The sequence below is a fragment of the Bidens hawaiensis genome, unplaced genomic scaffold (assembly GCF_021521415.1).
Source record: "Bidens hawaiensis isolate Kalapana, Puna unplaced genomic scaffold, B.hawaiensis_p1.1 tig00020769_1, whole genome shotgun sequence".
Lineage (NCBI taxonomy): Eukaryota > Viridiplantae > Streptophyta > Magnoliopsida > Asterales > Asteraceae > Bidens > Bidens hawaiensis.
Window position 1 is genome coordinate 73,297 of NW_027505018.1, and position 71,217 is coordinate 144,513.

A 71,217-nucleotide genomic window follows, 5' to 3' on the forward strand; every position below is an offset into this window, starting at 1 on the left:
TTAAAAATGAATCCGTTGAATAATGAAAATGTTTAGTTTATAAAAATATTTTATAAATAAACCTAACGTATTTAAAAATATAAAATACGTTTTATAAAAACAATTAGAAATCATTAAACAAAAATTATATAAAAAGAAATTTAAAAAGCATGTATAATTAATGTATAATTAATAGGAGAGATATACGGGAAGAAAGAATAAAAATGTATAAGACAATTACATGGGTCATAAAAAAAACTTTTCTTTATTATACAGTATAGATTCATTCCAGTATCACTGATCAATTACGTCTTATTACACCATTAATTCGTCCATTAACACAAATGAAACTGACGATTCCCTTCAATACCTAAGGCTAAGGGTAATGGGGCTTGGTTGAGCCCCAAGTGAGCCAAGCAAAATCTGACACGTATGCGTTGATGTGGCACAGGATCAAACCCCTCAACCAAGCCTCAGAGGGTGTAGTGGTCCAGGTGATCAGGGGCTTGGTCAGGGGCTTGATTGATTTTATTTATTTATTATTTATTTTGTTACATACACAAATATAAATTAAAATACTTCATTAAAACATCAATAAAAAATGAAAATAAAAAGGAAAATAAAAAAATACATATAAATAGCGCTTTTATTTTTGTGTTGCCAATTCCTTCCGAATACGTTCTTTTTCTTCCTCCATTAGCGCTTGGTTGTATGGCGGTAGGTGGCTAAAGTCTTTGGCTAGAAAAGCCAAACTCTTGAAACGGTTTCTTTTGTGTCGAGCTTCACCAATCGAGTGGATGCCACTTGACAATTCCTTAATTTCTTTTTTATAGTCGCCATCAACAACCGTTTTTTCCCACGATCCCTACCCGGAGGGCGGCTACAACCTTGGTCTTTCAAATGACCTTCGGACAAGTTTAGGTCGAAGTCAATATGATTCTTTGACCCGCTCGAAGAGACGTATGTGCCGGACGCACTAGTTTTTGTACGTTTTGGCCCATCGCCCATGTCCTCCGCACATAGTTCAATCAATTTCGAGCACTTTCTTAACACCTCCCACAAGTAGCCATCGTCAAACGTCTTCACCACCCCATACCTCCGCAACACCTGTTGTTTCCATTCATCACAAGTGAATTGGTAAACCGCGAGATCATCAGACCCACTCGGCCACATTCGATTAGCATTGCGGTTATGTATTGTAGGTTCCTGGAACGGATCGTACACGGGATGTTCTCTAACAACGCAGGTGCGGAATCCCTGCGTAGGTAGGTTACGAGTGTAGATATAGAATAACACAAGCAATGAATCAAACACGTAATATTATTAACCAAACACGTGACTCGTAGTCACTATTACAGACACTGGAACTAGCAAACACGTCTGCTTAAACTCGAACACTTGACTGAAACCCTAAACTGCTTAACCTTGACGATTCGGCTGTAACAATCAATATATACACGACAACTTCGCCTGTGGCGAAGTTGTCTGTAACTTCGCATATTCAACAAGTTCGCCTGAGCGAACTTGTTGACAACTTCGCTTGTTCAACAAGTTCGCCTGAGCGAACTTGTTGACAACTTCGCTAGTTACACAAACAAAAACATAATCAAATACACAATTACAATACAGACTCGATTACAATTACAAGACTATGAACTACTGACAAACATGTACCAACAGACTCCCCCTTGGCAGTAGCTTCATATCTTGATTCTTCAAAACTCGAGTCTTGTAATCTGCATCTCTAAGCGTGCGCCCCTTCTTTCACACATACTGACACTACACTTTGATATCTCCTAGCTTGATCCTTCCAAGCAGGAATGTAGAAGATCTTCTTGTTGTTGAGTACTTCCAGATCAGCTTGCGACAGGTTAACAAGATGCATCGGGTCGTAAACCCGAAGCAGTTCTTGTTCATCCTCGTCCTCCATTACTGCCTCTGCAGTCTCACAGTCCACAAACCACCATTTCAAATCTTTCAGCACATCTCGAGGCATAGCTTTCATGGGTACCTCCTTGATACATCGGACTGGTTTGTACTTCATCACCATCCACGGTTTACCATCTGCTCTCATACCTCTCTCTGTATCCTTCACTAATTTTCCCTTTTGTGGCTTTAGCAACTCAAACTTCTTTTCTTTTACTCCTTCTTTCCACATTATCTTCTCAATCATTCTAGCCATATTGTCGTTGTTTCGGTTTATCAGGCCCAACCTGGCCAAATCTTTTACTTCGTATTCAGGCAATGTGTTGAACGATCTCAACATTCTCTTGAAATATTGAACGCCATCATAACGCTTCACCACAAACAACTTGAGCTGTTCATCATAGATCCAACAAATAATCCCCTTTTTCGCCTCTGCATACCCTTTAATGTTGTAGCTCTTTCTGAACATGGTTGGAACAGCAGGCTTCTTGGTCTTGACAAACCAATGAGCATATTCTTCCTTCCATCTAGGCTGCTCTTCCCACACCGTCTCATCCAACACCGTTTCATCACCAACACCCGACTTTTCCACTTCGGGAATGTCATGCTCAACATCATCATCCATTATCTCACCTTCTTCTAACACATTTTCCACATTAATCTTTTCCCCAATCCTCTCAATCTCATCCACGGGCAACACGTCGTCATCATCCATAAACTCATCGTCTTCCTCATCATCCAACTCCTTTAAAGCATCGATAACGTCCTCAACATCAGCATCATCACCCATACCAACAACAACATCACCAGCTACATCTGTAGACTCCCCCTCAGTTGTGGAAGCCCCAAGAGCCTGAGAGGTTCTTGGCAGCTCACCACCTGCACCCGAAGGTGCATTGGGATCATCGTCATGATCTTCTCGTCTTTTCGTTCTCAACTCATCGCCCCTACACGTCTTCTCCCCCTGAGATGCCAAGTATTCCTTGAAGGCATCAATTATTCTTCCGTGTTCAACCAGGAGGGCAGCTTGTAGTCGATTGGATTCCACTAGGCGTTCAATAGTCTTAGACTGTTCGGCAACAATACGCTCTAGTGATGTAATCCGTTCAGCATCTGAAGTAGGCAGTGGAGTTGGTGGAACATCAGTAGCAGAAGTGACCGCAGGTGGTACACTTGGTAACCCTGCAGTTGTTGTGATAGTCGAATCAACGAAGCGTGCGACTACCACCGGTGGATCAAACGGTTGTGGTGGTAGAGACACCACTGCTGGAGCTGACGCTTCGACAGTCGTAACCTGTGCAGTAGTAGGAAGAAGTGACATACCTGACAAGACAGGCGGAGCAAAACGTACATGCCTTGAAGTCTCCCCCGCTCCAGTAGCCATACCCAGTCGTTCTCGTCGCGAACGTCTCATCACAAGTTGTACCGCTTCTTCCTCATCTCCCTCCTCTTCCTCAACTCTCGGCCTCTTACCCGAAATCCTTTCACGAGTCACCATTAGCCGTCTGGCCTCAGCAAACGTTTCATCTAACTCGGATTCAGCTACCGAAGTAGCTGCTGTAGAAGCATCCATAACTTGAGGACCCGAGATATCCATATCAAACAAACCGTGTCCACTGAAAGCAGCATCCAGATCAACGTTTTCAGCCGTGGACATAGTCTGTGCAATAGTAGCTGGCACAGCAGCAGAAGATACAACAGGCGCAGCTGATACAGCATGAGGTGCTGCCGCCTGATGTGGTTGCGGATCCCTGAACTCGTCCCCTCCTGCAGGAACATACTCCGGGTTGATGAGATACCCGAAAAGTGGAGTATGCCTTGGACGGCGTTCAGGGTTGCTACGAGTGCTCGACGTCCTACATTGAGCAAAAGTACGCTTTGTTACACACTCAACATATCGAATAGGGCGCCGTTGCGGTAGAGACGGAGCGACATGATTAATAATCATTTGAAGAAATCGCGGATACATGATAAATCGTTCTCGCGCCGTCGCCCGTCTCTGACGATCAATCTCATAGAAAATCATCTGACTAAAAGAGTAACGACGATTGTAAGTCAGGGCCGTCATGGCAGATTGCATCGTCGCACCCATCCCGTCTGTTCCTGCTTTCCTGCCGGACATGCACACAATTAACACGTGCATCAGAAAACGCCATTGGTCCAGCAGAAAGCCTTTCCTCCTCTGCGAGTCCCCCAGCGGACCCGAATAACCCATTCTCAAGTATGCTCCGTCACGGAAAGGAGCTACGAACTCCGTTGGGTCGTCTCGTGTCTCATCGCCGAACTGCAGAGCCAACCGAATGTCTTCCGAAGAAAACTGTATGTTGTGACCATTGACAGTTGCTCGCATCACTGGAGGCTCAGGTCTGCAATCATAATACACCGTCTGCCAGAAGTCTTGAATGTTGGGCAGAGATATGGGTAGTGTATTAGTGATCGCGTGAAAAACTCGTGATCGTTGGAGAAATGTGATAATCTCCCTATAGTCTTCAACGCCTCGTGCGTCTGGATCCAAAGTAATGTATTGGTTATGAGCTGGAAAGAATTGTCGTTGCTCATCACCATCATCACCACCAGTTCCTCCAACTGCAGCCATATCTGCACAAAACAAATCAAGTTAGAGACGTTTTACGTAACTCACAAGTTCGCAGTGTAGCAAGTGCGAAGTTGTGATGTAAGATACACAGGCGAAATTAAAGTTGAGGCGAAGTTGGGGACAACTTCGCATCATCAGTAAATTCGTCTAAAAAACAGTTAAAAGAAAAGGATATAGGCGAAGATAAGGATAACTTCGCCACGGCGAAGTTACAGTTAAGTTCGCCAGGGCGAAGTTGTGGATAACTTTGCCAAGGCGAAGTTGATGATAACTTCGCCACGGCGAAGTTGTGGTTAACTTCGCCCAGGCGAAGTTGTGGATAACTTCGCCCTAGGCGAATTTAAGCGTCTGGCGAAGTTGAGATTAACTTCGCCAAAACCATAACTTCGCCTGAAACAGAATCGGCGACTGTTCGGATTCGGAGGTCGAAATCCGATGTTTTCGGACCGATTAAACGATAGAAACATGAAGAACAACATATTTCAAAGGTGAATGGATGAAAAGATCGTCCATGAACACGTAACGAGAGGTCGAAAAAAAAACTTGGTTTCGAGGGTTAGACGACCCGAGGTCTCTAACCGGGTAAAAGTATAAAGTGAATGAAAGGATGAAATCGACAACACATACCACTCAGTATAGTAGAAACAAGGAACAAAAGATCGAAATCGAAAGTGTATATAAGAAAGGTTAACCGGAATTATGGTTAAGTTCGCCGGAAAAAGTTAATAATAAAAAAAAATTTTACTGTTGAAAACCCCTTTTATAGGGCTGAGTTGGTTCAGGCGAAGTTATTCTTAACTTCGCCTAAGCGAAGTTAAGTACAACTTCGCCGATTCAACAACTTCGCCCGTTATTTACAAAAACAGCCCTTTCAGTTTGAAAAATCTTGAATATATCCTTATAAGTTACCAAAAAGAGTTAAACAAAAATGATCAAGACCCAGTAACCAACAATAAAAATATAACTACAAAAACAGAAAATACTTATAAAATTTTAACGAAATAAGGGATCAAATTTCAGTCTAGTCAGGGACCACTACGTTTTAGAAAAGATCCGAATAGGAATCATACTAACTATGTGACTGTCACTTGGATCCGTGTTTGGCTGTATTATGACATAGAGAAACAGGTTGTAAGCATGTAATAACTTAAATGGTTTTCATTGTTTCTGTGATACGGATTAAGGTTCAGTTAAGCTCAAAAATTTAAGTTGGCAACAACTCAGAGGTAATGATGCCTTCTATCTATTCTCAAAGCGTATTTGGCTATACCCAAGTCACCCCGAATTGACTTCGACCCATAGTGTCTGATTAACTTGTAGATACTCGTTGTCTGCTTCCCGTTTTCTTCTTACTCCAAACTTGAGAAATCTTGAGACGTTTCGGTTCTCGTGTTTATTGTCACTATTTCTCATAAGTACAAAAATTATACATGTATTTTTTTTTTTTTTTTTTTTTTTTTTTTTTTTTTTTTTTAATCAAACATAAGAATTTTCATCGGAGTACTAAATCACTGCAAGTCCCGAATCTGGATCACTGCAGTATCTTGAAATGCTTTCTTCACGGGAATCAGAACACTCACGGGCTCGTGTATGACTGGGTAGTCGCTTTTCTGCCTATCCTTCGAAAAGATATGTATGAAGACATACAAAACTCTTAAGGAGTTTCCACGTAAATTCGAGTAAATTTAAGTTAGTATCACATCTACTTTTACGCACCATTAAAATTACCATGACATACAATGACTGTTCTAAAGCCTTTTAAGCTTAATAACTTCACTAGTTAGGCACACATAGTCAGTATATATATCATTTTCCAAGGTTGGATCAATTTTCTTTTAAACACAGCAAAGAACTTCTTACGAAGTAATAGACTTGAAAAGTAATTTCATTTCCCTAAAAAAAATTTTGAATTCAATTGCCCCAATCATGTCAAAGTCATCAGGTAAACGGCTATCCTGAAGATCCATTGGATCAGCTGGACCGACCACATACAAGTATGTGTCCTTCTTACTAAGAATGACCGACTAATTTTCAGCAACTGAAAGAAAAACATGTCAACACTGCCCCAGTTACTTTCAGTCTTCCGGTTAATGGCTATCCTCATTTCCTAAGTCGAAAGCAAGGACCAAAACATATCCGAGGAGATGTCCATCAAACTGAGGTAACCGACTAATTTTAAGCAATAAAGACACATTTTTTTTTTTTTTTTTTTTTTTTTTGAATTAAAAACAAAGACATGGTTACTCGGGATTGATCATCCCATTTAGCTCAATTAGGTTTTGAAATCTGAATTTATCAAACGCTTTTGTAAACAAGTCAGCAAAATTTTCAAGTGTATCAACTTTTTCGATCTTGATCAGTTTCTTCTCAGCACAATCCCGTATGAAGTGATGACGAATGTCAATATGCTTAGTTTTACTGTGCTTCACGGGATTGTTAATTACTGAGATGGCGGCAGTGTTATCAATTAAAATAGGAGTGAGTAAGAAATTCAGACCATAGTCGCGCAATTGTTGCTGAATCCATAAAACCTGAGAGCAGCAGTTGGATGCTGCCATGTATTCAGCTTCGCAAGTTGAAATTGCAACTGATGTCTGTTTCTTGCACTGCCAGGAAACTAATCTTCCTCCAAGAAACTGACAGCCTCCTGTTGTTGACTTCCGACTCTGATTACAACCTCCATAATCAGAATCTGTATATGCCACCAGTTCAACGTCTCCTCCCTTTGGGTACCACAATCCTAGTTTCGGCTTGCCCTTGAGATACCGCAAAATCCTCTTCACACCTTTCATGTGAGATTCCTTTGGGTTTGCCTGAAAGCGAGCACAAAGACAAACAGAAAACATTATATCAGGCCTAGAAGCAGTTAAATACATTAAAGAACCTATTATCGCCCGATACAGAGTAGGGTCCACATCTGCGTCACCATCTGATTCAGCTCCCAATTTGTGATTGACGCAGATTGGAGTGTCATATGGAGAACTGTCCTCCATCTTGAATCTTTTCAGCACATCATGAACATACTTTGTTTGATGAATGAACATCCCATCTTTCTTCTGATCAACCTGCAATCCTAGAAAGAAAGTTAGTTCACCCATAGCACTCATCTCGAATCGTTTCTTCATGACAGCCTCAAAATCTTGACACATGGATACTCTTGATGCAGCAAAAATGATGTCATCCACGTAGACTTGAACCAGTAAGAAGTCACATCCTTCTCTCTTCACAAACAGCGTACTGTCGATCAAACCCCTTTCAAAACCATTTTCCAGCAAGTAGTCCGATAACGTTGAATACCAGGCACGAGGTGCCTGATGTAAACCATATAACGCCTTGCTCAACCTGTATACATGATCAGGAAAGTCTGGGTCAGGAAAACCCGGTGGTTGCTCAACATACACAACCTCGTCAACTTTCCCGTTAAGAAACGCACTCTTTACATCCAACTGAAACACCTTCATCTTTTTGAAAGCAGCAAACGCCAAAAACAATCGAATCGCTTCTAACCGGGCAACAGGAGCGAAAACCTCATTGTAGTCAATACCCTCTTGCTGATTAAAACCTTTAACAACCAGCCTCGCCTTATTTCTCACAATAATTCCCTTATCATCTCTCTTGCACTTGAACACCCATTTCGTGCCTATAGCATGCACATTCTTTGGTTTTTCAACCAAAGACCAAACTTCCATTTTCTCGAACTGAGCCAACTCTTCTTGCATAGCTTCGACCCACGAGCTGTCCTTCAAAGCCATTTGATAATTCTTCGGTTCAATTTGGCTTATGAAGCAAGAGTACAAACATTCATTCATAATACCTGTATCTTTAATGCTTGAATAAACACAGGTGTGCTCATTCAGGCTACTTCTGGTTTGTACACCCGAGGACACGTCACCTATAACATTCTCCAAAGGGTGATCTTTGTGAATTCTCGTGGTCGGAACAGCACCGACATGTAAATTTTCTTCCAAGTTTGAAGAGATCTCATCTATGGTAGTTTCAGGCTGAGAGTGAAAAGGATTAATAAACTCATCTTCAGTTGAGGCCGCAGGGGTATCAATAGAGTTTGATGTGGAAGGCTGAGATTTTTCTGTCATCTGATGTTGCACTAGCTCCTCTTCCTCATCAAATATCATCTTCGTCACAACTCTTTCGTCTTCTTCAGCAATTTCCAAATTAGGTACGTTAGACGACTTAAACAGTTTAACATAGTCAAAAAGCTCAGCAGGTCCATTGCTTGGTTTTGGCGGTTGATAACTAGTAATGTCGGTGTTACAAACCACCTCCACCTTGCAAGTTGTCGTATTGAAGACCCGTCTGTTGGGAGTCCCAACAACATAACCGACTAGGATTCCCTCATCGGCTACTTCACCAAATTTCGAGTTAGTCTTCAAAATCGAACAAGGAGAACCAAATGGTTCAAGACCGCACAAGTTGGGCTTCCTACCGTGCATAAGCTCGTAACAAGTTTTTCCAAGTCTCTTAACTGTTAACACCCGATTCAGAACATAGCAGGCTGTAGCCACTGCTTCAGCCCAGAACATCACAGGAAGCTTTGAGTCTGCCAGCATAGTTCTGGCTCCTTCAATCAACGTTCGGTTCTTCCTTTCAGCTACTCCGTTCTGTTGTGGCGTATACGGAGCGCTGTATTGATGCTCAATACCCTTCTGTAGACAAAAGATTTCCATCTCAAAGTTCTTGAACTCTGTCCCATTGTCGCTTCTGATGAATTTAACTGATTTACTCATGACATTCTCGACTTTTGTAATGAGATTCTTTACCATCTGAGTCGTCTCGTCTTTCGTTTTCAGAAAATATACCCACGAGTATCGCGAGTAATCATCAGTTATCACCAAGCAGTAAGAAGTACCGCCTAGACTTTGTACATTCACCGGACCGAAGAGATCCATATGAAGTAGTTCTAGAGTACCAGCAATTGAGTTGATCGTCTTGGTGAGATGGCTTTTCTTGTGTTGTTTTCCCTTCTTGCACGCTATGCACTTATCTTCAAAGTTAAAACTCTTTAAGGGAACGCCCATCACAAGCCCATTTTTGACAATGAAGTTCATCTTACGAAGATGAATATGTCCCATTCTCCTGTGCCATAATTCTGATTCTGATTCGCTTGCCTTTGTCATTAAACAGGATTCTCTGGTGGCCATTTCAGTAGACCTCATATCCATCACGTATGTATTCGTTTCACGTGGAGCTTTCATTACTATCCATTCTTCTGGTATATGAAAACCAGGCTTCAATACAATCGCTTCATTCTTAGTGAAATGGACAGTGTATTCTTTATCACAGATCTGCGACACACTCAGCAGATTGTGCTTTAATTCCTCCACAAAGTTTACATTTTCAAGTGTCATTCTCCCATTCGACACAGTTCCTCTTCCGGTAATCCTTCCACCGCTTTCACCAGCAAAACTAACTCTAGCTCCCTGAACAGGTTTTAAGTCTTGCAACAAGTGTTTGTTGCCTGTCATGTGCCTGGAACAGCCGCTATCTACAATCCAAAGATTGTTTGCAGCCTGTTCAACTGTTCCTGCACCATAAAACAAAGAGTTAGAATCTTGGGACCCAAGACCAATTGGTCTTGGATCGATACATCCCGTATCCTGGCTTTCTCAAGTTAGCATCAGGATAATTTCTGTACGTCCTGTTAGGGAATCTCCCTGCAGATTGAGTGTAATGCCTTCCAAACCTATGAGAATTGAAAGAGTTATATCTTGTGGTTTGGTTGAAAAACTGAGGTTTGTATTTATGAAAACTTGAATTAGGTACATTTTTGACATTTGAAAAGTTTCCAATTTTAGCATTTACAAAATTACGCTTATTCTCAGTTTTGTTAGGCCTCACACCTCTGAATCTCGGCTTCAGAGGGCAGTCTGCAACTAAATGCCCTAATTTGTTACATCTAAAGCAACATCGTCTCTCCACTTTCTTGTCAAATGTTGATTTGGATGTAGAGGCAGTTTTACTATCCGTTTGTCTCACATAAGGTGGGACGTACGGGTTGAGTGGAGTATTCTTTTTAGCTACTTCATTTTTATCTCCATCGGTGGGTAAACCTACCTTCTCTTTTGTCTGACCAGATTCGGACAACATATCCGAATCTGATGAGACTGGACTTGATACAGAAATATTCACACTAGAAACATTCGAGCTTGTTTCTCCACAGCTAACACTTGGTTTTGTAATCTTGATTGGAGTTGTCTGAGGAACTTCGAAATCGACAGATTTCTGAACACTTGGATTATAAGTATAATTGTGGTTAAAGGGTGGTGGAACTTCGTGATATCCGATTCCTCCCCTCTTTGCAGAGGTACCTGGATCACTCACGAGGTGATCAAGGATGGCCGAGGAATTCCTGAACTGCTCAAGTTTGCGGTTCAGTTCCACCACCTTTACCTGGTGGTCAGCAATCTGTTTATCCCGATCAGCAATCACTTTAGTTTTTTCTTCCAAAACTTCATAACTAAGATCAATAATTTCTACTTTCTCAGCAAGTTTGGTTTTTAAACTTTGAATGTCTTTTTCACAAGCCTTAATTTTAATTTTATAACTGTTTTCTCTGGCTTTAGTAAAATGGTGATCTTCTTTAATCGTTTTAAATTCAGCATCCAATTTGACATACTGATCAGTTATCGTTGTGAGTTGCTCAGACAAATTCTCACAACTAGTACAAACAGTCTTAAGACTTACCTCGGAGCGATTATCCTTGTCATTTGCCATGAAAGCGGTTTCTTCTTCATTCGCTTTCTCTGTTTCTTCAACCTTCTCACATTCTTCAGCTTCAGTCTCAGCCATGTTAGCCTGTTCACCAGAACCACTTGGGCGTTGATTCCAGTTGTACTCTCCTGCCTCTCTGGTCAACATGGCATTTATCTCTCTGTTAACTCCTGAGTGTTGTGTAGGTCGACCTTGTCCACGTTCAACCCTCTCATTTCTGCATTCCTTGGCAAAGTGCCCGTACTGTTGACAATTGTAGCACCTTACCTTGGACTTGTCGAACCCGGGCCGACCACCAACGAACTTTCTCCCCGTTTTATTCATGAAACGCTTGACTCGCCTCACTATCATGGCCATTTGCCATTGCAAGTCCATCTCCTCCAGATCATCAGCATCGATCTGGTCATAATCCTCATCCAGAACAGCAGGGTCCACAATCTTCCCCTGGATGTAGTTTTCGTAGGAAGCAATAAATGAAGCATAGACTGCAAACTGCTCTTCAGCAGATTTTACACTCATAGGCATCTTGGTATAATTATTGCTTGATGCATTTACAGAAAAACTACTTGTGGATGCTTAAGGCTTTGAAGTACTAGATCCTCCAGCAACGAAACATACATCACCATTCGTGTTTACAGAAACGTTTCCATCATGAGGAAAGTCGGGACCTGACTCCCCTTTTGAGTAAAAAGCTGCAGATTCAGGTCTCGAACTTGAGCCTGAGTTAATCTTTGCACCATACATACCAGGGTCTTGTATCTGGTCTGTTGGTGTTTCTTTTCGAACCATATTGAGCTCATAAGTTCTGAGCTTGTTTACTGCAGTTTCCAAATCAACGTTAGGAAAGTCTCTGTCTTCCCTCATAAGGACGGTGTACATTTCCCACTTCGGTGGGAGAGCATCGAGAAGCTTTTCGACGATCTCTTCTTCTCGGTAGGCAATCGAATAATTGCTAAGCTCTGTCATTAGATGATAGTATCTGGTGATAATATCATCCAAAGATTCATTCTTCAAATATTTGAAGACGGAGAACTGGGTCTTCAAGAGTTTAATCTTTGAGGCACGGATACCTACGTTCCCCTCGAATCTGTTTTCCAGAGCATCCCAAAGCTCTCTTGCAGAAGTGTACTTTCGAAACGTATGGAGAACTTCTTGAGGAAGTGCCATTGTTATCGCTGCATGGGCCTTGCTCTCGGCCTCATACATTTTCTTTTCTTCGTCCTCCATTTTACTGTACTTCTTCACCACGTCACGTCCTTCGTATTGCATAGTAGGAGGGATATATCCATCCTGGATACACACCCACATTTTGGCATCCTGGTATTTGATGTATTGGATGAATCGATCCTTCCATGCCACGAAGTCAGTTCCTTTCATAAGCCTCGGGGCCTTAGTGGCTGACCCTGCCTCAACTTCCATCTTGACCAAATCGGAGATGTTGATCGATGACATCCTTGTAAAACCTGAAAAACCTGAAAAAAACAAGAAAATATTAAAACAGCTCAGTAGGCGAAGTTAAGGATAACTTCGCTTGAAGGTCAACTTCGCTGAACAGAGAACTTCGCTGAGGTCTTTAATTCGCTTGAATTGGCGAAGTTAAAGTTAACTTCGCTTAGCTCTGGCGAACTTATGAGTTGAGCGAACTTGGGTAGTAAGCGAAGTTGTGGATAACTTTGCTAAGGCGAACTTATGAAATCTGCGAACTTAAGTGTGAAGCGAAGTTGCGGATAACTTCGCTAAGGCGAACTTATGAGTTGAGCGAAGTTGTGGTTAACTTCGCCAAACCTTATATCTTCGCCAAAAACCCTAATTCCAGTGACGGCAACTTCGCCTGAATTCAACAACTTCGCCTGAAGATCAGCAAGTTCGCCCGATGAACCTGGAAGTTTTTCCAGATCTGTTTTCTTCAAACCAGAAGCTCCCGATCAATGCTAAGGCTTGAAAATGACTGTCAAGCACTAGTAGAACACAATCCCAACAAAAATACGTCTCGCGAATAGGTCAAACGAGACGAAACTACACCCGCGTGAAATCCCGAACCTCACAATCGAGCCGATTGGCTCTGATACCAATTGAAGGTTCCCGGACGGATCGTACACGGGATGTTCTCTAACAACGCAGGTGCGGAATCCCTGCGTAGGTAGATTACGAGTGTAGATAAAGAATAACACAAGCAATGAATCAAACACGTAATATTATTAACCGAACACGTGACTCGTAGTCACTATTACAGACACTGGAACTAGCAAACACGTCTGCTTAAACTCGAACACTTGACTGAAACCCTAAACTGCTTAACCTTGACGATTCGGCTGTAACAATCAATATATACACGACAACTTCGCCACAGGCGAAGTTGTCTGTAACTTCGCATATTCAACAAGTTCGCCTGAGCGAACTTGTTGACAACTTCGCTTGTTCAACAAGTTCGCCTGAGCGAACTTGTTGACAACTTCGCTAGTTACACAAACAAAAACATAATCAAATACACAATTACAATACAGACTCGATTACAATTACAAGACTATGAACTACTGACAAACATGTACCAACATGTATGTTGGTAAACAATCCTACATATTTACGAGTATCGGTCCACCGACCCGATATCATATTATCGGTACGAGCCCTACTCCCCACTTGTCATAAAAACATTCCCGAACCTTGGCCCAAAAAACTCGAGCTTTTTGAAAGTCGGCTACAAAATAAATAACAAAAAATGTAATAAGTACACATAAAACTTAAAAGATATATCAAACAATAAAATTCACGAAATAATTTACCCGCGTTCCGATTTTGGGATATTTCAATCCAAGCTTTCGCCAACGCAAGCTTCTCTTCTTTAGACCACGGAGTTGTCTTCCGCTTCTCCGGTGCCGAAGGACCATCCGCTTCGCCGGTCTTCTTCCCCTTCTTTTTGCGGGATTGTTTTGCCGGCTCCGATTGTGTTTCCGGGACCGAAAAATTAGGTTGTGACATCCCAATGAACTCTTGAAACGAATCGTCGTCCATGTAGTTACATTCCTCGGGAAATCGAGTGTCGTTGATGTTGCCCCAACCCGACATGGTTTGTAACTTGATAAATTCTTAAATTATTAGAGAGAAATGAAGTGAGAATGGTGTGTTATTGTTATAAAATTGGGTAGTTATTTATAATGTGTTATTTAGTAAAAAAAATAAATAAATAAACTAGCCAACGGCTAGTTTTTTGAACCCCAAAGCCCAACTGCTCTTTTCTGTCCCGCGACCACAGCTACGCCGGCCGGCCGCGCCCGCCTTCACCTGAGGGGTGTAGCGGTGTTCGCGAGCCACGTAGGCGGCCGCGCCCACCCCCACTACCCTCAGTCTAATGACAGAAATTGGCGACATTTGATTTGCACTTCTGTATTATAAATTGGTTCCTAATTGCATTCAAAAACTCTCTCTGGCAGGTAAATCCGTCAATTTCAATATTGTTTCTTTTTTGTTGTCTTTTTGTAAATTAGTCGTTCAATTGAGTTGTTACGGTTCAGCCAATGACATAATGATTGTTCTTTACCTTCGACCCTCTAATAGACTACTAGCCTTGAATTGGTGATTTCCATAATTTCATTGGTTAATTGCATTATTTTTAGGGCTAATTGTTTTTGTTTTACATCCATTAATCATGTTTTTTTCAGTTATATGTCAGATCTTGAAACTGAGGTATCAATTCGTTGGAAGTTTGATGTAACGGTGAGCCACATTTTCAGTTTTTAAATACATGCTAAAATTACATACCAAATTAGGTCCAATTTTGTTTGTGTTTATGGTAATTAGGGTCAAATTTTCAGTTTTAGAGATACACTGATGTCACTGGATTTTGATGACAACCCTCAGAAGGTGAACAAAAGTGGGGAAAATTATCAAAAGGATGATGAACATGATGTGAGAAATTTTAAAAATACACCAATGCCACTTGATGCTGATAATAACTCTAACATGGTGGGCTGTTTCAGTTGCATTGGTGGAGGTTCAAAATCATCCAAGAACAAGTGAACTGATGAGTCAGATACTGAAACTGTAATTGGTATGTGTAATGGCTTTCATTTCTTCATTTCTGTACTCTGTATATTTTATAATACTATTTGCATGATTGTTAGTTTCTTGATGATGTTAAACATGCATGTTGTTTGATTCTTTAATTGTCTTCTTGTTAATTTGCATTGATTCTTGTTGAATTTTGTAGTTTGTATACGTTGTGATCAGTGACGTAATTAGATGATTACGGGGTTTGGGTCGGTTTTGGGCTCAAACCTAATTAAAACTGATAATTCGGTTTCTGGATTTTGAAAACCGTTAGGTTCCGTGTTTTTTCGGGTTGGGTCGAATTTGGGCTGAAACCGTATAAAAAACCGAAAATTCGGTTTTTGAATTTTGAAAACAGTTCGGTTCCGAGTTTTTGGTTTGGGTCGGTTTTGGGCTATGACGGAATTAAAAAACCAAAAATTCGGTATTTGAATTTTTGATAATTGTTTGGTTTCGGGTTTTTGGTCTGGGTTCGGGTTTAGTTTTTGTTGGTTTTGTCATTTGATATTGAAAATTTTGGGCAAAAAATAGAATCGAAAACTGAAACTTTGGTTAATGATTTTTTGAATACCGTTCGGTTTTATTGATTTCCATGAAGAACGTCTGATGACAAGAATATACTTCATGAAGAACAAAGGCGTGTGAACCAAGCACGAACATTCACATATGTACAGTTAGTGAACGGAACTGAAAAGTTCAGATCTAGATAACTTTTGGGTCAAGGCGTATTCGGCAAAGTTTAAAGAGGAAGATTTGAAGATTCTGGTCAGGTTTGTGAAACAATATTTCTTACAGTTTTGATTTATTTTTGTAAGTATATGTTAGTGTGTTATATTTTGGTTAGATACAGATTGGGACTATTAAGAAGTTAGATCCAAACGGAGAACAAGGAGTTAGGGAATTCGTTGTGGAGGTTATGACGTTAAACATGGTGGATCACCCAAATCTCGTGAAACTAATCGGTTATTGTGCTGAGAAAGAACATAGATTGCTGGTGTATGAGTATATGGCTCTAGGCTCGGTAGAGGATCATCAACATGGTATTTATTTGTAACAACGTGAAAATTTCGAGTTCAAAGAATCAACTTTCCAAAGTCTAGGGACTAAAATTGCCAAATTCCAAAGTTGAGGGTCTGAAATGTAAAATTTTGTTTTCGTGACCCATCGCGGTACGCGCCGGGTCAAAAGAAACACCCATTGCGGTACGCGATGGGATGTCTGACAAGGTGTGACACGTGTGCCACGTGGCACACGGTGGCAACGTCTGCCGCCACGTGGCAACACGTCTGTCACGTGTCGCCAAGTGGCAAGGCTACGTTGCGACTCACCTAGCTATGTCGCGGTACGCGACGGGGTGCCCAGGAACCCGGGCGCGGTACGCGATGGGACCAAATGTTGGTCTATTAATAGCAGGTCCGGGTTCATGCAAATTTTACACCAAAACTTGCTCTCCTTTCTCTCTCTAACATCTCACTAGAATTCCAAGTTCGTATAATCGATTTGCCTCGATAAACGTACCATATTTTCTCGTAAAGCGTGCCACGATCCTTCGTTTGTGTATAACGTTTCCTCGAAAGTTTGTGCCACCCTCCACCCACATACGATCAAAGGTGTTGTTCTAATGGCGACGAGTCTCGACGAGTGTTGAAGTTGGCGTTATCGTTTGACGGCCAAAGTTGACCGAGAAGTGAAGCGGCGTTAGAGTGCTGCTCGATTTCGTAGGGTTTCTTATACGCCACTAAGGTTAGGCGTAATGATCAATTTCAATATAATTAAATATTATATTAAAGGCTTAAGCCTTAAGTCGAGGTTATACTCGATACCTCGATAAAAAGAAAAGAAATGAAAAGAAAAGAAAACATAACAAAGAAATGAATAAAAGATTGTGTATTGAATATTGTGATTACATATATATGTGTGTAAGTATATATGTATATATTCTTTGTTATGAAAATATTATTTAATGAATAAAGAGTATTCTTAAATAATAAAAGAAAATGATTACGTTTCTTAGAGAAGAAGAAACGTCGGGTTTTTAATATAAACTAAAGGTTTATAATTTACTTTTAAACTAAAGGTTTTCAAGTAAAAGAAAATGAACTAAAGGTTCATCGAGGATTGAGATATAAGACTAAAGGTCTTAAGCCGAATCGTGTATCCGACTAACAAATATTTATACTCGTACTATAGGTGAGAGATAAAGAAAGGGAAAGGCCCTTGGACGGTGAGTGAAGCCGATCCTAAAGGATAAGGTGAATACGCCCCCAAACTTTTATTTATTTTAAAATGAGTCAAACTTGTTATTTGAAATTGTTTACAAGGAACTATGTGTTCCTAAAACCGTTATAAATAAAGGGTATAAACCTAGCCCTCAGGCTGTGGTATACGTATGTCTGGATCCTTACATAGGTGGTACTATGCAATGTATGGGCATGATCGCACCACCCTTGATCGTAGGATGCTCTCCTGCAGGGAGTACGACCGTTGTGTATATTTACGGGTACTTAACAAAGTTGAACGCTGCGGTGTTTGCTCAGATGACCTAGAGTAGAGGCTCATGTTTATAATGTGTTATTTGACTTTGTTATTCCTAAGCCACGTTGGGCGAGGCAGGCGTAGTCTCGAGGGGTAATAAAGTAAAAGAAAATATTTTAGCGTCAGCGTGTTCACCAGCATTCGTTGCTGACGTATTTTATTACATTTTGCAGGTGAACAAAGTTAGAGCTTGGAAATGACGAAGTACTAATATCCGATGGCTCGGATTTCTTTTGTATAAGTTTAATATGGTGGTTTGTAAATGTAAACAAATAATCTTTTGTTAACAACTCTAAACGGGTGTTTTACTAATTCCCGTCTTTTGAACGTATATATAAATTATACTTTCGATCCTTAAAGTTTTATAAGTCTTCCGCAAATTAACGCAACTCTGATTTATTTACAACTACGATACCAACTGATGGGTCACGCTCCCAGGCCTTGGTAGGGGGTGTGACATTATTCACCCTCTAAAATATATTTATTTGCTTAATATTAATTCTTATCGAGTAAAAGACACAAATGGTTTATTTTAACATCCATAATAAGAAATGTTTGTCACTAATTTTGAAACATGTAAAGGATCACGGTCTCTAAATGTGAGTTTGTTAAAAGTGTTGTTAAATTTTTAGGACGATTTTACCCTTTTTCTAGGTCATCGGGTCCACTGCAAACGGTTCGGTTGAAACACTTAAGGGTGTCTCTTAAAAGTTTTGTTACATATTTTGAAATGACAATTTTACTCTTTTGCCAGCTCATCAGGCCCACAGAAAACGGCTCGAATGGAACACTAATGGATGCCCTTATATAAGTATTGTTGAGTTTTTTAAAAGAAAAAATTACAATTTTTGTCCTTTTGAATTATCAAATTTATGGAATGGGTCCTTTTTGAAAATGAGTTTCACTTTTTATCCTTTATTTGCATGTTTGGCTCGGTTTTAGTCCTTTACACTAACAAATGTTAAGTTTTTCAGTTAAGTCACCCCATGTGCATTGCATATGAGGGCATTCTCGTCCTTTTACCCCTTAAGGAAAATTTATGTAACATAATTGAAACTAAAATATTTAAAGTAAAAGCCCTACAAATGACAACATTACAAGAATTAGGTTCACACAAACCTTTAACTAATCAAAATCTTCTTGTCAAGCCTAACCACCACCACCACTCCCCTAATTATCATCTCCTGAACTGTCGTTCCCTTTTCCACTACCACCCGTCTCAGCAGACACACCACCATACTCTGCCAAAAACCCTGGCTAGTTTAACCGAAACCACCTCGGTGTCGGCACATGCCTTGAATGCCGCCGGAGATAGGAGAATGGCCGGAGAGTTGCCGATAGTTTCAATTTGGTCTGATTCAGGCATGATTTGATATGAGTCGTTGCATATCTGAACGATTTGAATGAGGATGTGGTTCTGTTTTGTATGATTGTATGATAGTGTTTGGTTGTACATAGTGTGAGGTGGTAGTAGGATTATGGCGGCGGCAATGGCGGTGGTGGCGGTGGCAATGGCGGCGACGGTTGGGAAAGGAAATAGAAGCTAGGGTTCCGCCGAAGTGTAAAGACAACGGCGGCGGTGATGATTCCAGGCTCAGATCGGGCGATGGAGAAGGATTCTGTGGCGATTAGTAATGTCTAAGTCCAAAAAACTGCTTTCCGGCAAGCCTATACAGAGGGCGGCACTGAGGTATGGGGGTTGTCTGCCGGAGATATAAGGATTGGTGCTGGTGGTTTTAGGCCACAGTGGTTGTGTCGGTTTCAAGAGAACATGATGGTGTTGGTGGTTTCAAACCTTGGTGGTGGGGGTTTCCTGACGAACGGTTCTTCTTTCCAGGAAGAAGAGCTTGAGAGATGAAGTTTGTGGTGAGAGATTGATGTAATCAAGTCTTTCTTAATGTTAGATGGGTCCCACCATTACATATTATTATATGGATTTAAAAATTAATATTAAAAGTTAATTTTGTATTTTTATTTTTTTTTCTTTTTAACACAAATAGTCCTTTAATGATAAAATGACCAAAATACCCTCATGTGCGGTGCACATGCTTACACTTAACTGAAAAACTTAACATCCGTTATTGTAAAGGACTAAAACCGAGCCAAACATGCAAATAAAGGATAAAAAGTGTCACAAAATCATCACCGATCTGAGCCTGAAATCATCACCGCCGATTGTTAATGTAAAGGACTAAACCGAGCCAAATTAGCTAAATCATCACCTTTTTACTGGGTCATCGGCCCACAGAAAGCGGCTCGATTGTTGAATATTGTCACAAAATTTTTAAATTGAGAATTTTACCCTTTTGCCAGCTAACCAACCAGGGTCACATAAAATGAATGTATGTTAATAGTTTTGTTAATTTATTTAAAATGACAACTTTACCCTTTTCTTAGGTCATCGGGCCCACAAAAAACGGTTCGATTGGAACACTAATGAATGTTTGTTAATAGTTTTGTTAATTTATTTAAAATGACCGTTTTACCCTTTTGACTACTCATTGGGCTCACAGAAAACGACTCGATTGGAACAGTAATTAAATATATATACTTCTTTAATACTAGTTCTTATAGAGTAAAACACACAAATGGTTTAATCTAGGATCCAAATTTAAAAATGTTTACTAATTTTGAAACATGATAATGCTTGTGGTCTCTAAACGGGTGCTTGTTAAAAGTTTGGTTTAGTTTTTAAATCACAATTTGTAAGGCCCCGTTACGGTACCTCACATTTGGACGTCGGATTTACTCATAAACACAATTCTTACAAATCAGAGTTCATTAAAACTTTCGCGGAATATAAAACTTTAATCATTTGTTACAAAACATTAAATCTCTTCTTTAAAACCAACTTAAAACATCATATTTTAAACACCATCTCTTCCGTCTTCACATGCCAGCCGTTCAATCCATGTCATGTGCCATCCTCATGCCAGCTTGTAAAACATAATTACCTGCGTGCATACTAAAAGTCAGCTACGCTGAGTGAGTTCTAGTTAATCAAACTACTTACCATACAACCATTACATGCATTATATACGTGTCCGAAGACACGTAGTCCATTGTCTAACTTGCTTACCTTACCGATTAACCACTTAACTGCCCCTTACGTCTTAGCCACTTGTTTACGGAAGCACATAGAGGCTTACCCTCTCATGCACTCATGTTATGCCACTTAATAACTAAGGCACGTATAGGCTTGCCCTATCATGCACTCACGCCATGCCACTTTAATAACGAGGGCACGCATAGACTTACCCTACCACGCACTCACGTTATGCCACTTTAATAACGAGGGCACACATAGGCTTACCCTACCACACACTATCGTCATGCCACTAACCCCCTTACTAGACCCTTGCCACTTCTATCACACTCTACCTCTACTCGTCTACAGCACACTTTCTAACATTTCATCATTTACATAATAAGAAAATCATAGCATTCATACACACTAACAACCACTTGGCAATCACTATCCTTGGCGATACGTGCAATATCCGAAGATCGTTCACGCATAGACAAGCATTATATAATAGCTAACTTATACATCATCTATAGCATACACTTACCACTTAAGGTAAGTGTATTCACACTTCACGTCGAGTATGCACACAGCCCCGAGAAACATAACAAGGAAATGGGGCTAGAAACTCACCTGGATTCTTTTGCGTTCTCTGTTTATCGTAATCCCCTTATTTAATTGAGAACGACTAACTGTTATTTATACATATGTGTTAATCATCTGCATACTTAATTAAGTGGGTTATTTAGTTAACCTATGCATCTTCTAAGTTGGGCTTATTGTTAGACTTAGGATAATGGGCTAGCTTGTTAATTTAGGTATGGGTTTAGCATGGTGTGGACCTAGTCAATTCGGCCCAACAGTCTGTTAGGGTATCTGGGCCCAACTGGACTTAGGCCCAACGCTCAACAGGGAACTCTTATGCTTGGCCGAAATCCTTCCTTAACCGAGAACCCATGTTTTCGGCCGAGAACCCTAACCAAGAACACAAGGTTACCGAGAACACATGATCACTGAGAACCTTTCTGGCCGAGAACTCTTGTTGGCCGCCTGTTGACTGAGAACCATGAGGTTCGACCAAGGATTCTCGAACTTGGCCGAGAACCCCCAGCTCAACTCATTTTTCAGCTCAACTTTCTGTCTTTTATTCCATTTTAGGCTCAATAACGGTTAACGGTCCAAAATTGCTCCTTTAGCTACCTTACACCACCATTTCTAACTGTTTAACACCCCTTAACCCCCACGGCTCAAAGTTTAGCTCGTTATTGCCATAAAGCTTAAGCTTTTAAGCCTAAACGTTCTTTAAGCTAGTTCTAGGGTTTTATTCATGAACCGAGCCTTTTCGTCCATGCTAATCATCAAGTTTGCAACTTTATGAACTAACTAGACCCGATCTACTCTAGGTTTGAATTTCATGATTATTCGTTCATAAAAACGTAACCTTTAAGATCAAGAACATACATTTATGATGTTTCTAGGTCACGACTAGCTTTGATTATGAGCTTGGATCGTTTATCTAGCTTGAGTAAAGAGGATAAACCAAAGGCCTATGCTCGCTTGATCTTGGATCTCGTTTCCTTCTCTTGCGGCCGAAAAGGAAAGGGTTGTGTGTGTTATGGAGGTGTATGGAGAATAAGATGGATAAGATGGATGGAAATGGAAAGATTTAGGGTTTAAGCGGTATTTATACTCCCTTAAGTCTATGGACCTAAGACCCATCTTTCCTTTCTAGTCCTTGATTAATCTATCTAATCTAGCCTACTTATCCTTCCCCCTATTATTATTGTTATTTACCATCTTAAGTAAACTTGTCCATCAATAGAGATAATATCTAAAATATTATTTATTGAAATTTTGGGATGTTACACAATTTTACTCTTTTGCCAGGTTATCGAGCCATCATAAAAGGGTTTGATTGGAGCACCAAGATTAATATTGCAGTTGGTGCAGCAAGAGGGTTGGAGTATTTACACGACAAAATGAAGCCATCAGTTATATATCGAGATTTGAAAGCTTCAAATATTTTGTTAGGTGAGGATTATCATGCAAAGTTATTAGATTTCGGGTTGGCAAGGGTGGGCCCGCTTAGAGGCAAAACTCATGTTTCGACTCGAGTTATGGGGACTTACGGAGTTACGAGTATTGTGCTCCTGAGTATGCAATGACGGGTAAACTCAACTTCTTGAGCAGCATGAGCAATCCATTAATCGCATTTTTGCAAATATTTATGATTTCAAGGTAACTTTGACACATGTTCTTATAAACGGGATGATTCGAGTTATGTTTATCTCTAATGGGTCAAATTAAAAAAGTTGTAGTATTAAGCCCAAAACTTGCTTATAAAAATCCGTTTTTGGCAGCGTATATTGTTCTCGTTGATTTTTAAAAAGTTTTAAGCCCAAAACTTCAATATACACTCACTGGAAAAAAAATATATACTTTTTAGGAATATATTATTAAAATTTTGCTACATATATAATACTACATGTGTAGAAATCCATACTTTGTACTTTGATGGTCATGTGCAAATTTAAAGCAATATGAACTCTTTTGGCAATTTTGATTTTTGGCTTCATTTACAACTCATACATTTTGCATCACTGGTAAATGGCAATTACTACTTTTTTGGTAAGATGGAGTAGAGTACGTTAAACACTCTATTTTTTTAGTTTTTATTTTCTAGAAAATTCGGATAAGACGGATTCTTTAAATTCTCATGTTGATTACCCGACGGTTCCTGATTAATATCTAAAGGATGAATGAACACCTTTTATATTTATTTATGTAAGCTAAACATTTTATTTTTAATGGATATGTTGTTTGAATTTTGTTTGTTTTGTTGAATATTTTTGTTTTGGAGGTTCAAGGAAGTATTGTTAACTTTATTCTTAAATGTTGTCTACACTTGATTATTTGACGGCTCACTTATGATTATAGGTCACTATATGTATACTCATTTTTTTTCTTTCCTAAAATGAAACTAAAAAAAGATACGAAACTTAAGTGATCTTTTTAGAGTTTATTAAATTTGATAACAATACAACTCATATAGCTATATACTATATACACTTTTAAAAAAAGGTTTATCTGATATGCTTACAAAATATGTCATTCGTGACAATAACAATGCATGTTCTTATAAATCAAGTATTTATTCAATATGAAATTGTTTATGATTTAACGTGAGTTTTACCCAAAAAGATCCATAGCGTTGGTCTTATTTGTATACATGAATTTGACAAGATGAGATCAGAGGACGAGTTTACTTTAAAAATACCATGCACGGTGTGGTGTGCTTTTATTTTCGTTAAACTTTTAATATATTTTATAAAAAAATGAATTAGGGTTTCTATACTTGAAAAAAATCAGTTGCTAAAGTAATAGAAACGAGTCATACTGCATACGTTGGTATATAAATTTCTTACTTTTTATATCGTAAACTATACCAACTATAAATTTTGCTATAGCAAATGCGATGCCGTAACGAACCTAACCACCGGCGAGCGATTTCATTTATGTCCCCCGCCGCAACGCGCGAGCTTTTATACTATATAATCTAATATATATTGATGTTAAAGTATCACTTATTTTACACTTTCACATGTGTAAGGATTAATACATACATAGACTACACTTGCTACTACTATGTAATTTGTATAGTGTGGCAACTTGTTGCCACACCCCCCCCCCCCCCTCACCGTACCGATGTCATCGAATTTTCTTTGCGTCTTCACCACGAACCTTACTCATACCTAGCTAATCCACGTTGAGCGTGACATTCATCATTTTTAAAACCCGAAAACCCGACACATTTAAATTTTTCGACACCTTTCCGATCTTTATTTATTAATAAAATGGTGAATTATTTTTGTATTTATGTTCATGATGCTGCTTATGTTTTTTTTATGTTGTTTTGTTATTTATGATGTTACAAATTTAATCATAAGTATTATATCAACTTTATTTTATAAATTGAGTCAAAGAAATTTAATTGATCATAAAAGACATTCAACTAGTCAAAACCATGTTTCAAGCCTTATGACTAGCCTATTGACTAGCAATCAAATTAACTTATTTTGACCTTGTTATTAACGATTTTGGAGCCTATATAAAGCTCACCCATTCTCTACATTCTTTGCACAACCAATTTACACTCAAATCATCCAAACTTTTCATTTTCTCTCAACTCTCAAGTTTAAACTTCAAAAGTCAATTGTTCAAGAAATATTATTTTCTTTTCTTTTGTGATTCAATCCTCGGGTAATTTTCATTTCTTTCGTTACACATAATGATTGTTTCCATGATGATAACGCAAAAGACATTCATGGAGACCTATCATTCTTCGTAATCGGCTCGCTTATGTTCGGTTTATGAATTTTATGTTTAAAAGTCAACTTTTATTTTTACAAACTAATAATCAAGAACAACCATTTTTTTAACATACTACTTCATCTTTTTCAAATTATGTTACTCACAAACCCGACTTAATAACCGGGTTCGTGTCCGACCAAAAAACGAACCGCTCGTTAAACTAGTTTTCTTAATTAATTGTTCGGTTGGAACAACCCGGACTCATCTAAATTAATTAATATTTATTATAACCCATTTATTTTTCTAAGACTAAAATTAATTTACCTAATAAATCAAATAACCAATAACCTTTTTAATAAACCAAAAATACTTTTTCTTTATAAATCATTTTGTCATAAACCGAACGTACTCGCCAAATTATTTTCTTTACGCAACTTATTTTTTAAGCCTAGCTATTTATTTATCTAGGGCCATTTGTTGAACCGAACTTTTTCAGTTCACTCGCTTAAAGGCATTTTTCTCTCTTGACTCGCTTACTTAACAAGTGAGTTTTTCATAACCCCTTTTTAACTCTTTTAATATTTTAGGGTGTGTAGCATGTCACAAGTTTTTTTTATTTCGTTAGTTATGCACTTATTTAGAAAACGATTCACATTTATCGTACATGTTAATATTATTCTTGCATATTGTGTATGATTATAAGTGAACTTTCTTGCAACGTGTTTACTGTTTTTATGGTGGAAGTTACGCAAACGCATACACATAGTGGGAGGGTCCGACGGGACGTACCTGCGCCGTTTAACGTTACGACTTCGGTTGTTTACGTAAGGTGGTTCTCATTTCCCCGACTTTTGCGGCTTCGGCTAAATGAACGGGAGGACGACACTATTTGATTTCATTTACATTATGTTTGAATATTTATTGCATGACGATCGTTGAATCACACATTTTATATATATTTATATACGCAAAAACTTATGAAAACTCACCAACATGTATTGTTGACAAAATATATTATTTTAAACGTGCTGCAGGTTGATACGATGAAGTGACAGGACAAGAAAATTAGTTATACCTTAGGATTATTTCAATGAATAATATTTGCTTCATTTAGATGTGATGTTCTTTTTGTCTCATTATCAAACTATTTGTGTACTTGTGAAATTATGAAATAAAATAAATATATTGTCACTATTAATAGTGTTACGAGCTTATGAGTGATCTGTACGTTGCACCTGGGCGTATTCCGCTTAAAGCCGGGGTGTTACATTGAGTCCCCGCCGCAATGCGCGGACACACCTACTAGTTATAATTTGCACATGAAAACCTCTTTAAGCAACTCTCTTTTTCCCAATTATTTTACTTCTAGGAGTCTACCATATAGAAGTATATGAACACCTATATGTATGTATATGAACACCAACCGCCAAAGTCGAGTGAATCATGAACGAGATCATGTATGATGCCACTAAAAAATAAAATAGGGGAGTGTATGGCTGATTTTCAGAAAGACCAGTAAAAACCTCAAGACACAAAGCTAAGCTCGGCTTGAAAATCTTATGAACCTCAAAGACTAGCCTTTTTAGGCTTAAGTAGACCCTCAAACAACCACCGAAAAAATAAATAAAAAGACTAAAGACTCAAATTTTAAAGTGAGAAACTATAGAGGTTAGAGCATTCTCATCCCATTCCCTATAATTATGTGAGGAAAGTTTGCAAATTATAGGGTGTGTTTGTGAGTGTAAATTATAGGGTGGAGAGAGAAATGTAGTGATTTTTTGTAAATTTTGGGAAACTTTGTTTGCCTTTATTTATTTTTTATTATTTGTCGAATTAGTTGTGAGTAGAGGAGAGAGAAAACTGTAATGATAAAGGTATAAAAAAATATTATTTAATTGAACAGAAGAGAGAAATGTAGTGTTTTTTAGTGTAATTATAGAGATAGGAATGAGAAACGTGTTGAGAATGTTCTTAGATAGAAATATATAAGACCATATGTAGCCAAAAAGCCTCACCCTTAAGTATTTTGCGTCATGTGACACGTAGTCAAAGTTTTGGCTTTTAGAAAAAGTCAAAATGGCTGAAGTGGGCGTTTTGTATTTTTATTTTTATTAAAACTAAAGAAAACAAAAGGAAAAAGATAAAAAGAAGAAAAAAAATCAAAAAATCTAAAAGGCAACGTTGTGTACACAACACGTCTGCCAAAAAGCCTAAGGAAAAAGTTGGGGGAGGGGGGTGCACCTCCGGCGTTTTTGGCACTAAATGGGCGTTTTTCTAATACCCGTACCCGACCCTACCCGTAGGGTACGGATAGGGTGTGCATTTTGGCACTAAAATCCGAACCCAAACCGGACCCGATTTGTACCCGGTAATACCCGAAAACCAAATTTGTACCCGGTAATACCCGAACCCGGAACCGGGGTTTTCCATACCCGAAACCAGGTATTTCAAATACCCGATGTATACCCGAAAAATACCTTAAAAATACCCGAATAATACACCTAAAAGGTGCAAACTTTTAAAAAAATCCAACCTATACCAAAAAAATACCGGAAAAAAACCCGAAAAACCCGTAAATAGAGTTTTTCAATAGCCGATAATAGGGTATTCAAATACCCGGTTTAGAATACCTTATACCCGACCCAAACCTGATGCATAGGGTATGGTTTTTGGAGACAATACCCGACCCGATTATTACCAATACCCGGTCATACCCAAACCCGGGTATTTAAAAAACCCGATTTGTGCACCTCTACATCACACTAGCCAATTATATCATGTCTTACATCACAAAATACAAGATATTTTAAAACTTTAACTCATATACTTTTATCACTTTAAGAGTGATTAAGCTTTATTTTTAAACACACAATAAACACACTAGAAAATAATAGCTTAGGGGATACTTCTTTTTATAAAACTTTCATTTCCAACGGGAGTCTGGTTAGGACGGATCATCTTCATAGGGATCAAAGTAATCATAGTCATCAACAATATGCGTTTTTGTGTATTTTCTACGAGCTTCTTTCTATTTTTCCCAAACATCTACTCCGTTAAGCACATCAGCTTATATGGATTCTGGTGAAACTTTGTTTGCATGAGCAATACATGTCCGCGTGTCTGCGTATTCTTTTGGAGCCCTTTTATGAGAAGAACCAAATACTAAGAGTTAGTGGGTTTCCTTTTACAATTTTCGGTTAATTCTACTAAAAGAGTGACATCTTAAAAGCTCTAACGATTCATGATCATTTTACAATTCAAGTTTGTAGGATCCAAAAATATAGATCTATACAAAACATAGATGATTGTTATTATGATCTTGCTTTGCGTATGGTCTCACTTGTACCAATTAAAATGTCTATTCACCCATGTTCATAAATGTCATAAAGAACAATGAGTGCCTTATTCATTTGTAAGACCTTATTAACCTTAACCATAGATTCAGAAACACTAGCTGTTGTTGACCTCCAATCTGAAGAGAAAATAAAAAGACAATTAGCATACACAAAACATAACACTAAAAACTTTACGAATTTAACTACTTATAAGGGGCTGTTTGGGATTTCTTATTTTCATCAACTTATAATTTATAAACTTTAGAAAAGTTAATAAGGTGTATAAGGTGTTTGGCAACCCATAAGGCCTTATGAATTTTAACTTAATGAGAAGACAAAATAAAAAAGTTTTGAAAAGTTAGAAATTTGTAACTTATTAGCTTAATGAGTTTGATTACCTATTATACCTCTCCAACCCTCAAAACCCATTACACTACTTTTAAAAAAGAGTGTCCATTTTAGTCATTTTGGTTTTTCCCTGCACATAAGTTAATCCAAACATGTTTTTATAAAATTCTTTTAAAAAATCATAAGTTAATAAGGTCTTTTAACAAAAAGTCCTTTTTCACTTAAATTAGCAATCCCAAACACACCCTAAGTCATTCACCCCAAATACAAATCTTTAGAATATGTATAATATTCTTCTATCAAATATACCCAAAGCACTTATAACAACCAATGAATGTGTATAAAATTAAAATGCTTCTTGATATACTACGTACTTTTCATAGAACTGAAAATTGCAATATAAATGATAGATATTAATTTTTACCAATATGAATGAAACATAATAATACAGCTACAACAAACACAAACTTATGAAACGTAGAGGTGTTCAAAGTGGATATCCGGAGTTTCGGATATCCGAACATTTCGGACAGTGGATTTCACTATCCGAAATTTCGGATATCCGAAGTTCAGATATTCGAAATTTCGGATAGTGAAACGGATATTCGAAATTCTTTAAAGAAAAAGAAGAGAAAATGAAAAAATGTTTCAAAATGAAAGCAAACTCATATCCGTTTTCAAAATAAAATCAAACTCATATCCGTTTTTCAAAATGAAATCAAACACCTGTCCACCTTTGGATCTTAATTGCAGGTTGATAAACACCACCGGTCACGGATGAATCGATAACCACCACCGACATCTGAATCAGCAACCACCAGTCCACCACCGTCTGCTGGTAAATCGATAACCACCACTAACCGCCGATAAAATCGATAACCACCACCCGTCCACCGGCTAGACGCAGAGACAATATGATGAATTGGACGTGGATCTGTGAATGATATTAGAATAAATTAAAAAAATTGATGAATTGGGTCTACGTGTATTGAAAGATGAAAAGCAAAAATAGATTTTGGAACATATGGTATATGTTAATATATAATTAATAAAACCTTCAATTTTCGGATATTTTGGATATCCGAAATATCCGAAAATTTTCAAAATTAATATCCGAATTTTCAAAAATTCGGATATCCAAAATTTCGAACAATTCGGATTTGGATGTTCGGATATTTCGTATACTGATTCGGATTTTTTTGAACATCAGTGTATTGAAACGTATTGAAACGTATATTCCTCTATAACTTAATTAAAGCCCAAGAAACAATTGCTTAACAGATCTAAAAACGAAATTACAAAAAAACAAAAAAGATCTTCGGATCTATAACGGATGAGTATATAGATATGTATAGTTGCATCAAATCAAAATAAAAGCAGATTGAATAATTAAAAAACAAAATTATGATAAAAGCATGAATTCTATTTTTCTTATCGAATATAAACCAGCAAACAGCAATCAACTAATTTAGAAGGATAAAACAGAGAAAGCATACCAAAATCGTTTGAGTATCTCCCCCTCAGTTGGCAGAATTTCATATTTAAAGCTCAAGAAAACGTCGTATCTGCTGCAGTCAGGCTCACAAGAACCCGCTGACCAAAAAGATGTAGAGTTAGCCATTGTTTTGAGATGAGGATCTGAAACATTGAGAACAACGGCGTAAGGAAATTAGGGCATCCATGTCAAAATTTTGGATTATATATTATAACTTAATTGCATAATTGGTCCTTAAGGAATAATTATAATGGAATAATTATAATGCATGTTCGACTTTTCTCAATCTACTTAAAACGTTTCATTGGTTTGTCATATTCTGGTATTCATGAACGAACACAAATTTGTTCAATCCGGTGCCAATTTGTGTCATTAAAATTATAATTTATATAGTCTAATACTATGGAGAATCCTTCGGTTTCTTTTTTTTTAAATTAGTATGGTTTAACTCGTGCTACCTTTGGACGTAATCGTTCTAGCCGAAACCAAATTGTTTATTTTTTAGGTGACCTGTCATAAATCGAAGCCGTTATAGCTTGTCATCATGCCCGACTTAACTCATCCAATATATGAGTGATGATTCTAACATTGGTTTACCAATAAATAAACAAGCAATATGCAGATAGCTCTCAAAATGAGCTTCTAGAGCATAGAGGTTTCATTTAGTTCTTATTATCTTTTTTTTATTTTAACAAAAGGATCCAATTACAATAGAAAGGTGGTAAGCGGGCAACAAGATGCGCCACCACCCTCTTTGAATGGCCAAACCAATCATACTGAAAATAAAGTTATAGTTATTTGGCTTCGATAAGTTACTATGCATGACCCACCGAACTCTTTTTTTTTTAACAGAAGGATCCAATTACAATAGAGGTTGCGCCACCACCACCTTTGTGTGAACTCATGTCATATGGTTGATGTGTCTCTACCTACTGCAATGTTTTGGGGGCTGCACGTTGCACGACCCATGTAGTCTATATTTAGTGCCGGAGCTCAGAGGATAGGGGGATGGGATTTAACACCAAATTGGTGCGATTTGACTTAGAAGTTGCAAAGGGCGGGATGCGCCCATATTGGATCATTCATTGAAATAATTAGGTACCACCTAAGGTTAACTACTTTGCTTGAAAGGTCGAACTTCATCTAATTCCTACAAAAGAAGCATTGGGTCTTCATGGCTAAATTCATTTGGTGCCAAGTTTGTGCTTGGCTCAGCATCTTGGCTCCGGTGGGTATTAACTCAGTGAGAATGATGTTGGAGTTTGGGAATCAAGTCAATGGAAGGAGAAAAAAAAAGGCCATTCACGCGATTTTTATGGCAACAATTTGGATTCTTTGGAAATACCAAAACGATGCAATTTTCAACACGAGACATAACCGTGATGGAGCTAATCTAATCAAGGAGGAAGTCGCATTTTGGCTAAAGACTAGATCATCTTGATTCTTGTCATTTGTTAATATTGTAAACTTGTAACTTTGTCTTTTCCTATCTTTTTCTTGTAAACCTTCTCTGGGCTTTCGGAATTCAGTCCTGTTGGGCTGAAACTCGGGCCTCGTTTATTATGAGTATAGTTAACGTATGTGCAAGTGTGTAATTATACAAGTAAATCAATATATTGCCGTTGAATTGCACTGCTGGTCAGATAGTTTGGTTTGGCGCCAACAGATTCCGTCATTTCACTGAGTTTGATATATGAAGTTATTACGATGATCGTACCTATCAACGTATATGCTAAATCGAACCTAGAAAGCTAGCTACTCGTCAGGTAAAATCAGTTCTATTTTCCCTGTCATTCATTCCGATTGTATTGTTAATTCTGGATAGGTTAATTAATTAGTTTTAGCTTCTGGAAATTTGACCTAAACAACGCCCTGCTTGCGGTGCGCGCATATAATGTATATATGTGTGAACCCTCGGGTGGGCAAAAGTAAAATTGCACTAATTTTGACGTTATTTTACTAATCTCGTGTAAATAACGTTAAAAGTGGCGGAAGGTTAATCAGGCATCATGTGGTGGCGTTGATAGCCGAAAGACAAGGGCACATGCACCGATCAGCCGGTGTCCCGATGATTGAGTGCTATGTGCCTTATGTCCAAGGCTTGATGCAAAACTACTATCGAGCCGGGGGTCTCACCGGAAGCAGCCTCTCTATCCCTAGGGGATAGAGGTAAGGCTGTCTACATCTTACCCTCCTCAGACCCTACCATAGCATTGCTATTGGTGGGATATACTGAGTACGATGATGATGATGATGATGATGAAATTTGACCTAAACACTAAATTACGCACAATTCGATATGTTACCACGTTGAACCAATAGTCAATTAGGTTAACTCTGATTTCATGCTCCACTAGTCTACATTTACATTTAACATATGAAGAATTGACTTACCTACCGTATGAGTTATACTGAATATTTAGGTTACCAGATTAACTAAATTCTAACTTCATAGTTAGTAGTAGCCTAGTAAGTAAATTTTGATGAACATATACCTGCTAAATCTAGGTTCTTCTGCATTAATTTTCCTTTGAATTATTTACACGTAACAAAATATTAACCAAATTTACAAGCAAAAGTCAGAAGTGGAATGAGTTTGTGTTCACAAGTCGGTCAAGTTCGTTTAGTTTCCTAATTTTTTTTTATTTTTTTAGGAAACTTAAATATAATCATATTATAATAAAAGGATCCAATTACAATAAAGAGGCAGGTAAGCGGGCAACAAGCTGCGCCGCCACCCATTTTTGAATGGCAAAGCCAATCCTACTGAAAACAAAGTTATCGTTCTTCGGCAGTTACTGCGCATGACCCGCTGAACTTTTTTCCAAAACGTAGCAGCATCGGGGGCAAGAGACTCAAATGTATCGAATGCAAAAGGAATGAAGGCGCGTTGATTCTTGACACACGTCTTCTCGTGCTTAGCAATCCTAACTGTAATAGGATTAGTATTGTAATGGCTAGGTAACTAAGTTAGGGTTAGATCTATAAATTTAGGGTTTGGGTAGAGGCTTTGGATGTGTGAATGATCTATAGAGAGTTATTGTAGTAACGAGTTTTTGAGTCAGTTTTCTCTTGCAATGATAAAGTGTTTATATTGGCCTTGTGCCTTGATTGATAGCTCATATATTTTTATTTTCACTCGTAGCACTATTGACACAGCAAAAGAATGTTCTGTTTGCATATTTTTTTTTTTTGTTTATTTTGATATGGAGGCTAATAAATAAGTTCACACTTACCACTTACCGGTAATCTATTTAGACAACACTTGTACTATTTGATAACTCTAAATCATCAGAAATTTCTGGTTTTGTTTAGATGCGCATGAAGAATCATGAATGTTCTGTTTGTGGTCCTTTTGGGGTGTGGAGGTTAACTACGGAATACTATTTATATATCTTGATTAGACAGATTCGCTTTTAATATGTAGTTAATTCACGTGATTAGATGCATTATTGAAATCTAGGGGTCCTTATGAAGTGACTAATGATGTTGATTAATGTAATCTTTGATTTGATGGAAGAAAATCATATTTGATTTGATTTTTTGACGCCTTCTTCCACACGAAAAGGTAATCTTGTAGGTGTATGAATCGTGCTTTTCTTGCTTAAGAAATGCGTAACTTTAAATTACTATCGTATAGCTAGTCATTGTCTGTTAGACTATGGTCAATATCATGTACTTGTTAATCACAGTCATCTTAATCTGACTACTTGTCATAATTTGACGGGTAAACTTAACAGCTTGTAAACTGCTTCATATACCAAACTAAAAGCATCTATGTTTTGAAATTTGAACATCAATTTACCTATTTGTATCTCCTATACATTCTCATTGTAAGTACTTTAAGTTGAAGTTATAACATCATATGCAAATGCCAAGGACCTTTGAACACGCTGACATGTTTCTTTAGCACGCCTGTAAATGTAATCTTGCAAATATTAAATTTTTTCTCTTTTCATAGCTCACTTGGAGAGAATTTGTTTTATTTACAAAATGGTAGTCACCGTGGAACCTTCCACTTTTTTTCTTTAATGAGGAGAAAGATTGTAGTTATGAGTGGAGACAAGGTTCATCAATCACATTATTTTTTCTAAATACATTTATACATAGGAATAGTGGTGATTTTGGTCATAGCATTGGTGCTAGATGTACACTTGGACACTTTGTTTATCAATTTTCTAAACTTTATAAATTATTATATACGATTTTACAAACGATTACAAAAATGCACATTCAGTTTTGTATGCTGTGAATAGTTATGTCACGTGCAGCTTTTGGCCTATTCAACCATTATCATATAATGCAACCTAAATTGACCAATTTTCATATAATATGGGCTAAGATATGAAGCAAGATAGAAGGACAGAGGTAGAGACTTTGGTTAAGATATGTAGCAAATAATTATCATTATAATTGGAGCTTTATTTATCGTTGCATACATATGGCCCGCAGGGGCACATTCATAATAAATTACAGTGCAACCTTTGACATCGTGAATATAATACAACTGGGATACACATCAATGATTAGGTAGCTGTAAGCTAGACCCTGGAAAAAAATACATAGGGTATGCAGTACACTCTGGTATTTGTTAACAGTCAAAATTCTTTTTTAAACCTAGCTCTGAGTCCATGCTCCGGAACTGGGAATGGGCTATACTGTACTAAGTCTGCTGGACCCACCAATTCCCACCTGTTGTTCCAAATCACCAACAAAAATAATATCAAGAAACTATTTTAATTCCTAATTATTTGATTGTTTACATGTTGACATCATACCTATACTTTGTAAGCATATGGTGGAGTAGAACAAGCATCTCAAGCTTTGCAAGTTCATTCCCTGGACAAGCATGTATTCCATTGCCAAATGGCATGTATGTGTTGGGTTTTGGAGGTTTCTGCAAGATAATAATATTAATACTAATAATATAAAATAATATTCTAAATAATAGATTTAGACTTTAACTTTGGCAGACATTGCAATTCATACCTCAAATCTGAAGGGATCAAAGTTTTCTGGTTCTGCAAAGAACTCTGGATTATGGTGAATGTTCCTGAACAATGGCATCACTTTCCATCCTTTTGGGATTAGGTATCCTAAAAAAACATCATTAATCACTTTAAATCATTTAATAAATGAGTTTAATCTTAATAAAAATCAACTTTGACAGTTTGACTCACCCTCGTACTCAATATCAACCGCCGCTTCTCTAAAAGTAAAAGATATAATACTTGCCTTCCTCAGACTCTCTAATATTACCTGAAATCAATGTACATACGATTAGTTTTAACATGTAACTTATGATTGACCTTAACATTATAAATTTATAATGCATACTCTATATGTTAATGGCATTTTTCTTGTCATTGACCAGGTCAAAGATTGATTCTCTCCATATGCAGATTCACAAAGTGCCTTCTGCTCTCCCTGCCATTAGCAGTAAAACTGTCATGCACGCGGGCCTCTATAAAAAAGGTAAATTATTGCATAGTAGTTTTAGGTTTTTACCTTAACAACATCTAGAAGTTTAGGATCATCATTAAGGTATTTCAGTATCCATGTTAGGACACTAGCTGTTGTATCTTGAGCTGCAAAAAGTACTCCAATGATATTATCTGCTATTTGTTCATCACTTAGCGCGTTTCCTTTTTCATCTTTGAAGTTTAACAAATTACCCAAGAGATTGTTTGTTAACAGTTTTTTCTCCTTCCTTTCTTTCACAATCTTACCAAGAATCTGACTAAGCCTTCTCCTTGCCTTCACATAATCATATGTTTAGTTACAAGATTAGACTATCATAGTTAATACATGAAAAGTTGTAGAATTTATACTTATTATATTACCCATAAAGATTTATGATACGCGGTTCCCGGTAGCTTTATTGGGAAACAGTTGTAACCTTTTTCTAAAATGCTATAATTCTCCTTCAGCTTATCTGTATATGTCTTGTTTAATTGGCCGAAGATAGATAAAACGCCTACCTCAAAAGCAAACTGTACAAAATTCATAAATAATATTAAACAAATAAACGTACCTAGTAAAATCCAAGTCATTTGGTAGGGTGTGGGGAGGGTGGGAGGTGTAGTAAACCAGATAAAGCAGTTAATATAAAGTGTAGCTAAGAGAATCAGAACAAGATAACATAATAAAATCATAAATATTAATATTATTTAACGAGTAAAAGACTAAAATACTCTCATGTTCAGTGCACATGACTGGATTTAACAGAAAAAGTTAGTGTTAGTTAGTGGTAAGGACATAAACTGTGACAGCATATGAAGATAAAAGATGATTTCTGTAATTTCCTTAGTGTAATGATGAAAAGTGAAATAATTTACTTTAAATATTAATATTATTCAATGAAAATGGTAAAAATGTAAAATAGTATTTGACACATACCTTCTTCATCTCATGGAAGGTGTTAATGACTTGACCATTGGCCCATGATTCCAAGCTAAACAAGGCTATTTTTTCAATATCAGGAATTAGTTTTCGTGTTACTTCTGGAGAAAACGAGCTTTGAACTAGTTTCCTCATGCGGACATGATAATCTCCCGTGTGAAAAAACAGGGCCGACGGCCCGATCAGATTCTGTTTACATTTTGGGTAAGTAGGTTTAAACAAATGAGGTTGAGCCACCAGTACAAACCGAGCAGCCTCAGGGCTTGCTAACATAACACAAGGGTATCCAAGTATTTGAGTTTTAAATACATCTCCATATCTGATCATAACAAACAAAACAATAATAATAATAATAATTATTTCATCGGTTTTATATTTACTGCATAAACATTTGCATATACAAACCTTTTCTGTTTTGAGGTAAAAAACACATTGGGGTCTTGTGTGTACATTTGAAGGGTTTCTCCAATGCAAGGCCACCCCATTGAACCTGGGGGAAGCTTAGCTCTGTTTTTATGCGATCTCTTTTCTTTTTTGAAAAAATAATTTGAGAAAAGAGAGGATAAAAAGATTATTGAATAAAAGAGAGTTGTAAAAAGCTTCATGAATGTTTGGTTTGATTCGGCTATGAACATGCTGAATCTTGTACAGGGTGTTTGCTGGAGAGGATCCTTTAATGTGAGAGCAAAGGGGTCACGGGGTTTATATAGAGACACATCAGCCAGAATACATGGTTCATTATCACCCCAAGAGGTATATTTACAGTATATCTTATGTATTTGCCACACATTTCCAAATCCAAACGAATATATACAGTAGCTTTTTTATGCGTATGCAATAGATCAACAACCTTTTCGTACGTTGATTTTTTCCTTTACCTCAAAATTTACTCCGGTCATGCATATTTGTAAGTTGGCATGGCTCTCAGTTCTTTCTGTGATACCTATAATAATTTCTGAAGTTAAAACTAATTCAGTTGACTATCATATGTCAAAACAAGAATCTATTTTGGGTACTAGAGATAAGAATGATGTGTCTAGATTATGAAGTAAAGCAGCTCAACTCAGGTTAGTGATTTAGAATGAAAGGTGTCAATCATGTCGGGTTGGCAGGTTAGTGCACACACATATATCTATTCGCTGCAAAAGACATCAACCTGATCACAATCCGTTTAGCCCATTTATCTAAATGAGTCAAACTGTTAGGCACGTTTTAATCAAGTTGCAACCCTGATAACGGGTTAATGGGCTGACTTGTTTAGTTAAACTGGTTGACGGGTTTAATTAAACAGGTTAAACATGCCAACTTGGAGATGTGTTGTTTATCAAGCGTGTTGGATGTAACGACCTAAAACCTGACTATTCTTGTACTGTGTTTCAGGTCATGACAGGAATTGCCACCTGGTTTTAAACCCCTCCATTCTCACCTAAACATATCCCATACAATCCTAGATTCTGCCTTTAAAAAAAAAAGAATTTCCATACACAACTTCTGAATGTATCCAAATTCAGGTCAAACAATTATATAACATCCCATACATACCAAAACAGAACCTTTTTATGTTATGTTAGTTTAAAGTGGATAACACACACCCTTATCTTCCCACATTCATAGTTAGTTTTGTATAGATCTACATGCTGTAATGGCAACCTCCTTTCGGCATGCAAATTGACATGAGAATCTAAGGTGGCCTCAATTGGGAGAGACATCTATCTTTGGAAACAAAAATTTTGAATGCAACACAAAATATTTATTTTTTGTGTGGTTTGAAGCTAAAGCATAAAGTTATGTTTGTAGTCCCCACTAAGAATAATTGTGGGAAGGTGTAATTCCTGATATTTCTCCATGGTAGTCTATAAACTTTGTCTTGAAGGGGCTCACTGCAATGAGAGTTGATGCATTTATGAGCCCCTTCATCGGTATTTTTTTTAATTCGGGTCAAAAAGATTTTGACTTGAACCGCGAATGGAGTCTTGAATCTCTTGATCAACATTTGTTTAATTCTAGGATATGCTAGAAGGTTGTACACAAGTATATGCCAATTTCAAAATCAGTTCGGTATATATTTACTCAGTCACATGATTTTCAACTAGCCTTTTTTATGTGATATCAATATCAGTCAGTATGACACATGAATATGAGCCATAGTGCCATATTATTCAGGTTGAGTTAGGACCAGTTTAGCATTTACTACTGTCCACCACAAAATTGCACCACCTTTTTTTTATTTGGCATGATGTCACTCATCACACCATGAATGGTTATGCTAGGTTTCAAATAAACCCTTGCACCTTTTTATTATGACCTCTTTTAACTCAAACCACATCAGTGACAAGCTTTATGTAGGGGTGTTAAAACAAGTCCTGTTCACGGGTCATAGGTCACACACGAATCTGAACACAGCTAGTGCGTGCATTCAGTGGTTTACACAATGTTGCATAAAAACAATCTTTGCACTTAAACTACACACCCGGACACCCAATTATCTGTTAACTTTTTGCATAAAATTCCTATGAGTTTTAAGTTTGACGTAAAATTCAACCATGAACCAGCCAGGTTGATCCGATATCAATCTATATGACTATATAGCTAAACTTGCATGTGGGTTTGACATGAAATTGACCCACACCATTTATGCTAAACCAAAAACTATGAATTCCGTTTTAGGTTTGTGTCAGCGTCGTAAATTCGTGACGTATTCATACAAGACATAACGTATGAACACACTAATCTATGTAACTAAACAACTTTAGACGGCTCATAAATATTTTGTGTCATAGGTATTGGGATGTTGTTATCAGGAACAATAGAAAGCATGAGTATCTAGAACATTATCGCATTTTTGTTTTGGTTATATATGTTGTCTGGATTGGATTTTAATGTAGTTTTCTACAAGATTTTGCACTTTATCTTGGAACCGAACCTTATCCTTGATGCTACTCTAAATTTCATACGCATACGAAAATGGCCAAGTGTTGGAAAACTATATATGTAGTCAGACATTTATAGTATCTATTGTTATTTAAGAATATATGATATTAATACTTGTATTGTTATTATTTTTTTTTTCTGTGAAATAAAAAATCAAAATACAATTCACATGATACTAGAATTTAAAAAAGTGTAAAAAAACTATAGGTGTGCACTGGAATTGACCAATGACCTCGTCTCTGCCACTCACCATTTCAAATTTTCAATAGATATTCAAATAACTTAAATTTTCCATAGAACAGTAACATGTTTTGTTGTCAATGATTGAGGTTAATGAAACTTGTTACATTTTAAAATGATTGTAGGGGTGCCAAAAAACCGGGCGCTAACAGCCAAAAACGAAATTTTAGGAACATGTATCTGGGTATGAGACCGGTTTTGAGATTAGTTTTAAAACTTTTGTGCGTATGGGATGGCTGGATGGGTATGGTACCAGGTCAAGATTCACATGCCAATTATCAGAAAGATGCATACTCGTTTATTCAAACCACACTTGTAATCTTTTCCTTTTTATTTTTCGTTGTCCGTGGGTAAATCTGTTCAGGGTTCCAAACTCAATGATGACAACTAAACACGAGGGTTGCGCTCGTTGCAGGACTTAACCCAACACCTTACGGCACGAGCTGACGACAGCCATGCACCACCTGTGTCCGCGTTCCCGAAGGCACCCTTCTTTTTCAATAGGATTCGCGGCATGTCAAGCCCTGGTAAGGTTCTTCGCTTTGCATCGAATTAAACCACATGCTCCACCGCTTGTGCGGGCCCCCGTCAATTCCTTTGAGTTTCATTCTTGCGAACGTACTGCCCAGGCGGGATACTTAACGCGTTAGCTACAGCACTGCACGGGTCGATACGCACAGCGCCTAGTATCCATCGTTTACGACTAGGACTAATGAGGTATCTAATCCCATTCGCTCCCCTAGCTTTCGTCTCTCAGTGTCAATGTTGGCCCAACAATAATCACTAATTCACAAATTTTTAGTTCTTATATTTCTAATTTCATTAGACAATAAAGTTATATAACAATTAAAATAGTAATAAATGCATTTGAAAATACAACGGGTAACTTTAACAAACTAGCGAGTATACGCGATAACCAGGGGCGAACCTATGCTCAAGGTTTGGGGGGGGGGCACTGCCCACCTTAAATTTTTTAATGTTATTTGTATGTGAAAATCTCGGTTGCCCCCATTGAAATTAGTGTTAAGTCCCGATGTCGTCCCACAAGAAAATAATCCTTGGGTCCGCCATTGGCGATGCCCGATAGATAATTACCCGATGTGCATTGGGCTAAGTATGAAATACGGTTACATTCTCAAAAATGAAACTGGGAATACCAATTTACATACATACACTCTTTTAGTTATAAATGACACGTACCGAAACTATGAACCACATAGTATCATGTCAAGTCCTATTAGATTTGCATACCGATACACAAAACTGAATGACCAAACCATGACTTGAACGGCTATATCAAGTCTCACTTGTAGAGTTCTCAAAAAACCAGTGATTGGTGTTGGTCCACTCGTTATGAACATGACATATAGTGACTAGCTAACCAATAACTGCCCAAGTAGATCCAATGATTGTGGTTAAGGGGCCGGTTCTCAAGGACGGTGACTAGCGACGTAAGGGTGCTACGTGCATGCACATTCACATGGTCGTGCGGAGGGGACCGTATGAATCCAGGCACTTATATATAGTAGATGATGGAAAAGTGACGGGTAATGTGATATCAGGCAATTGGGCACCATACATGGTGTTGTACAAGAAGCATGTTGGGGGCCATTGGTTTCATGAATCGTCTATTTCAACTTCTCGAGGATTCCTAATTGGATAATCTTCTTGTCGTCCCGCCAAATCTGCCCTTTTCAAATTTATTATTGCACATGCATTTTAATTTCTTTCTTTTGTCAAAAGAAGTGGCTTGAAGTAAAAAAGTATATGTGTAACTAAATAATAGCCGACAGTGGTAAGGGCTCAAACACCGTTGTGGATTTTAGATGGTCTAGAATTAGAGAATGTGTGTCGACTGTCGTTGTTCTAAAAGAACTACATTATAAGAGACCATGTGTAGTAGGGTTAGTTAGTAAAAGGTATCGTCACTGCCACGCAGCGAAGGGGCGTTCACTAACTTTTTTCTCAAACACCCGTAATGGTTTAACCAAAAATTAACCAATAACCTAGAGGTCGTGGGTTCGAAACCGATCAAAGCGTCAATCACCTTGCCGCTGAGTGAGGCTAATTTACCTCTCACATGATAGGCCTGGGATGGCTTGGCGTGGGCTGGGTTGTGTGTCTTGAACAACACGTTTTTGGAACAAAAATTAACTATGTCGTATTTTTTATAATGACGTGAGTAAGGTCTTTTGATTGGTTGGATTTGTAAATGACCTCACCATTTGAAGCCTTTGTTTTGTTACTGCACTGGAGCCAAAAGGTTCATCACCCTTTGACGCCCTCATCTTGAAGATGTGTAGTCGACTGGTTTGACATTAAAATGATGATGATGTGGAATTTACCCCAACACACACACACATCACGACTACACATGAACTAATGTTGATACGTGCTGATAAATACACATTTTTTTTACACTTAGATGCACTAGAAATTAAAATAGTGTGTTGGTATAAAATTTAGTGCATCAAACAATTAAAAAATTACTACATAAGAACTCGTGCTAACACAGTAACACCGTCACAGATTTGGAGAGCGGCAAGTATAAGAAACTGAAAATCTTTAAGTTGGGTTTATGGAATCCATATTCTCTTAACAAGAAAACAAACGGATGGATAAATATATACACATATCAAATATGACGCAATATTTATATGTGTTAAACCTCCGTCATATTTGATTGGGTAAATTAAAAAAAAATAAAGCACGCCCGGTGGGACTCGAACCCACAATCGCCTGATTAGAAGTCAGACGCCTTATCCATTAGGCCAGGAGCGCATTTGTATCTTTTTGTACAAACTTATCATACATCAAATATAGGTTCAAAACTGCATTTTCAATTAGCTATGTAATAAATATATAAAAACATTGTTTCATACTTCATTTGGTATCTTATGCATTTTTAACAAGTCATCCTTTTATACATGTATGTTTAATCTTTATTAATTACACAAGACGTCTTTAAACCAAGGAATTCGTACTTTACACTAATTATCGTTAGAATTTTTATTTAAGTCTTTATTAAATCACTAATATGCTCTTACCTGTTATACCCTTTCAATTAAAAGAAAAAGAAACTAAAACCCAAGACACATAAAAAACAGTTGTTTGATTAAAGTACAAGAGTTATTAAAAATATTTGACAAGTTTTTGAGGCAAAGAGGTTTATACAACAAGTTTCCTATTTTTTTCGTTTTTTTTTTTTTCTGTTTTAGATTCGTTTATTTTACAAGTTAGACGCAGTTATTTATCCAATAAATAGACAAGAGTCGCCCTCATTTTAATTAAATCTCTTGTGATAGGAAAATATCTTATGATAAAGTAATGATAATAATAGTTCATGTGTAGATATTTGGTTTAGGTACTTTACGAGCTAAACTTATAGGTTATTGAAAAATATCTTTTGGTTAATTCGGTCCTATTGGTTGACCGACTACCTTGAACATGTGTATTCAATCTGATTTTATTATTGAACTAGTAACTTGACCCGCCGCGATGCGGCGGTGTTTTGATGACGATTAACAAAACTAACGAACTGTAGATCTTGAAACAATAAACCTAAACTCCTTTCCATTGTCAAACTTTACAAAAGATGTATGCTTACCTATGTTAGTTGCTTAGTGACATTTGCAGCACCTTTACTTTCGCTTATCCCTGCCAATTTTACAATCGATTGAACTGCCAACTTTACATGACCTTGAGTTCATTTGTCTCACATTTTAATGTCAGATTTGACTTTAGAGTTGAGTTGTTTTGACCAAATGAAATGTCCTCAAAAGTGGCCTATTTTGGCTTATTATTGCCTCATATGGTAGCTTTTAGGCTAATAGCTTCTTCTACATCTTCCATAGTTTCCATGATCTGGAAAAACAATGTAAATTTATTATAGGCTTATGTTTGAGCAAATTGTAAATTTATTATAGGCTTAATGTAATATGTAAAAGAATATGACCCACAATGAGAAAATAGTAAAGGCCCAGCGTAAGGGTGTTGATCAAATTTCAAAAACCAAGTGTAAGGTTAAAACTAAAAAACATATATTACCTCGCCCAAAAACTCCGGCTGTGAGGCAGTTTGTTCTTCGCATACTTCAATGCCTTCAAGACTCATTTGAGATGGTAGAAACACAAATCATAAGTACAAAAAACAGTTTCATATATATATATATATATGGTAGTATTACGGTGGGTGAAGACCTCAATGACTGTTGCTATGCATGTGAAGCATATAACAAATAACCTTTTTACATTTTGATTCTGCCTAATTTACTATTTTTCGACCGATGCACACCTCTCCAACACAATAGGTTCAAAAAAATAAGTTAAGCCCGTTTGTCACGAGTTGTTTCTGGTCATGGAAGCCTGCTAGATTGCCCGGTTCAAGTCAGGATTTTTAGAGAATTTGGTTGGGCCAGTTTCAATATATGTGTAAGTGTCCATCTTTATTAGATCTTTGACCAAACGCTCAGACCCGTTACAGACCTAAATGTAACTTTATAGTTGTATACATTTTGGGGTTTCAATAGTAATGTCCACAGACAATTTTTTGTAAACCACAAACTTCATTTAATCACAATTAGCTCAGCAACCTTAAAGTTAGGGTTACCTTTGAATTTGAGATAGTGAAAAACTGATGATCGTCATGTTCACCTTCTTCACAATCTGTGTGTTTTGCGGTGCCACGTAGCCGAAACCACAATTAGCTCAGCAACCTTAAAATTGTGAGCGCTCGAGGGGATGAAACCATCGTGATAACAAACACAACGTTAGGTTAAAACAAAGATGATTTGCCCCTATTAACAAAAAATCCCAAAACCCTAAATCATGATACATAAGTCAAATTCGATATTACCTGGATCAGAGGTATACCAACGCAAAAGTTCTAACGAAATTGATAAGAGGAAATCACTATCAGACAATTAGTATGAGATTAGGAGGTTTTCGAGCCCATCCATGGTGTGAGCAGAAGAAGGTATTTTTGAGGTGATGGTGAGAAAGCAACGGGACACGTGGGTTGAAGAAGGTGTGATAGAATAACGTGGAGTGGTATACATGTTTGAATGCAGGATGTACAACCTATTATGCACAAAGATCTTTACAAATATAATATATATAATTAGAAGTACAAATTTTGTTTTCTATATATCATGGGGTTTTATTTATTTGATTTTATTGAAATGGAACAATAGTTAAGGGTCATCTAACATGGATTTAACTAACATTGAAATGGAACAATATTTTATATATTTATTTTTTTTCTGATGGATTCTTCATCTTTATTTTTAAAATTTAACTAAATAACACAATTTCTTTAATTTATATATCATTTTCTAAAAACCTCCCACAACTCATTCTTCTTTCATATCTTTATATTCTTTATTTATTATTTTTTCTCTTTTTTCCATTTATAATTCTAACTATTAACTATTTTGTTTTATTATCATTTTCAATATGAATTGATTTCTAATATATTTTTATAGAATGGTAGTTGGAAATGGAGTTTGGAGATAGGGAATGGGTTTGAGTGGTTATTTAGACGATGGTTTAATATTTTAGATATGAAGATGAGTATGGAAAACCCATTACAAATACTGACGCAAGTTGATATAAAGGATGTAAATTGCTATACGTCCGGTGTAATTAATAAAGGTTATGGTCCCATTTGCAATTAGGTATGTACATAAATGAAGAAATTGTAATTTAGTCTTGGCTCTCACATCCTAATTCTATCCTTGTGAGATTTTGTCTTAACCTTTTTTTATCTTATAGCCTTATAGGTCATTCAACGACATATGAAAAGATGTGTCAATAGAAAGAGATTGTATGTCCAGTGAAAGAGTCAAAAAGGTTGTTTATTCACATCAACAATACATTGTTATATACACAGAAGATACCAAATTAATAGGAGTGATTTGCTCCTTTACTATAATACAAAAACTGACTAAATTAACTAGTCAACAACATTTGAATTTTAAACTTTATCTTTTAGCGCCTATTATCCAGATCAGATTTATGTGTATCCTTCTTCATAAACATATTTAACGTCTTGCTAGTCTTTGATTTTGAGAAAGCTTGTGATTTTTTTACAAAGTAATGTTTTTCATTAAACTTAAATGGTTACAATAAAGTGGTAGGTAAATGGGCAACAAGTTGTGTCACAACCCTCTTTTCAATAGCAAAACTGATCGGGCTAAAAACGAGGCTTTAGATCTTAGAAGCCAAACAACAATTTCAGGCTGTTCCTTGATCAATTGTTTTATCATTTGTGTATATGTAATAAGTGCATACATACACGTATCCTCACACTCACATATATAGAAGATGTAGATAGTTATTATTTTTGTTAATATTATTGTTGCTTTTAATTTTTTGCAAGTGTTAGCAGTCAAGTTAATAAGTGGATTGAATGCTGGCTATTTGGGCATCGGTTTAGGCATGATAAGACATGTTCAGCACAAAAGATACACTATGCAATTTTATATTTTCTAAAAATTAAAATTAAGAGGCTAGAGTTTATCATTTCTCCTTCTTGATACATGAAACATATAACTATCATACTCAAACCACTAAAGCCAAGTGTTAAACGAGTCGTTTTCATGTTTGATATTTGTATTAATCGTGTTGTCTATAACTTGTTAAGCACGATAAGACACAATTTGCCAACCCTAAATTATGTTTTAAAAACTTATTCTCATTTTCTTGCAATACTTATAAAATCCTTTAATTTAGTCATTTGACAGCCCAAAAGTTTTAAGCCCAAATGATAGTTTTGTAACAAAACAAAACTCATTGTCTCATTGTGACAATAAAAAAAATAAAAAACCTGAATGGTTTTCAAAAACCCAAAAGTTGAATTTATTGGTTTTCAATTCAATTTTTATATGTAAACATATAATATTTTGAATTTTTAGTTGATGTATATGATATTTGAGAATTTTCTATTATATATTCATGTATATGAAATTATGGTATGGATTTACGTGATATTTTGCAAGTTATAGGGGTGTGTATAATATTTTAAGGATATATTAAAATTCTCCCTAAATGATACTTTGTGTCTTATCCGATTGTTAATTTCGTATACTCATAAAATATATTAATTTCTAAGTGATTACACTATAACAAAGCTTTCCAGGACAGCTAATTGAAACACAATGCCTACATGTACATCGGAAAGTTCCCTAAAAGAATAGATTTTTATAAATATGTAGGTTCATCATATTCTAATTAGAATCATTGTGTCTAGACAGCACCGAACCTATCCGAGAACCATTATCGTTGATATATATGGATCGATGGCTGAACCTAGAATACCATATAGGACGGTTCTTCAGGTTACATGAGTCGGTTGTTTGGTTCTCACATGTCTAACCCATGAAACGCACTCCTAATAAGCATTAACAGTGTTTGAGGTTGAGCATTCCTTACAAGTCGAAGCGGGATTTGAATAAAGCTCAATGGTTACAATTTCCATTATGATTTATGTGACTATAAGAATCAATCTTGACATTTGAGTTTTTAAGCATTTTAAGGGCCACAGTAAAAGATAAATGCAGCTTCTAATTCTTTCTCATAATTCATTCATAAAACCAATTCATGTGAGCCTAAAAATAATTCACTAAAAATATGAAAATCACGCAAAATTAAACTACAAACTGATAAAAAAAACAACATTAAAACAAATCACGCCCGGTGGGACTCGAACCCACAATCGCCTGATTAGAAGTCAGACGCCTTATCCATTAGGCCACGGGCGCATTTGTTTCACCTTTTACATAACTATATATCCAATATATATAACTTTAACACTGCTGTATTCAGTTATGTACCTTTTGTATTCTATACCTACAAAAGACACTATTCCATTTAATATCTTTATTCATGTATTTAATTTTAATAAAAAGGGTTCTCACATCGCAAATCTAACCTTTTGTTTTCTGGAAAGAATGTTTAAAAGCAGTTAGAAGCTAAACAACTAGAACTAGATTGATTGTTTTGGCCAAATATGAAGTAATACAATCCGGTTTACAGTTAGAGAATTCTGTATATATGGTTCAATTTACGATTTAGAACCGGCTGGATATACCAAACCAGCCAAGATATTAGTTAAAAAAATATGTATATCCTTTAATCTATATAACAAAAAATACAAATATATTATACTAAACTTTCAAAGATCTAACTGAATGATTCCATGTTTAAAAATAGATTAAGCCACAACAGCCAAAGCTTTTTGGCGAGGTTGGTTGGTTCGATTTTGTTTTTCCAAAACCTTTAATCACCAATTCAGCTAAAAATTTCCTAAAAAAACAGGCCGAACCGTGAGCATATGTAATTTTAGGGCTTTTAACACGGATGGACATGTGTCAAAAAAAGAGAGATTGTGAGACCATATCAGATTTATAGTCATCTCTATACATACAACATATTCAAGGTGTCGTCTATGATTCTATAAAAGCTTGTGATTCAGCCTCAGTTTCAATCTTTTAAATGATCAATCATCATATCAGTATATATGTAATCTGTTGACTTTTAAAATGGTCAAGAAACGATCTCGTCTACAACCAAAATTTATAACAACGATCATGCGTACTACTATATAATGTCGAGATACCCTCTAAAACTATACTAATATATTAAGTGGATATATTCTAACGTAGTCTGATATCGTGAATTATAACAAGCAAAAGACAACGAAATCTCAACAAAATACATAAATATAACATAACCAACAATTGCATGATTACAGCAAGGGGTCTTTGATCTACAAACAGGCGATACTCCTCGGGTTTGCAAATAAATGTTGTCTGTAGATGAACTTAGGTTTCACTGAGCTGCCACCAAGAAGGCGGTTTAACATGGGTGGGGGTTCGTTGGATACGGATTGATACATCAGCCTCACCATGATATGATTATCCAGAATCATCAGCTCCAACAATTTTCTACAGCTCTGAAAAGCCAAAATTTGATCATTAATATTAAGCTAATTGTCAACTATTCACTTTCCAAATGCAAACAGTTTTAGGAATAAATAATTGCTGGTTAGTTTTATGGTAAATGTACTTTTTTGTGAGTTGGGCTAATTTAGTCACCTGATGGCCACTTTCTTTCTTTATAGTTTGAAACAAGTTACTTTTTGTCCAAAATTTACGAACTTTTTAATATATAGTTAAGTGTTTTTATATGATTACCAGAAAAATAATGAAATAGAAAGGTTATATGCATAGATATACACTTCCTTTTAAACTGAAGTTTTTTTATACTTTGACCAAGTACGACTCATTCATAAGTAAACTGGTCAACATTACAGCTCGTGTTTCTATTCAGAGAAAATAAGAAGGTTTAAAATACTTGCTTATATTCAGTCAAAAGCTCGTGTGTTCTTAATTTCAAGTGACAACTCTGGCTTATCCGGCATATGCATTATTAATACCGCCACTGGGGGCTTTGTTGTGTGTGTGGGGGGGGGGGGGGGTCGCTCTTGGCCTGAATTATACAGATTTTTATTGGCAAAAAAATGTATTCTTAATGTTTAAACCTAATTACCCAATTCATTTAAGCCCATTTTTATATAAAAAAAATGCACATCATAACCCACTAAGCCCATTTAAAAATTTTATTGTTTAAACCCCACTACAAATACCCTTAATAATTTTTTTTAACAATTCTCGAGAAAGGCACTGAATATTATACACATTGAGTTTCCAGTATCATACCTGAGGATTTAGTACATTCATTTGGCTTAATATGTGCTCCTGCAACAACATAATAACAAGTTAAACCGCGGGCTAAAATCAGATACAAAAGCATTTTAAAAATCAAGCCTTGTTGAATGAGTATAAGAATTAAGCCCAAGGCCAATTCAAACCCTATTCAATTTTTAGCTCAATACCCAATCTCATTCTAACTTCTAACATATATTTTCCTTGACCGCCTCTGCCTCATTTGCCTCACATCGTCCTTTCATCTCACGAGTCACCGGAATCGGTTCTAGATTTGCAAATCCAAGAGTTTGGGGACCGTTTTAACAAGGTAACATCCGACTTACTTGGTTCTTTGAGTTGTTTGACTCCTTGTGATAATTTTCGGGCGTTTTGTATTCAAAAAATATTACGATTAGTCGAGTTGTACCTATAGGATTTGATGAAAGTGATAAAAGAAGACTCTCGGTTGAACTCGCGACATACATCGATAATTTGAAAGGAGATAAACGGTTTAAAAACTTGAATGGTTTAGCAAGTCTTGTTCAATTGATGGTTCAAACAAAGAAACACCATTCCTCTGCATTGGTGTATCGTTTATTAAAGTTAGCTCTCATATTAACCGTCGCAACCGCAACCGTTAAAAGTTCCTTTTCGGCTATGAAGTATGTGAAGTCCGAATTACGTAATTGAATGGGTGACGAAAATTTAAGCGACAGTTGTATTTGTTACATTGAGAAAGACTTGCTATCTAATGTTAAAGTAGATGTAATGGTTAGATTTCAAAAAATGAAAAGTCGTAGAGAACAACTTTAATATATCGCTTATCTAATATTTTGTTTGGCAGTCCTCTTTTTGTATATGACACGACCCGATTCAACCTGACAGTTGTATTAGTACCGACCCTTAAAATTCCCGACCCCTGTGAAAAAATTTTCTGGGTCCGCCACTGTATATAACTCACAAGACATGAGACACAAGCGAGCTGCTACAGTTAGCAGTAGCACCCACCCCACCCAAAACATCACAAACGTCTATTACGAATGGAAACTATACCAATCTTTTCACGAAAGCCTAAACCTTTTTGACCTATTTTTAATTCGAAGAAAACTAAGCATGTATCTCTTCCAACAAGCTATTTAATTGGACTGAATCCCTTTATGGACCAAGCATTTAGCTTCTTCCAAATACACCGCAATGTAATCAAGCATACTGCGTGGAACAATTTGGCCTTATGTTTAGGAAACGAAACAAATTTGTGCAATTCAATCAAATCTTGAACACAAAAAACGTAAATAGAAGGTGCATTACATCATTGGGTAATTCAACTCCGCGCCATTTGAGCTAACTCGGATAAGAAAAAGACATGGTCTATCTAATCAACATCACTTACACACATCGGATAAATAGTCAAGATAACCGAAATGTTTCTTATTGCAAACGCATCAAAAGTTGACAGTCTACTTAACCCTGCCCTTCGAGATACAAAACTCACCTTCCTAGGGATGTAGTTGTTCCAAATAAAACCAGAGTTTGGAGCTACCAGGTAGGTATCCACTAACAAACTTTGTAGACACCCATTGAAAATTCCGTTGAGTTTGTCATCACTATGCTCAGATATCACTTGTTTACAAGCTGTTAATAACCCCCCTAAACTACTCCAGAAGTACCCTGTCCAACCAGATCCCTGAACCAATGCCATATCCCATGTAAATTTCATTAATTCAAATATTAAAAACATGAAAAATATTAAATATCACTTTTTAAAAATACATAAAAATATTGTTTCAAATTCCAACGTCTTGTTCCACTCTCTTGCACAAAATAATTGAACACTCGTTTTTCAAAAACCACCTGAAGTTTGCTAGTTTGGGTGCCTAGGTGTTTAAAAAAATGAGCCCAAGATAATGTTAGACGGTTTGAATGGCATGTGTAACATTTGTCGTTTTTCGGTTTAACTTACATTTGTATTTGTATCAAAAACCCGACCCCTTTTAATCTTTCAGATTCGTTGTTATTAATAAAATGTTGGATTTTATGTTCGTTTATGTTTCACAAATGTCTGGTCAAGAAAACATCATTTTCAATACGTTAAAACACCTCTTTATGATGAAAAATGACTTAAAATAAACTTTATGGACTATTATTGTAAATAATAAAAAGCTTGTTTGACCATTTTAACCAATCACATACAATTTCCCCGTATGAATGAACCATACTCTTATACCATTATAAAAGCAAGGTTCTATACACCACTTTAGTTGTTCATCTTTTCCAAACTCTCTCTTATATCTAAGTATTCTTTCTTCAAGTTCTTAATAGTTTGATTTCTTAAGGTCAAGCTAATACTAATATTTATTTCTGACTAATTCTTGTTACTTAAAGCTTGAGGTTGCAATATATATATAATATACACCCCTTGTTTCCTTCGGCTTTCACTTCTCCGGTCACGGTCGGTTGAAGTGTTGTGCTACAAGACAAGGCTATATGGAAAACTATTATAGTCCTTGATATATACTTAACTTATGCTTTAGTTTATGCTTTAATTTTGTTTATATCAATATTGTTTAGTCCTTACTTACTTTTAGTTTCTAAATCATTTTTAATAGTTCAATGGTATTGGGTATGTGGCCACCATTTTCGGTTTCATCCCGAGTCAAGAGCCAAAATCAAAACCGAACTTTTGTTTAAATACTTTATTGTTAACATATTGTATGAAAGATTTGAGTATTATTATTTTTAAGTTTATTTTAATGAGTTCTATGGTATTTGATACGTAGCCACCATTTTCGATTTCATCCCAAGTCAAAAGTCGAACCAAAACCGAACTCTTATTTAAATACTTTATATTTAAAATGATTTATTAATATGTTACAAGTATGAATTGTGTATTATAATTTCTAAGTTCATTTTAATAAGTTCTATGGTATTGGGTATGTGGCAACCATCCTCGGTTTTATTCCGAGTCCAAGACCGAACTAAACCGAGTTCACCGAATCTCATATTTTCTCGAAAACTATTTTATAAACTAATTTTAAATTGTTTTCTCAAAACACTTAGTATGTTGGATCTAACTTGATCTTATAACAAGTTTGGACCGACAAAACTAAACACTCGCTTAACGTACGTCGAGGTTCTTCTTAATAAAACTACACACTTGGTTAAGCTTCTTTTGATTTCATTGAGTTATCTCATAACATTTTCGAACCTCGGCTTCGAGCTTGACCAATTATCAAGACTCGAACCGACAAATCCGAACACTCGTAAAGTCTCGTTTTTGTATTTATTTAACTTCGCAATATTGCAATTATACCCAAATATTTACTTAACAAATGTTAAGTAAAAACTAATAAATAGAATACCGAGACCCGACTTCGAGTAAACTTACTTTTCAAAAATCATTACTTTAATTTCTTATGTGTTTACATTTTAGTCTTCAAACTTAAATTATTTATGTTACATGTCAAGTTATTTTACTTTAAAGCTTCCAAAACCATCTACTAACTCAAGACCCTTTTTAATCTAGGTCTTGCCCGTGGAACTTACCCTTCCCCCGTTTTATCGCAAACTATCCTTCAAGTTATTTATTTCATGTGAGTACATTTAATCCCCCGTTTTCAATTTTATATTTTGTGGGTAACATGCATACTTATCCAAAACAAGAACGATTTATAATTCTCTATTTTCAAACCACAAACTTTAGGGTGTATGATACTTAGAATACTTGTTCTATTGTGTGTTATATGTTTCATATGCTTTACGTGCACAAATGTTTATTTTATGTTGTCGTGGAACACAATAAGTATGATTATACGCACCCCTAACTACTTAGCATTGTGCAAGTAGCATAGGACATCATTATCCGAGTATGTCGGTTGTTACCGATTAGAAAGGATCTTCATTGTTTTATATACCACGATTGATGCTTTTATTTATAGTCTCATATACGTTTGTGGATTTCGCTCATATTATATATACTTAAAACTATGAAATTGCCCACCAACCTATGTGTTGACAAATATCATTTTATGCATTGTTACAGGTTTGATTATTACTTGACTTGGAGTTTGAAGACATCATTCTATTTGATACCGCTAGGTTATTAGCAGAACAATATTTATTTCTTGTATTTGGTGTTTATTTGTATGAACGATATGTGCTACTTCGGTGATTGAATGAAATTAATGAGTTGATTAAATATTGTCACTTTAACGATATGTGCTACTCCGGCATGTTCTGCCGCCTTTGGTTGGGGTGTGACAACATGCTTGCTTTTTTAAATAAACTAGTATTCAAACCCGCGCGTAGCAGCGAGACCGTTGAATCAAAAAGAGAACGCATGTAAAAACGTGAACCACGTCTCTCAAAATCTATATCCTATATCTAGTCGATGTTAAAAAAGAAAAGTCTAATTAAAACAACCTTTATTGCAACCTATATTGAAATTTAGAATAAAATAATTGAAGATCCAAAATTCTTATACTGGTTCATACAACATGAAGAGGTTTTTAATCATCAAGTATTAACCTAAATTTATAATAAATTACTAATAGATTGTCATGAAGAGTATAAGTATTTGTAACTACATAAACTGATAAAAAGAAAGCGGTAATAAACCGATAAGGCGATAAAAAGGAAGCAGTAGGTGGGAAAGAAAAAAAGAGAATAAAAACCAAACAAAAGAAAAATAATTCCAGAATGAAACCCATGTGTGAAAGAACAAACATGCATAAAGGAAATGAATGGTTTGTGAAGCTATAAAAGTAGTACAAAATTCATACAGTAAAATAAATAGTAGAAAGCTCTCACAATTAGAAACTGCATTTTAATACATGTACTAGGTTTTACGACCCCGTGCTTTGCGACGGGACTGTTAAATCGAACAAAAAAACATAACTAAAAATGTTAAACCATAACCTCGCTGCAAGTCGACGCGAAGCCAGTTTGTATCAAGTTTCGGCATTGAAACTAAACAAAAAAATAAACCAGTCAATGCCAAAATACAACAAATTATCATATGTAGAACTTAAAAAACTGACACATTACAGCTGCAAACTCGTATAAATTCGGTTAGTATTAGCGTTACCAACACAAATTCGTAAACATATATTAGTAAGCCAATAAAAATATTTTAAATGCGAGGTATCAAACATTGAAATGCCGATATAAAACCGTGTGACGATGGTATATTTTAAATCATGAAAAAAGTTTCGGTCATTGTGATGTGTTAAAAGTAGTTATAAAATAAATAACTAAAATTAAACTAATCTAGACACTAAGTAATACTCTAGACCCTTAAACTTAACTTAAACTACTAACCGGCAAGTGAACCGGTCGACTCTAGTACAGCTAAGTAAGTCCGGATATCGAACCCACGAGACTCTTTAAATTACGTAAACTAGCTAAATTAGACTCAACTATAAGACACGACTATTTATTAATAATATTTAATGGGGATTTAAACTAATTATTAAAACTCTAATAATAATTAACTAATGATTACTTAACTATTAAACTATTAATAAACTAATTAATATAATAATAAACCCTAAACCTAATTATTATAATAATAATAAAACATAATCATTACTTATTAATTAACTAATAAAACTTAAACCCTAATTAGTTTTAATTAATAAACGATTTAGAAAACTTGGATTAATTCAGATGATTAGAATAACTACCCAGACCGGAATCCCCAAAGTTACGGTTATTAATTTAAATGGAAAGACGCAAGTTATGGAACCGGGATCAAAAGATAGACCCTTGACAGAAAACCCGAACAGGACCCTTGAACTTCAAGAAGACGTCTATGGATTTCTAACAAGTTTTAAGACTCACCAGTTTTATATTAAACTTCCTTACGGTTATTTAATTGCTTATGTCTAAGTATCTTTTATGACGAAAACCTACCTTACAACGCGGAATTCAAAAGATAGCAAAGCAAAACCAATTAACTTAATAGACTAAGCTGACAATCAAATCTAGACGGACTCCTTATGAAGAACTAAATCTAGCAATCCCGACAAGCAAAGATCTATTAATAGTCTATCACTTTACAGCTTTTTAGACTAGCAACTCACTTTTATTTGTCTAATTGATTTTATTGTTTATATGATCTTAATCGATATCAATCATAAACTAGTCAAGAACACACAGTAAATGACCTAACAAAACCCTATCCTATGAAACAATCAACAAGGGCAATGTGAAACAATAAATTCAAGTAAACAAAACCAAGCAATCATACGCATCAACTAAATAAAACTCAACCGTTTACTTAGAACATAAAATCTATAACGAAACGAAAATCCAAATAAAAATCAAACCGAACTAAGGTTCATCACGACCTAGGCAGTCTATGGAATTTAGCCTAGCATCATAAAGTCTAAATCACACAAAACAAATAATAACGAAAACATGGTGAAAGTATAAGAAACGGGGAATCGAAGATGATAAAATCCGTAAACTCGAACGTGAACGTGTAGCTCTTCACCTGATGTTTTCTCGCCTTCAAAATCACTAACGAACTCGAAAATATCCTTCCAAGAACTCCAAAATCGGCTGGTTGCTTCAGGGTATTGTCAGGTTTAAGTTAAATGCGTTAAAATAGCGAAAACTAGGCCCGACAAGAAGCAAAAACGAAATAATTCTAGCCCAGATGTGCCTAGGCGCCTTTTTGCCTTTCCCCTAGGCGCGGCGCGGTGTGCTCTACTTGGGGGCCGGTCAGACCGGCCCGGTCTGACCGGTTCTCTGTCCGGTTCCTTCCTGATGCGTTCCGGATCTCCGTTTCGGCTCGTTTTAGCTCGTTTTTCGCCCTTTTTCATCACGATCAAACCCCGGAACCTACGAAACATAAAAATGTTAGTAGTATACAAATCTTGACTAAAAACGAACAAAAACAATTAAAATATTAAATAAAATAAACAATGGAAACATATATATTTAGTATTATATCACATTGTAAAGACGAACAATATAAATATGAAAGCAAAGTAAGAAATTCGTTTAACTGACAACTAAAACATGTAAAGCCGGCACTTGTCCAAGTTTTGTATTTAAAAATATATAAAATATAAAATTTTAGTTAGTTGAAAAAAAAATAAAGAAAATAAAAATCATTAATTTTATTTATGAAATTATAGTTGGTGATTTAGTAGTTATAATAAATTAATAATAATAAAATATTAAAATATTGAATAGTAAAATGAATAGTGAATATGTGAGGGGGTGAAATCCTCTATTTAATATATATAATAATATATATTGATTTTTTTAAATAAATATTTATTCAACTAGTAAATAATTAAATCAACGATCTTAAATTTAGTTTTTGATAGACAAACTCACACATGTGTTACTATATCTAAATTTACATATATATGTAAATCATGAAAATTGAACTTTATCATGTATGGAGGAACGTCGCAGAGGCGAAGATAAGGCTTTAACGAGGTTAGGCATAGGCCCACCGTCGCCCAACCCATATATGCAGTGTGGTTAACCGTCTAATTTTTTTGTTTTAGTTTAAGTGTCGGTCCTACACAATCTCAAGCTTAATGTCTAAATCATTTAAATGTTTGATTTACATGTGTAGAAGGATGGGCCACCGCCCATCTATGATTTATATTGTTCAACCATAATTTGTAGTTTAATAGATAGTCCAACTTTCTTGTTTTAGTCATAATATTCACCGTCCAAAACTTAGAGTCCAATGCCCAAACCAATTAAAAAAATCTAATCTTAATAGTTTAAATTTGATTTTGAATGCATCGTGTCATCATAAATCAACTTTTGCCTCCCAAACACTGCGCCGACTTCTCATATTCTGCCAACCGTTACGTCCGTCATCCCACTGCCGTCGCACCAATCCGTATTATGTCCTATACAAAAATTTTGTGTATCTGTCTCTGCCCAAGCAAACGATTAACGATCCTAAATAGTCATCAAACATTTTACCAATATGGGTTTTTTTTCCAGAAAATAGCATACCGGGTTAAGGTATTGTTCGCGTAACACGCTTCGAGGTGGGTTTGTTGAACGGTCCAATAAGACCCACGAACACGCGTCCTCAACCGGTAATGACGCCAGCGATAAACCCTCGTATGTCGGCATAACAACCAATTTCAATTTCACTACCAACTGCTTCAGGTTCAGGACAAAATTACTCCGTTTTTCATCATCATCATAATCGGATTACTGTAACCACTACACACCGATCGCTACCGGTATTGTTCAATCATCGTTCCTCCTCAACTACTAACAAACTTTAAACTTTATACTTTCACCAGGTCTTAAATTGTTAATCGATGCTCATAATTTGTAAATTTTAGGTTTATCTGGATTTTAGGTTATTGGTTTTAAGAATGATTATACGCTGATTTATTGAATTTGAGCATGATTGTAAGCTGATTTGTAAGTGTGTGTGATTGAATATGTTAGCAGCTTTTATTATCTAGTTACTATTATTTGATTCATAATTTATATTTAAGTTTGCTTGTATCTAGTTTGAATATTATGATAGTTATTCACGGTTTTATCATTGTGAAATTGTGAATAGTTAGTTTTTCCTTAATTTGTTTCATTGTAATATCTCTATGCAGAAAATATTATTCGCCATTATTGTTCTATTCTTCGTTTCAGTTCTTTCCATACGCTTCTTGTTTGCTGATGAGTTTTTAGTTCACTGGGCTATTTTTTTTTAGGAATTTCAGATTTATAGATACCATATGCACATATTTTTAGCTCATATTTGCTAAATAGGTAAGATTTAGTAATAAATAAATGAATAACAAATCATTCTTTATTTGCAATATACAGGTGTTACCTTGAACCTTTTGTGATCTACTAATAGCTAATGTGATGTCATCACCGTTATTATCATCTCCACCTCAACAAAGCCATAACAAATCAGACAGTCCAATTGCTATACTTTGGGACATGGAGAATTGTCCCGTTCCCAATGACGTACGCCCCGAAGACGTTGCAGGTAACATCAGGACGGATTTACGTGTCCACCCTGTAATAAATGGGTCCGTTAATATGTTATCCGCGTATGGAGATTTTAACGGCTTTTCAAGGCGGTTACGCAAAGGGTGTCAGAGGACAGGTGTCAAGCTTGTAGATGTACCAAATGGAAGAAAAGACGCTGCTGATAAGGCAATATTAATTGATATGTTTCTGTTTGCTCTTGATAATCCTCCACCGTGTTCCATCATGTTGATTTCGGGTGATGTTGACTTTTCTCCTGCGCTTCATGTACTTGGTCAATGTGGGTACACTGTGATTCTCGTGATCCCATCTCTAGTTCGTGTTTCATCTGCTTTGAGTAATGCGGGTAGTTATGTTTGGGACTGGTCTAGTGTGGTTCGTGGTCACGGTTTTTTACCATCATCAAGATTTCAAATAAGTGAAAAAAGTGAAAATTTAGATAATAAAACCGAAGAAGAAGCAATTGTTTATAAAGTGAAAATTTAGTGAAAATTTACAATGACATCTCACCCTTCACCTGAAACCAATGATTCAATGTGGGTCCAGCCCAGGGATTTGACTCATTTAAAGGGTCAACTAGTGAAGCTTCTAGAAGCTTGCGATGGACGGTTACTTATAGGACGCCTTCCGTGTGAATACCAGAAAACTTTTGGAAGGCCGCTCTGTGTTTCAGAATACGGGACGCTAAAAATGGTGGATCTTTTGAAAAAATTGAGTGATGTCATATCGGTTGAAGGGCATGGTCAGAAGAGGGTTGTGTTGCTCCAGAAACGGTTAACGGGTGCTATTATTAAGTATGATAATAAAGGGAAGGGGGTTCAGGAAGTGTCTTCTGGTGAATGCTTTGAAGAAGAAAGAGTGGTTGTTGAAGAACAGAATGTGGCTAAAAATGAGGTTTTTAACCAGTTTAAGTGCGAACTGCAAGAAATATTAGTGAGTTATTCTTGTAGGATATTCTTGAGTTGTTTTGAGGAGATATATCAGCAACGATACAAACGACCGCTTGAATGTAAAAGATTTGGTGTGAATGATCTTGAGGAGTTATTTGGAAAGATGAATGATATTGTAGAATTGCATGAGGAACCGGTGAGCAAGAAGAAGCTCTTGGTGATTGCTGGTCTGTAGGGTTGTATGTGGTTTAATGTGTCTTTTTTCATGGGGTGGTTCAAGAGGTTCATGAGTCACGTTTCGAGCCCACTTGGCTGAGCTTTAAACGCTTATTGGTTCTGAAGACGAATTGCTTCCTGGTTTCGTTTACTATGGCTCGTGGTCTTTAGGTGCGCAAGCAGCTGAGACGCAGAAGCCCTTGGTTGTGTTTTATGCAAGGTTAATGTTCATTACCACCACATGTTATTTTAGGCTTTTAGCTAATGTGGTTGGTTGTGAACCCTATAGGCTAGTGTTATAGGGTGTGCTCAAAGTACAATTAATTAACTGTTATCATCAAAGTATGTGCCTGACAGTTTTTATTTATATATATATTTTTTTTGTCACAGGGAACATTATTTGTGTTTTATTTTCTTGAAAATGAGGGGCAAACGAGTCAATCTCCTTGTGAGTTACCCAAGCTTGACTCGCTAAAAGCTCAGTTGAGCTGGTATTAAAAGGCCCGAGTCTGAACTCCAGCCAAAATAAGCTTGTTTAACAAACAAGTGTGAGCTCGAACCTCACTCATCGAGCTTGAGAGTATAACCAAACATATTATTTGTATAATAATTTGTATTAAATATATAGTTTTATAACTGCTATTATTTAAATATGATAAAAATAACTAAATGATATATACTAGGCTGTAAATAAAAGTTATAATTAAAATATATACAACTTAGTTATAAATCTATTAATTACAAGTTGAGCTTGATCTTGAAATGCTACTTATGAGCAGACTCGAATTTTAGAAATAGAGCTTGAACTAGCCGAGCTTGCTCTTCTAAGTAGTCGAGTTCGTGTCTAGAGGAACTCAACTTAACTCGTTTGCACCTCCAAAAATAATATGGGTTTCATAATGGTAGTTGACGCCAAGTCAATTGAGCTTTCGTGCTCCATCAACATCGAATAGCAGATGAAATGTTTTTTGTTTTAGTATATACGTTGTTGTCACCATAATCTAGATCTTATCTATCAGCTAGAAATGTTATATGTATACAATTGTTTCCAAGCGAATATGCAACATCTACTACTTGTCGCAATTTTGCCCCCTTCGATTACCATGGGTGTTGATGAATAGCCTCCCAAGATACAATGAAATAATGTGTATATATGTTGATCAACTCTGCAAGTAGTGGTGATAACTACGAATTAGTGAGATTTACACTGATTTTAGTTTATGAGAATTTTGTTTTTATAAGTGTTGCTTATAATTTATATAATAACAATTTTGGGAGCCTTTGTGCATTATGGGTTGTAAACTTTGCTTCATCTTTTGTACACCATTATCTATTCTCTTTTGTTTTTTTACATATACACATACACAAGTAAGTTTTAAAATAAAGAATTCAATTGGTGTGGTGGAAAAGTTGTTGGGTGTGAATCCATAGGTCATAGGTACAACTCCGAGATGGGTCGGCTCGCAAGTAAATTTAAACAATTAATTCAACTAATGTATGTTGTGTAATAGTTGTTGAATGTGAAGCCATAGGTCTCTTCAACACTTAAATTGGCCGGTTTCATGCTTTATTTTAATAAATATAAATTTTCACATAATTATATTTAGTTTTAATCAAATTCAAGTTGTTGTCCCTGAACCTAATCAATTTCCCTTTTCTTATTATTAAAAAGACAAACCGCTTCATATGCAGCCAACAAATAAATTTTCACTAACCTTTCATAAACAAAGAAAAACAAAAAACTTACACCTAACCCTGCCGGAACACAATAAGTGTGAATCAACTAGTTCTAGTATAGAAAGGGAGAGCATATTTGACAAAGTTTGGTGTGTGCTAGTATTCTAATTTCAAAAAATGAGAGGGCTATATTTTATTATTTATAGGACACTGGATAACCTTTCGAATAAGTGTTTTTCTAATATAGTACCCTTTTGATAATGTACAACATGAACATGTCAGTCAGAAGGCCACACTTGTTTGTGTTTGAACATATTACCCTTATATAAACCTTCACATCGGTTCACTATCTCTTTCATTGACCTATACATCTATACTCGAACCATCTTGACAATTGCGCTATTAAACACTAAATTACATTGAAGACCTCACCCACGCTGCTCCATTTTAAATCATCACATCTTTCTTATATGATTGCAGATACAAAAATATGTGTTGCACGGTAGGGGTGAGCAGAAAATCAAATTAACCAAACCGAAATCGAATAACCAGAAAAACCGAACCGAAGCAGTTAATTTTTTAGTTTTTTGAAAAAACGATTTTTTGGTTTAGGTTTGGTTATCCATTTTAAAAAACCAAAAAAGGCCGAGCCAAACCGATTAATCGAAACCAAAAAAGGCCGAGCCAAACCGATTAATCGAACCTATGTTTTCTACATGTTTTTTTAAGATGTTATGACCGGAAACAAAACACCAAAAGAATCTACCATTGACGGTGATGAAGATTGAGTCTAAACTTTGAAGATGAATAATATAATGAATGAAGATACTCTATTTTTTTATTAAAAACTTTGTTGAATTTTAAACTCTACAACTCATACAACTTTGTATTTGTTTGGTTCCACATAACACGTGTCTATTTTTATATTTTGAATTCAATATATATTAGGTACTCTATTTTTTTGATTTTTTTTTGAAATGTCTACTTACAATAAAAAAACAAAAATAACTGAAACCGAATAACCAAATAATCGAATAACCGAAAACCGATCAATTGGTATTCTAAAATAACCGATAGCTTTGATTTCGGTTTCACTAAATAACCGAACCAAACCGTACTCACCACTGTTGCACGGCCCCTTTTAAATAATCTCATCTTTCTTATTTGGTTTATGCTATGATTAAATCCCAATCCAATTTAATAAAACTAAGCTACAATTTTTCATTTTTTTTTCACTTTAATATAAGATTTTATTTTCGAAAAAGAAAAGGAGTAGAAGAGGTTGTTATGCCGTGGCGCGTGACTGAAGCGTCTCACACAGTCACACTCTCCCTTGCCTCAAACAAACTCACTCCAGAGATACATACATATATATACACACTTCTAAATCTCTCTAATCTCATCTTCACATCCTCTCTGAACGCCATTAATGGAGGTAAACATCTCTCTATCTCTTACATATTATTATTACATTTTCATCTCCAAATAACTGATCACATGCACGTACTCGAATGCTCACAGAGAATCAATTTCTCGTTGAACGTGTTATTTGCAACTCTATTCACCGCAACGTTTCTGTTCACAGTAACTTCGGCACTCAAGGTCAATTCCGAAACTAATCATCAGTTAATTATCTGTTTGCGGCTAATTTAATCGGATTAATTGTGTTTTGAACTTATTAACAGGAAGGAGAAATTTGCGTCAACGATAAGAGCTGTGACTCTGGATCACAATGCGGAACGTGCACCGGTAACGGCACCGTTCCGCTTCGGTGTGTTCGCATTCAGCCACATAGTCCTGTTCGTAAGGTATATTATATATATATATGTTAGTGTTTATGAGTGGAAATGAACTGGAGTGTTGAAGTGTTTATCGATGTGAATTGTTTTAGGTTAGAGGATTACCGTTCAATCGGTACTCGTGGTTGATGACTCATAACTCGTTTGCTAGAATTGGACATAAGTCGGTTACAGGCGCGGTTCTTCTAGCTCCAATGAACCAGCAGGATTCTGTTACTGCTCAGCTAGGAGTATGCTTTTCGTTTCTCTCTATCAGTCACTCACACACACACACACACGAATCGCAATAGATTAGTTGATTGCTTATTCATCGCGTATGATTGATTGATTACTGTTCTGAACGATCGAAAGTCCTTTGAGTAAAATAATCGCTGCATCACTAGAATAAGCTTTAATAATGTCCAATATTGTCGAAATTGTACTTAGAAACTGGTATAACATTGAATATAAGTGGCCATGAATTGCATTAGGAGTGTACGCCAATTTAGAACTGAGATATGAGAACTGGCCTTAAAAGTTAAAACAACTGTATTTATTTTCCAGCCAACATTGTAGAGGCTTTGACTGCTATATATAGTAATCTGTTTTTACAAGATATTCTTCTACAAGAGAGAGAATCTAAGAATCAATTTGACCTTGTGCATCCTTAAGTTTAATCAACTTTAGATTAATATGTAGTTAACAACCATAATTGGAATACAATAAAGAGCGAAAATTTTGCCTTGTATGGCAGAACACTACAAGACTGAATATCTCAGTGGACCTACATTTGCTGCTTGTATCACTTTTCTATAGACTTAACAATGGTCAAAAACTACTATTTCTTATCACAAATAGAACAGCCCATTAGACTTGAATCCAGAATCTCATGTTTGTTGTAGTTAAGAACTTAAGATGATATATTAAATTTCACTAGGCCAAATTCTTCTAGTACAGTTTTTATATATAAAAATATTGCCTATGGTTTCTTTGTTCAACTAATCTTGAATTACTTAAACTTCCATGCCAATGAAAAGCTGTTTTAACTATGTATACCTTGTATTGTTTAAGCAAAAGATTTGTTCTTACTGATTTTGCAGAATGGCGTGAGAGGTCTGATGCTCGATATGTATGACTTTGAGAATGATATTTGGTTATGTCACTCCTTTCATGGGAGATGCTTCAACTACACAGCTTTTGTAAGTATTTCTATTACTACTCTCATCGCCTGTAATCACTATGTATTGTTTTGATATCCTTTGAAATCCGAACATATTATTTAACTTCATCAGCAGCCTGCAATCAATGTTCTGAAAGAGGTTGTAGCTTTTCTAGAAGCAAATCCTACAGAAATAGTCACCATAATCATTGAAGACTATGTTACCTCACAAAGTGGTCTAACCAAGGTCTTTAAAGCTTCTGGTCTAGGCAAGTTTTGGTTTCCAGTATCTCGAATGCCAGCCAACGGTAGTAACTGGCCTACAGTTGACACCATGATCGAGGATAATCAACGGTTGGTAGTATTTACAACTAAGTCTTCTAAAGAAGCTTCTGAAGGTATTGCATATGTGTGGAGATACTTGGTTGAGAATCAGTGTAAGTGTTAACTCTTAATCTCAACTTTATCAAGATCTTTCAATATGTATGATGTTTGTTAATGAACATTGTAAACTGCAGATGGATCTGATGGAATGAAAAATGGGTCTTGCCCCAACCGTGCTGAGTCAGCTGCTATGAACACTAGATCAAGATCTTTGGTTCTGTTGAACCACTTCCCCGACACCCCGGATATGATTGAATCCTGCCAGCACAATTCTGCTCCATTGATGACCATGATGAACACTTGCCATGATGCTGCTGGTGAACGATGGCCTAATTTCATTTCTGTTGACTTCTACAAGGTATTTTCGATAATAATCTTCACCGAACACCGAATAAAGTCAACTCACTTATACACGTTATTGAAATGTTTAGAGGAGTGACGACGAAGGTCCATGCGCTGCTGTAGATTTTGCTAATGGGCAGCTAGTTTGCGGTTGTAACAACATCGACTCATGCAGAGTATGCTTTCATTTTCATTAGCATCAATGTTTCTATAACTAAACCGGTCACCTTAGTGGTCCACTAGTTGGATCATTTATAAACTTAAAACTGCATATGAAACTAATGTCAAACAAAATATGAAACTAATTTATGTTTTGATGTGTAATTGTAAATTTAGTAAAGTATGAAGATTTAAATAAATAAAATATTGAGTTGAAGTAGTAAATGGACCTAGGAGTGCAAACGGGCCGGGCCGAGCTTGAGCTTAGCTTGTTTTGACTTCCTAGAGCCCAATTTAGGCTCGCGATCCAGCTTGTGCTCATTTACAAAACAAGCTTATTTAAGGCTCACGAGTCAGCTTGGCTCGTTCACACCCCTAAATGGACCACTAAATAAAGAAGGAAAAAAACATAAAAAGATTGAAATCCAGTCAAACTGGTTCAAATGGGGACGATTCAAATACACACTCAATCAAACCGGTTATATAGCTTGTTCGCGGTCCGATTCTGAAAACAATGATTAGCATCATTAATATAAAGTGGAGAAAACAACAAAGATAGAAAACCTATGACTAAATAATATTATTGAATCTATTCGCAGGCAAAGATGCAATTTGGAGAGTGTATAGCATCAGATGACAGTCCTGCACCAGCCCCAGCTACAGAAGTATCTACATCAACAGCAGCAAAAGGAAGAGGATTCAAGAAAAGGTTTGCCCATTCAGGTATTCAACAGCTTCAGTTTGGATGGTTAATGGGGACAGGTTTGATCATCCTTTCTTTCTCAATAACAAAAGTGTAGTAAACTCGGTCTAAACGTTAGATTCCAAAAGAAGATTTGTGTAAAGTGAGTTTCATATATGAATCAATGGTAATTTTGTTGAAGAGATAGGGTGCTTTTACTTACTATTGATTCTCTCCTAGACCTATAAATGGATGCATTAAGTTTGAATTCCTTGGTATCTAGTTATTCAAATTTGGGAAAACCGATTCGGGTTATTCGTAACTCGATTCGAGTGATTCAAACAAAACAATATATTTTATTACATGAAGGGAATATACATGTAATATGAATTCGACATTCAGGACTGTCTAGTTGAGTTCAAAATCCACAAATTCATAACTTGATTCGAAAACGTAAAATCCGAAATTCACAACTTGAGTGGATAACCGAATTCTGAATTCTAGACAAACGAATTCAATTAGGTTCGGTTTGAATTTTGGTACCATCCGAAGCTTTAGAATACAGTTAGTTACTTTGAAAATGCTGCCTCTAAAGTACAATATTGAGTAGTATCCTGAAGGGTGAAACTTGTTGACATAATCAGTGAAACATATATAATCTGGGATAAAAGTAATTAATAAACTGTGTATAAAACTTTTCACGCTTGTTAATTTCATTATCGAATTCACAAGTATAACTATAAGATCCAAGCACCATCATTCTCTCTTGGGCCATTATTAGGATGAGCAGACGTAAATGGTAAACCTCCAAGAAATTTACGTTGATTATGGACAAGGTAGATAAATAAAAAAGTTCCGAGATTGGTAAATCAAATTGAGAGTTTTGCTAGTTAGACTTTTTTGTTTTATGAAAGAAAGTAAAACTTTGCATCCCACATCGGCTGAGTGAAGTAACAGACAAGGGGGAGTTTAGTATAAAAATAAAGGCCTTGGAATGAAAGAAGCATACCTTTCTCGGCCTTTTGGCTAAGATCAAGTGTAGTATCTGTTCTTATCAGTTTAATATCTGATATGTGAGCCATCGGTTCACTCGATATTAATCTTATTTTTTATGGGGGAAGATCCGTCAAAGTAGCTTGCTGCTTGGGTCTTCATGCGTCGCCTTGGTCTTACACTATCACCAAGGCCTGGCGCACCCCTCTATTTCAAGTAAATTTTTTGCTGAGCTTATTTATATGGGCTTTACTTCATAAATGTAAGACTCTGTAAAACTCGTTTCAAATACAACGATCGCATCTCGACCGACAGGACATAGAGTCAACACTCATTTCCCTTGAAATGTTCGTTTTTTCACAACTTTTTTAAGTGATTTAATGACATTTATTTTCAGTTTTCACCCTTATTTACATTCGAAATTAAATTAAGTGTGTATAGTTGAGTTTAGTTGAGAATATTCTATTAAACCTTTTTAGATATAAATTTTAAAAAAAAATTAAGGTGCTGTTTGTTTTTGAGACAAAAATTGCCTGCAATATGATTTTATCTGATTTAATGTTTGCAACTGAAGATGTGGTCTGAAGATCTGCAATCTGAAAATATAATACTGTTTGTTTTATAAACTGGATATCGTCTGTATAAGCTGAAAATTAGTTACCTATCATATATATTAACGTAGATAAAAGTCATTTAACGTTTATAGACTACTAAAATAATTGGTAATGGTGTATGAACTTTGGAAGTGAGTGGTGGTAGACGATTGTGGTAGGCGGTGAACGGTGGGTGGTGGTGATGGACGGTTGTGGTGGTGGGTGGTGGACCGTGATGGTGGCCGACAATGGGTGGTGGTGGTGATGAACGGTGGTGGTGGGTGGTGGCGGGGTGGTGGTGGTGGATGGTTGTGGTGGTAGCGGGGTGGTGGTAGTGGATGGTGGTGGCAGCAGACAGTGGGTGGTGGCGGTGGCGGGTGGTGTTGGATGGTGGTGGCGGTGGCGGGTGGTGTTGGATGGTGGTGGCGGGTGGTGGTGGCGACGGGCGGTGGGTGGTGGTGGTAGTGGACGGTGGTTGTGGCCGACGGGGGTGGTGGTGGTGGAAGGTGGTGGTGGTGGGTGGTTGACGGTGGTGGTGGTGTTGGACATTGGGTGTAGGTACTTTGTATGATGTTAAGAAGTGTGAAGATTGTGAAAAAAACTTATTTTTTAAGACCATAAAAACAATTTTCAGATCTTTTTTTTAAAACAAACAGTATTTACAAACCTTATAAGCAAAAACAAACACAACCTAATTATCAATATAACTTATACACGTACCAATATATGTTACTAGTTTTTATCCCCTTATTACGGGGCTATTTAAATTTTTTGTTTCCAATATTTTCGTTTATATTATTGCGAATGTATTTTTTTGAATTTTAGTTTAGTTATTGTAATAAGTTAATAATATACTTGGGATAAAGTTAAAATACAAAGGGGGACAAAAAAGATAAATGTGAGAATGATTTGTCACTACACAAAAAACCCATTAAATACAAATTAAAAAAAAATCATAACTCAAAATATAAATAAAAAAAAAAAAAACTAAAAATCTAAAATGTTTCCGTCATCATTCTCGTTCAAAAAAAATACGAAAAAAGTAAAAAAAAAATTGACGAAAAGACACAATGACGAAAATGAAAAAAAGACACAATTCTAACTAAAAAAAGACATAATAAATTATAAAATATAACACAACATCGAATAAAATATAGCACAATGTTGAGTAATATAACATAATATAAAGAAAAAAAGACACGATGTCAATAAAAAAGACACAAACAACAACAAAAATAAACACAAAACATAATTATAAAATAAAAAGACACGACTTTTTTCACTTACCATTGTGGCTTTTTTATGAGAACGAGAATGACGGCAGAAACATTTTTGAGTTTTTACTTTTTTCGATTTTTATTTAAATTTTTGAGTTATGATTTTTTTTTTAATTTTTTGAGGGATTTTTTTGTGTTACTATAAATTTTTCTCATCCTTCTCATTTTTGTCCCCTTTGTAAAATAACTTTAATTTGGATATTATTTTATGAAACTTTTCATTTAAGTTAAATTTAAAAGAAAAAAGAATCGCTAATATAAACAAATTCATATTGAGAAATTAACTAAGTTTGATTACGGGGTTTGTTTTTACATTTTACATTTTTAATACTTATATATTTTTTGAATTTTAGTTTTATATATTGTAAGAAAATTAATAAAATACTTAAGGTTTGATTATGAAAGAGTTTCACAAATAAATGAGATTTTATAACTCGATTTAAAAGTTATATGAGTTTGATGAGACCCGTGACTCGCTTATTTTTTTACAATAAAATTGTTTCTTAATTTTAAATAATATTTGTTTTTTTTAAAAAAAAATCGGATACTAATTTTTAGCATATTCATATTTTATAGGATTTTCATATCAAAATATTTGGTAAGATTAATTTTTAATATAATGAGATGTTATAACATGTTTAATGACTATATGGGTATAGTGACACCATACCCATAAATTTGAGTCAAATGCATAAAAAGCCACCATTTACAAATGAAGCAATCTGATGGCTTGAGAGATAATATGGAGGTTTCGTTTATATATTTAAGATAACTATTGTGATTTAGACCCAAATTGTATTATATCTTATTACCCCAATGACCATAAGGACCTATTGCCAATCATCCTTCGTCGCCACCAGATCCCTTCCCTATTCGATTTCTGACTTTAGGCAAGTGATTAAGGGCATCACTCATTTGATGCTTAGTTCTACTGTTTTAATTTATTTGATTAGGGAACTGGGAATGAGGTTTGAAAAACTATACAAGCTATGAACTTTAGATTTAAAACATTGTTTGTATTAGCTTTTAAATGTTCCTTATACTTTTGTAATGACCCCTACAAATTTCCACCCTCACAAAAAAAATTCTCTCTGTTCGCCACTCTATGTCATATTTTTTCTTAATCGTGTTTAATGAATATGTTAAAAGTGTTACGTCGTTTATATGTATTAGTGTTTATGAAATTAACACATTTAGTTACTCATGATGTGCTAGACCTAACACGTTTAACACCACACAACACGTTTTGCTAGCACTAGCCGGCGAGGTGCAAAAAACTAAAAGGTTCTTTAGTGGCTTTTAAAACAACTGATAAAATATGCTTAGTTTATATTGAAAAGGTTACTTTTTAATAAAGTTTAGTTTTATTTATATTACATCATATTTTTATGCTATTAGTCATCTTTAATGAAAAATTTTATACTTTAATAACATTAAAACAAATAAATTGCTAAAATAAAGATTCTTAATTATGTTATTTTATTTGCCCTAAAAAAGTTCATGCACCTCTCCTACTTATATAGTGGCCATTGATAGTGGAAGCTAATGTGAGTGTGGTCAAAAGACATTTTGTATACACCTAATGGTTGATTCTTTTTCCGGCATTAGCATTTAAAATACTCAAATTTATACTTTTACACTTTAATCTATATTCAATATTATACATATAGTAGAACTATAAAAATAATTACAAGAAAAGACATAATCATGTGAAAGTACCACTATTATTTAAATTAAGTATTTTCTTTTGAGATTTGGAAGGTGAAGGTGTATGTGTGATATGAAGTTGGTAAACATAGCATGTATAAATCACTCTGATCATAGAAATTCGCCATTTAAAAAAAAAGAAGAAGGGTAACATGTTCAAAATATTTGTAAATGAGAGATGAAATAAAGGTTGGCTCAAATTCTTTTGGGGAATGGAGGAATTCAAACATTCAATCATACCCAGTGGAGTCCCACCAATAGCAAAGCTACAGGTAGGGTCTGGGGAGGGTGGGATGTAGGCACACCGTACCTTTATCCAACGGGATAGAGAGGTGGTTTTCAGAGAGACACTCGGCTCTTGACTACATATGATTTTGTACAAATGTTAATCACCAATTCAACCTCAATAAGTCGAGGTTGACAACGACCGCTGCCATGACGCTTGGCAATGGTTTGAATAATCAATCTGACATTGTCAAAAGAACCCCAATGGTGAACGAACTCTAGCTGAGCCAAGAATCAACAAATCACCAACCCAAGTAATTGGTTTAGACAAGTCAGAAGTGATCACCAAACGAACTCAAACACAAACGTTACGTTAATTGTTTAGGTCAATCAATTGTTTCTCTTGTTTGGCGATCACTTATGACTTCTAACTAACTGTATGACGAACCTACTTTGAACCTAAGTGGTTGGTCTATTGGTCACCAAATGATTTGGTGATCACCCCATATATAAATGAAATAAGATTTTGATTTTTGGCATTT

At 36.0% G+C, this 71,217-nt stretch overlaps 3 protein-coding genes, 2 long non-coding RNA genes and 3 other non-coding genes across 8 annotated transcripts; 4 read left to right on the forward strand and 4 right to left on the reverse strand.

Moving 5' to 3' along the window:
- The first annotated feature begins 32,025 nt into the window (after window positions 1-32,025).
- Window positions 32,026-37,150, forward strand: LOC143609923 (uncharacterized). The gene is made up of 3 exons (XR_013149497.1): window positions 32,026-32,092; window positions 35,701-35,801; window positions 36,809-37,150. It is a non-coding gene; the product is annotated as an uncharacterized LOC143609923 (long non-coding RNA).
- LOC143609922 (abscisic acid 8'-hydroxylase 4-like) lies at window positions 34,740-37,387 on the reverse strand. The gene is made up of 9 exons (XM_077084539.1): window positions 37,134-37,387; window positions 36,726-37,047; window positions 36,170-36,319; window positions 35,835-36,083; window positions 35,664-35,753; window positions 35,507-35,585; window positions 35,316-35,422; window positions 35,105-35,223; window positions 34,740-35,018 (listed from the first exon to the last, which is right to left on the reverse strand). Exons 1-9 carry the CDS (start codon window positions 37,361-37,363, stop codon window positions 34,925-34,927), a joined length of 1,440 nt encoding a protein of 479 aa, XP_076940654.1. The 5' UTR covers window positions 37,364-37,387; the 3' UTR covers window positions 34,740-34,924.
- Window positions 37,388-42,607: 5,220 nt separating this feature from the next.
- On the reverse strand, window positions 42,608-42,680 carry TRNAR-UCU (transfer RNA arginine (anticodon UCU)). Its single transcript has one exon. It is a non-coding gene; the product is annotated as a tRNA-Arg (tRNA).
- A 798-nt stretch (window positions 42,681-43,478) lies between these two features.
- LOC143609921 (uncharacterized) lies at window positions 43,479-44,127 on the reverse strand. The gene is made up of 3 exons (XR_013149496.1): window positions 44,099-44,127; window positions 43,947-43,999; window positions 43,479-43,763 (listed from the first exon to the last, which is right to left on the reverse strand). It is a non-coding gene; the product is annotated as an uncharacterized LOC143609921 (long non-coding RNA).
- Window positions 44,128-47,585: 3,458 nt separating this feature from the next.
- Window positions 47,586-47,658, reverse strand: TRNAR-UCU (transfer RNA arginine (anticodon UCU)). Its single transcript has one exon. It is a non-coding gene; the product is annotated as a tRNA-Arg (tRNA).
- A 9,953-nt stretch (window positions 47,659-57,611) lies between these two features.
- LOC143609932 (uncharacterized) lies at window positions 57,612-60,305 on the forward strand. The gene is made up of 3 exons (XM_077084548.1): window positions 57,612-57,830; window positions 58,423-59,058; window positions 59,089-60,305. Exons 2-3 carry the CDS (start codon window positions 58,465-58,467, stop codon window positions 59,716-59,718), a joined length of 1,224 nt encoding a protein of 407 aa, XP_076940663.1. The 5' UTR covers window positions 57,612-57,830; window positions 58,423-58,464; the 3' UTR covers window positions 59,719-60,305.
- A 4,060-nt stretch (window positions 60,306-64,365) lies between these two features.
- Window positions 64,366-66,565, forward strand: LOC143609925 (PI-PLC X domain-containing protein At5g67130-like). Its single transcript, XM_077084542.1, has 4 exons — window positions 64,366-64,750; window positions 64,832-65,055; window positions 65,129-65,215; window positions 65,798-66,565. The coding sequence occupies exons 1-4, from the start codon at window positions 64,609-64,611 to the stop codon at window positions 65,996-65,998; spliced, it is 654 nt and encodes a 217-aa protein (XP_076940657.1). The 5' UTR covers window positions 64,366-64,608; the 3' UTR covers window positions 65,999-66,565.
- A 320-nt stretch (window positions 66,566-66,885) lies between these two features.
- On the forward strand, window positions 66,886-67,081 carry LOC143609935 (U2 spliceosomal RNA). Its single transcript, XR_013149501.1, has one exon. It is a non-coding gene; the product is annotated as a U2 spliceosomal RNA (small nuclear RNA).
- The last annotated feature ends 4,136 nt before the right edge of the window (window positions 67,082-71,217 follow it).

Excerpts from the sequence above, each read along its gene's own strand:
- LOC143609922 (XM_077084539.1), bottom strand. The coding sequence starts at position 37,363 with ATGTTCATAGCCGAATCAAACCAAACATTCATGAAGCTTTTTACAACT. Across the intron at positions 35,224-35,315 it reads TTGATCCCTTCAGATTTGAG|AAACCTCCAAAACCCAACAC; the intron begins GTATGAATTGCA and ends ATTATCTTGCAG. Across the intron at positions 35,019-35,104 it reads CATATGCTTACAAAGTATAG|GTGGGAATTGGTGGGTCCAG; the intron begins GTATGATGTCAA and ends TTGGAACAACAG.
- LOC143609932 (XM_077084548.1), top strand. The coding sequence starts at position 58,465 with ATGTCATCACCGTTATTATCATCTCCACCTCAACAAAGCCATAACAAA. Across the intron at positions 59,059-59,088 it reads AAACCGAAGAAGAAGCAATT|ACAATGACATCTCACCCTTC; the intron begins GTTTATAAAGTG and ends TAGTGAAAATTT.
- LOC143609925 (XM_077084542.1), top strand. The coding sequence starts at position 64,609 with ATGCCAGCCAACGGTAGTAACTGGCCTACAGTTGACACCATGATCGAG. Across the intron at positions 64,751-64,831 it reads ATACTTGGTTGAGAATCAGT|ATGGATCTGATGGAATGAAA; the intron begins GTAAGTGTTAAC and ends TGTAAACTGCAG. Across the intron at positions 65,216-65,797 it reads ACAACATCGACTCATGCAGA|GCAAAGATGCAATTTGGAGA; the intron begins GTATGCTTTCAT and ends ATCTATTCGCAG.